Source organism: Tyto alba, unplaced genomic scaffold (assembly GCF_018691265.1).
Source record: "Tyto alba isolate M040663 unplaced genomic scaffold, T.alba_DEE_v4.0 Super-Scaffold_11, whole genome shotgun sequence".
In the NCBI taxonomy this organism is placed as follows: domain Eukaryota; kingdom Metazoa; phylum Chordata; class Aves; order Strigiformes; family Tytonidae; genus Tyto; species Tyto alba.
The window spans coordinates 13,244,122-13,315,831 of record NW_024881273.1 but is presented as its reverse complement, the minus strand read 5'-3'; the positions used below and the strand labels follow the sequence as shown (position 1 = coordinate 13,315,831).

General features: G+C 42.7%; 1 protein-coding gene, 1 long non-coding RNA gene and 1 pseudogene across 2 annotated transcripts; 2 read left to right on the top strand and 1 right to left on the bottom strand.

Moving 5' to 3' along the window:
• Nucleotides 1-15,687: 15,687 nt before the first annotated feature.
• On the top strand, nt 15,688-22,007 carry LOC122152762. The gene is made up of 3 exons (XR_006164789.1): nt 15,688-16,095; nt 21,065-21,243; nt 21,976-22,007. It is a non-coding gene; the product is annotated as an uncharacterized LOC122152762 (long non-coding RNA).
• A 17-nt stretch (nt 22,008-22,024) lies between these two features.
• On the top strand, nt 22,025-36,377 carry LOC122152761 (protein ecdysoneless homolog). Its single transcript, XM_042786967.1, has 8 exons — nt 22,025-22,169; nt 23,042-23,169; nt 24,727-24,812; nt 25,600-25,706; nt 26,562-26,684; nt 28,317-28,537; nt 29,697-29,833; nt 35,682-36,377. The coding sequence occupies exons 2-7, from the start codon at nt 23,161-23,163 to the stop codon at nt 29,730-29,732; spliced, it is 582 nt and encodes a 193-aa protein (XP_042642901.1). The 5' UTR covers nt 22,025-22,169; nt 23,042-23,160; the 3' UTR covers nt 29,733-29,833; nt 35,682-36,377.
• Nucleotides 36,378-42,439: 6,062 nt separating this feature from the next.
• On the bottom strand, nt 42,440-54,316 carry LOC122152759 (annotated as a pseudogene).
• Nucleotides 54,317-71,710: the final 17,394 nt, after the last annotated feature.

Below are 71,710 nucleotides of genomic sequence, written 5' to 3'. Positions count from 1 at the left end.
GCATACACATAAGGCGTATCCGTGTTCTCCAGTAAATTCAGATGCCTGTGCGGGCCTAACTGATGATAAATGTGTAACATAAAATGAGTTAAAAATGTGAGACAGGTATTTCAGACCACTGGTTTATGGTAATTGAAACATGACAGGCACTAAGCAGTGTTTGACTGATGAAGTTTAATTCGGTCTTCAGCATCTTAGACTTTTACAAGAAAACTTGTGGCAGTAGAAGGCAATTGGATTCAGGGTTGAGGCACAGTTGTATTGAGTTGGGTGAGATTAAAGCTGCTGAACAGTAGCTGAACCTAAGAACTTGGAACTAATCGTCCCTTTGTTATTTTTAAGTAGATAAAATGCTGTTTTCATGGGACTTTTAAGGTGAGACTTGAAAAGGTGAGTGGTTTGTTTTCTGTGCACTGAAGTACCATGTCTTTTGGGGGAGGGTAGGGGAGAGAAGCTTTCCCACTGCTTTTCCTGACCAAAATTTCGTTCTCTCTTTCCCAGCTGCCCTGCAGTACTCCTGTCTAGTGGCTGCTGCCCTTTCACCAAGAACTAGTTGCATTTCAGTGATGCTGTCTAAAATAATCTGGAATACTTTCAGGATATGATGTGCAAGAAGGAAATAAATGATTATTGAAATAATAGAGAGGTATCTTAAAAGTAATTGATTGGACTCCGTATAATCTCTAAGAGAAATGGAGTGTTACAAAGTGCATGCCTGCCCAACCACCCTTGCCTCAGCAGGCATGGTTGCATTTAACTTGCGAGTGGTCTTGGGAAAGTTTCTTTCTCTCTGGTTTCTAATAGTTTAAAAGAGCTCCTTGCAAGTGAGCTGTGAGTTGCGGTGCACAAATACTTCTAGGAGTTTAGGGATGAATTTTTCTGCAGGTTGGTTCTGTGGTAACGGTGAAATTCTTCAGTGGCACCAAGCTGGTCTCAGCGGTCATTCAAGGCGCTGAGGCCAAAACCGTGGTGCGTCCGTTGCTGGGAATCCAGCCCTGTCGTGAAATGATTCATCCACAGACATTTTCTTGTCTCAGTTGACAGCTATTTGTAAGAGCAGCCGTCTGGCCTAGAAGGTTGATATCTAAGCAGAGGCAGCCTAGAGAGCTAAAAATTTCTTTCCCACCAAACTTAATCTTATTTTTGCCAGACATCTAATATGTACACTAATCATTTGATTTGGCTTGATTTTAATTAATTCTTGCTAAATGTCTGGTGCTAATTGTTCATTCTAAAGGCATTGTGGTATTTTGGAGCTACTGTCAGGAAGTCAGCTATTTTGTTCACAAACCAAGAGGAAAAGTTTGAAGTAAATGTCAGTTTGAAGCAATTTCTAATACTAGTGGGTAATGATACCTAAATGATAGGATAACTTTTGAAATGAGTCGGATTCTCTAGGTATGTAAGTCTGCAGAAGGGGTCTCAGAATGAAATAATGGCATATTTGTCCAGTATACTTTTAATTTTTTCTGTGTGTGTCCTGGGTTTGAGTGAGTGGTGGGGTTTTTTGGTAGCAGGGGAGGGGGCTATAGGGGTGGCCCCCTGGAAGAAGCTTCTCGAAGCTCCATAAAGGGTGATTTTTCCCCATGCCAGTCCTATCTCGAGCCCCAAGCCTGGCTCGCTGTCCCTTCTTATTGCCAGAAGAGAAGGGGGAGAGAGCGGCTGCGTGGTGTTTGGCCGCCGACCAGGCTCAAACCACGACAGTGTGCTGCTCAGGCAGAATATTGCAGTGAAGGAAAGCTGTCGACCTTTTTTTTCATTGTGCTCTCTGAACCTCGTATTTGAAAGAGAAATGTAAGCTCTTTATTTTAAAGAGGAGTTTTGCTTACTTCTGAGACTCACTGTTGCTGTCACTCAGCTGACAGGGGGCTGCAGTAGAAAGAGTGCTTGCAGCTGAGTAAGAGTGTTCACAGCATTATAGTGTGTTCTGTGATTCATGCTGGCAAAACGCCTCTGTATTCATTATCTCTGTTTATTTCATATATGCATTTCAGTAGCATAAGCCTTCATTGAGCCTATTTGGAGTGTGTTAAATGTAGATGCATTTTACTGTTTGGTTAAGCAGTGGAAATGTGCAGCTACCCATATCACCAATCATTATCACTCGGCATAGTAATGGTTAATCTTCCTGATTAAGATTATTTTGGTCATAAGAGACAAGAGAATGAAAAGGAAACATTTTATTGATGTACTGTGTTTGTGTTGTTCACATCTGCCTTTCTCTTCTTTAAAATCCTACTGCAGACAGCACTCTGACCTTTTAAACTGTGTTTGGCGTATCTTGCTCTACATCAAATTTTTCTTTCAGGTAGGAGACAGAGATTAATGAGAATCTAAATTTAATTTCTCTTCTTATTGCCAGTGGAGAGCTTTGCTAGGTTTGAAGTAAGTTTTCTTTGCGCCAAATGGTTGACTTTTCTAGGATAAACCCCCTTTAGGGCATGTAAAAAGTGCTCTGATTAAAATATTGGCATTCCCAGACCCCACTAAAACTTGGGCAGGCTGCCAGACCCCACTTAATGAGGATGCCCAGTGTCTGCCATGGCAATGGCAGTCAGTGATTGCCAGTGTTTGTTGACTCTATCTTTACGCAGACGTTAGGAGGAGCAATCCCCTGTGTGTCTGGCGCTGTAATAAAGAATGCCTGCTTACTAAAACCCCAAAATTGAGTCTTAGAGAGTGAATTAATTACCGCTTTTTGGTAACAGGCTACTGTGCTTTGTTTTTAACTTTCAGCATCCAGTAGTTGCAAGCATCTTCCAACAGTATTCTATTCTTTAAACACAACTTCCACTCTTCCTGATTTCAGAGAGTATTAGAAGGAGAGTGTGCGATTCTTTTGTAATGACCTCTTTATGTTGTGTAGCTGAGCCTATTATTCTGTTTTTTCGTACGTGTAACCTACTTGTTCTCCATTTCATAGAGGGAAAGGGGTGGGCAGTCTGTGACTGAGCTATGAAGCAATCTCTTTTAACAACCTCCTTCTTCCTCTAGACTTTCATGAAATTTTTCCTGTGTGTTAATTAAGAGTGATCCATTCTTACCTTGGACTTGTCAGCACCTTTAAACATTCCATTAGGTGTTAATGACACATGAAGCAAGAATTAATATGAATTTGTTAGTGCTGTATCTGGTAGGGATGCTCTATATGTAATTGCCTAAACGTATCAGTGTTTCCTAAACTACTGGACTTAAATGGTATTGCTTCATTTTCTGCTTTTGCTTAACCATTAGTTATTGAGTCAAATGATGCTAATTCGTAGAGCACATTTTGGCCTGTATTGTACAGTATTTCAGCTGGACATTTGCCATGGTCTGCTTGGGATTTTCATAAAACAGAAGTGAGTTGCCTGACTTCTGCCCTGTTGGTCAGTGTTGAGGAGCGTAGCAGAGGTGTGGGAGAGAGGTTGTGAGGAACGCTTATAAATAACCTGACTGAACCTCCATGGCTGTTGAACTGGCACCTTCTGCGAAATACCAGATCGGTGTGTGTTCTTCTCTTATCGTTTCACTTTAATGGATGACTGGTTTTGTTGGTCTTGCTTACCTAGTGTTAAGCAAAATGAAATTGAACATTTGTGAAAACATGTGCAGATAAGGTACAATACTCCTAAATTAAAGATTGCACTCGGTCATATAAAAGCTAGAGGTGAACAGACTAATCGCCTCAGTTGGCCAGTGCAGTTCGAGAGTAGATGTTTTCTTTTACGGAAGGTTTGTGTTGACTATAATTCCTCACCAAACCTGTATGGGTAGTGGAAGTGGAGTGGAAGGGGGTTCTGTGAATATTTTCAACAGGATGTGTTCTGTGTTTGTGACCCTTTACCATTGCTCGTACTGTTTTAATAACCTTCCTAGCAGGTTTTTAGAAACAGCACATTTGAGATTAACTTTTTGCAAGTACCCAGTTTTCACTTCACATGTTTTCAGTGATGAGCTATCCTTATTGAATTGGGAAGCCTAACGTGTGATTCTCCTGTCCTATCAAAGCAGCTTGCACAATGGTACTGGTTTGGTGCCTGCTTTCACATAGCTTATAGTAACAGAAAATTTTTTCGAAAGCTACCGTCGTTGATGAACAGAAATACTGCCAATGTCTGTCAAATGTGTGTTTTATCTGACCTGTTCTACTTAACATCTTATGGCAAAGCTTTCTCATCAAAACATCTGACAAATATCTTTATTCTTACAGTGTCTTATTAGATTGATAATGCCGGTGGTCTCACTTTTTAATGTAGTGATTTAATGTACTGAGGATTAGGGAGCTAAACATCTCTTCAGTTGCAAGAGGAGGTCATCTGCAGTGGGTACAGAGGTGAGGATTCAAACTCACAGCTGTAGATGAAAACCACTGCTCTGTTCTAATGATCTTAACAGCCTTTTGATGAAAACGAGTCCCTCCCCGGGGCCGCAGCCCTTCCCGAGCTGCTCCGGCGTGGGACACCCCCGCACGCTGCATCCTCCCAGCGCCGAACCGCAGCAGCGGGGGCTGCTTCTTCCGGCAGGGTCCCGGGTGCCTTCGGCGCAGCCGCCTGAATTGGGCATGTGGGGCCCCTCACAGGCCATAAATCAGTGTTTGCTCCACCGTAGATCTCCATGGGTGGCAGGGGGGGGGCCGCCCTGCCGTCTCCCCACAGGGTACAGGGGGGTCTCTGCTCCGGCACACCTCCCCCCTCCTTTCTTCCTCCGTTCCTCCACTGACCTTGGTGTTCACGCAAATGTCACAACTCTTCCTTGCAAGTCCAACTCCTCCTCCCAGGTCCTGTCTTAACTATGTTGTCACGGAGGAGCAGGTAATTGGCTCAGTTTTGGTGCAGAGGTGGAGCTGACTTGGAGCTGGGGGAGCTTTGAGAAGCTTCTCCCAGGGGGCCACAGCTGTATCCCCCTCCCCTGCTACCAAAAACCCCACCGCTCACTCAAACCCAGGACGGTGCTGAAACTGTCAGTCCTCTAAAGAGTAAAACTAGGAAAAAAATCTGTTCAATTTGGTGGTTGTAAAAGTGAAGCCTGCAGTTGGTAGGAAATGAGGAGATTTTGGCTGTTTGTCTGCTTTGAGACAAATTAATAATACTGGGGAATACCTTGCAGCCCAGAAACTGGCTAGTTCCAGTCTGAGCTGTTTCCTTAGGCTTTCATGGATGCCGATTAATTAGTATGTCTCTTCCTGTTTCTTTTCAGCCTGGAGTTCATCTGAACGAGTACCTCAGGAGAACCAAAGCCTCTGTTGCCAAAAGGCTTTAATTTGCCCTCTGTTAGGTCAGCCCTGACCAGAGGTTTGCACGTTGCACTTTCCTATGTCTTGCATCTGAAGATTTACATAAAGGAAAGAATACCCTGAAGCTTTTGCATTCTAACGGGTGAAAATGAACCGCGAAGCATATATCCTTGAGGGTTCTGAGAAAGAAGGGAGATAGTTGTCATATTTTTTCTGGTTTTGCCCAGCTGAACTTGTCTCCCAGAGGAACAGCTGTATTGCAGAGAAGAGAAGCTGTCCCATTGAAGTAGCTGCAGATGCAGCGTACGTAGCTGGAAATCCCATTGTACCTACCCTTTCGTAAGTGATCCCTCCAAAACTGAGGCTTCTCCTGGATGTTCCTGGTGAGGCCCATCGCGTGACGGAGGTAGAGATTATATTGCTCTAAAGAAGAAAAGGATACCATTGTCTCTTTACTTATAAACATTTTATTTTACAAAATGATTCAAGGATTGTTGCATTTTACCTGTAAGAAAAACCTTCTGAACTACCCATTGGTCAAGAAGATAAAAGGTGCACTAAAAGCTGTGAATGAAAACTTGGGAGCAAGTCTGATTTTAAGACATTGAAATTATTGTATGGTTGAAGATACTGAAAGCACAGTTGTTCCTCTAGAAAATGAAGAGATAAATGAGTTGCGATATATTAGCTGTTGCACATTTAGCTGATGCTTCCAAGACGTTTGCATACTTATTAAGTTTATGGCCATGGCAGTAGACTGCAGATAAACTTCAGCAGCTTCAGCATCTCCCGAAGTCATGAATTTACAGAATTCCTGATGTATTCCCAGGGTCAGTGAGTTGAATTGGTTTTGAAATTGGAAAGTTTTGTCACAGAGTTATAATAGTCTCAAAGATCTAACTTGCTTGCTTTAAGTGGTACAGTAGATATTGAGCCAAGAGAAAATACGTAATAAGTCATCTTTGTGATATTGTGAGCTTAGAGTCTTGTTTGGGTGAAGGAGAAGAGCAAAATTCTCACTGGGTGCTAAGGATAGTCTCATTTCAGAGTGTAAAAATGTCAAAAGAATGTTTGTTTCTGTTTCTGACCGTGGTGTGTAAAATACACCACAGTCACCTTGTGTACTTGAGATGTTCTCAGATGTCCCTGACACCTACCGAAACCAAATGCTGTATGCAATTGGTCCTGTTATCTCCCATGTATTTCTGCTAGTTCTCCAATTGTTCCTGTAGGGAGACTTCTCTCCCTCTCTCTCTCTCTCTCTCTCTCTCTCTTTTTTAATATTTTTTTGGTAGTCCTCTAGGATACAGACATTTCAGAGACGTCATGCATCCGTAATGTCTAAATGGCTCCTTCTTCTTTCCTTTCCCCTTCCACCACAATCAAGAAATTCCAGACAGAAGCTCTTTGGGGTCAGTAACAGCTGCACATCAGATAATTTTTTGCATCCTCAGAGGTGTCATAGTTGTAACTCCATAGATGCAGTTGTGATACACATTTATATTAAGCATCTTCCCGTCTTTAAGTTTCCTCAAGGCTCTTCTGATCATTCTTGATTCAGCATTTTCCTCTATTTTCTGTTCCTGGTTAGAAGTAGCTCCTTTCAACAGAAAGAAGTTGAGATAATCTGTTGTAAACTTGATTTTTAGGAAATTTTAATATTTTGCAGTCCTGTGTTGTGATTCAAAAATTGTGCCCCCTTCTTTCATCTCTGGGGTTTATAAGGTGTCAGCAATGATCTAGTCCATCCGGGAGCTTCATCAATGCCTGAGAGAGCCATATGTGTCTGCCTCAAACAAGGCTATAGAAAAGTGTTCCACTAGCAACCCAGGTGTCATCCACCTGCTGGGCAACCCTGCAGCTAGTTAGCTTAATGGTGTATTCCTCTAACTTGTCGTTTCTGTGAAGCAGACTCCAGTTTTCCTCTCTGTTCAAATTAAGACCAAAACCTCTGTGCTCTGGACAAAAAACCACGCCCATTCTGGAGACTGTCAGGAAGTTTGTGGCTTGATGGATTTGATCTATTTATGTACTTCAGGATGTTGCACTCCCAAATTCTGCGTGAGCACATTGTTAGGAGATTGCTCCAGCCTTCTTGTGTGGGGAGCCCGTGCAGGGCGGGAGCGTGGGCAGAGGGAGCCACAGATGAGATGCAAGACCTGAGTGACCTTAGGTGCATGTAGAAATCCAGTCATGCTGCTACTACTTTAAGGTATTATTTTAGCACGCGGAGCTGTGTGAGGATTTCTTCCTGCAGCAGTCAGAGCTGGGATTGTCATGGTAAACATTTTACCCAGCTACATAGAGTAAACCAGGTGATCATTTCACTGGGTGGCTTTAACGGAAACGTTTATTCAAGATGAAGGGGTTCACAGTCTTCAACATCCCCATTCTAGCTGTGATATTCTCGGATGGCCCTGCAAAGTCAGAGCTCCAGGAGTGGTGATGGAAATGTACTGTGTGCCAAGAAGCCCTGTACACTTCAGATATTGCTCGTTCTTAGTGTGGTAAAAGAGAGCCCCTTGGGACCGACTGCCATCGCTATTTTCTTGTCCCACCCACTCTATCTAGCATTTCTTTTTAGTCCACAGAGGCTGAGTCACTGTTGCAAATTCTGGGGTGATGTGATTTCTAACCTGTCTGTGAGTCAGAGCTGAGTTGAGAAGGGGGCAAAACAACAGGAGAAATGCATATCTAGATGAAAAGAATGTTTTATGTTAATGGCAATTCTATTGATATGTGTTGAGGCAATCTGGTGGCTTAATGTGTAAAAATGCATGTGCGCATTCAGACCACTATACAGTAGGTCCATCAGTAGATCTTCATTCCTGTCTTGCAAGGGAGTTTTCCTGCAGCATCCCATTGATTTCAGCGCGCATAGAGACCATTGCAGCTTTTTCTGAATTCAGCTGCTTGCATGGTTGGAACCAACACAGTGCCATCTCCTGAGTCTGGTGAATTTTACCTGACAGCCATCGTTTAAGAAGTAGTGGACATGGATAAAAATACTTAGTGAACTTGAAGAGAAAATGGGTAGTCTCTGCAGGTCCTAAATAGGGCTAAGAAATCGATCCTAAATAAGAAACAGAGAAAAAATTGCTTCTTGGCTGTACACTAGAGGCCTCTCTTCCAACAGGTGTAAAACATTGTTTTGTGGGCACAGTAGCAGCTCTGAGCTGAAAAAGTAGGTGAGAGTGAAATCAGGACAATTCCATGGAAGAGAGTAGAGTTGTGGAGGCAAAACAGGGATTGAAGAGGCGAACTGTACTCCCTCTAGCTTCATCTTCGAATGATACAAAGGGATTTGTAGAATAATTCAGGTCAGAAGGGACCTTCTGGAGTTCATCTAGTCCAGCCTGCAGTAATAGGACTGAGGCTTTTCTAAAGAAATACTCTTGAATCTAGAAATTTGTTATTTAGATCTTAAAACTTGATATTTTTTTCATATATTTTGAATTGCTTGTGTTTGGGCAGAAGTGCAGTAAAGGTCAGGTGGAGAAAAGTAAAGTATGAAAAACACCCTTAATTCCCTGAGTAAGTGCCAAAAAAGAGCAAAGTTGACCTGAACTCTTGTTGCAGGTGGGAGGGAGTTACCATCCCATGAGTAGCTGGAAGCTGTTGCATGTGTTTAAAGTAACCAGTGCTGTTTTGTTTCCCTGAAACGTTCCCTTCTGAGTGTTGTTGATGTAATTAGTAAAGAATCTTGCCCTTTACTTTCTGAGAAGGGAAACAGCTGACAGTTCTTTACTCACATGAATGTACGTATTTTTATTTGTATTCCATTTGCCACAAGGCTGCTACCCACTGTTAGATAAAACAGTCAGAGAAACTGTTCCACATCACCTGCTAAAACATAAAGGTTCTCTCAGAGGTAACTGATGGGTCAGAGTAACATTGAGTAAGCTTTTTGTGAGAAAGGAATTTTACATCTTGCTGGAAAGCTTACTGTATCAAAACTTGCTTGTTTTAAAACAGAATGAAAAAAGCATTTTTGCCCTTTTCCACAAAAACTACATTTATATTGGATCGGTGTGTTCTTCTGTAGTCTTCTGTGATACCATGCAAAATAAAAGGAAAAATAATTCAGAATGAAAAGTCATAACATTATGGAGTACTGTAAAATTTCTACCTTATAAAATGCCTCTTTCAGTTTTTATTTCATAATTCGTGTCATCAGAAGGACATTTTACAAGAAACCTTTCTGGTTTGATACGTTGTTTTTTTTCTGATGGAAAACAGATCCACAGGGGCATTTCTGACAAGAACTGAAAACTTCTTGTTTGGGAGCTTTGCTCTGTATTATTTAGTTATGTTTATTTGTTTTGTATTTGTTTGGTTGGTTTTTTTAGTTCCTTTACTTTGCATTTCCACTGCAAATTTGGAATTTGCTCAGGGAGTTTGCTAAAACTCTGTTGTTCTGATGCTTCATTCTGTTCTGTTGCTTCCTTTCTCTTTGTATTGGTTTTGCATGTAAGAGTATATATTACTGTAGAGGAGATAGGGTCTCTTCGAGGTTGGTCTCAGCTGTTGAATATGGCTTGTCTGACTCGATAGCTAGCAATATTAGTATTTTCTTAATTTCTTACATGTACAGATACTACGCAAGATCCTCATTATTTTTGTATTTTTTTTGTATCTCCCACTGCCGATTTCCCAGTTTTGTTTACCTGCCGCTAATCCTATGTAGTTTAGCAGTTCCTACAAACAGAAGAAGACTTCTACAGAAACCTGATAATTTTGAACCCGCTTTATGTTTCTGTTCACTTTGAGTTGAGGCTGATACTAAACCAAACAAGGTTTTGCTTCTGAAGAGCACAGTACTGGCTATGTTGAGTCTTCTTCCCACTGGCCAAGTGTTTTCCTTCATCCAGCACTTGGTATGTGTTGATGCGTCTGTGATTTTCCTGTCAGTCAGTGTTCCTGTCCAGTTAGGCAGAAGTGCTGTGCTACAGAAGAAGATTACGTGCTTGACTTTTGCTGAAGTAATTAACATACAACTGGACTGCCTTCTCCAGTTTAGTTTACGTATGCTAAGATAGCTTTGTAACACATACTGACCAAAACAAGGGGATGCAGGATGGCAGTACAGCTTCCTGGAGTAATTTCTGGAATGCTGTTGCTTGGGTCTCACAGTGACAGTGTTTGAAGTCCTTGTCTTTGTATTAGGATAGTCAGCATAGGAGAAAAGGAAAAAAAAAAGGGACATACACAGGTATTTGACTTTGGAAAGTCGTCATGCTTGCTGAGTGGTTTCTGTTTAGCACTATTTTGTGTTATCATCTTTATGCTACTGAAGTTAAAAGAAAAATGCTTAGAAAATAAGTGAGAAAGGAGCAGTGTCTTTGACTTTCACCTGCCAAGTTTCTCCTGTGAGCTTGCATGTGTGCGAGGCTCGGATGCTGTACCAGTCAGTAGTCTTATTAGGCTTATTTCAACATTGCTCAACAGAGCCGAGACCTTGAATACACAATTAAGGATGGACACATCTCTAACTTGAGTAGCGGAACAAGCTGTAGTAAGGTATCACATCAAAGTCTGACCCACTAGAAATGGTAGATGATATGAAAACACTCACTTAATTTTAAAGTACTTGCTCTTTAGGTCTGCTGAAGTGATTAGTCACCTTTTTGGTTTCTGTTTAACTGTCTGATTGCTGACACAGCGTATTTTTTTGTTCAAGGTTTTTCATATCAAAGTAAATTACAAGATACAGGATGGATTTGTTTTGTGAACATCCCTTTTACAGTCAAAACTTCACATGCTGCTGGAGTATGTCTGTTTTCACCAGAACTATGACTATGCTAGAAAGGAACTCTTCTTAAAACTTGTAATTGAGTCAAGTCTGGAAATTAATAATGCCGGCCGAGTGCTACAAGTGCATACGATAATTACTTGAATGCTTGCTAAAAGTTGTGGAGTGGCTGGAAGCAAATAGGCACGTTGTGAGCAATCCAGACCGAGGGGCCTCACAACCACAGCTGTTGTGAAGGACATATGCAAGGTCGAAGGAGATAAGGAAATTGGGATTTTGAGAAACTGCCTATGTTGCAAAGAGGTAAGGAGGTTGGAATGTAAAAAAGAAGATAACAAGATGCATAAACAGAATGTAGGTACGGCAGAGCAAGGCGTGTGAACGAGCAGCTTTAAGCTATTAGCAACCAAAACGTAACACGTGCGCTTTGTGCTAGTGTAGAAATTGCTGTGTATCCTTTAATAAAGTGGCATTAACTTGATCACATTGATCGTGCATGTTGTGTCCGAGACTTCCGCGTTACCACCTGCACTAAGCAATCCCTGTCTGTCTCCTTCCTTTCCCTGGGAACACACAAACACTAATCAGAGCCAGAACAGCGCTTTTAGGCTCACGGCGAGAACTTCTCACAGAAAGCGCTAGCACGTACGATCGTCGCTGTACAGCAGCCTCCCCTCCAAACTGCCACGGTACGCTAAGCCATCCAGCTCTCTCTGCTTCCTTTGCCTAGGAACACACAAACACTACGCAGAGGCTGTACAAGCTCTTTTAGGTTCCTGGCGAACTTAAACTGCTTTGTGCTTATATTGTCTGTAAATGTGGCTCGAGTGATGCCCAGCAACTTGGTGAATCGTATTGTTTATTATTTACCTATTTTAGGAGGGTGGGGTATTAATCCCATATGACTTTCTGCTTTTTTACATTGGTTTATACTTGGCTTTCACTAGTGTGACATTCATCTGTAACCCTGTGGTCAGTCTGCTGTGAAAATAACCCTAATGTATTGTATATTCTGTATCCTGTAGGCAAAGATGAAGCATTGTTTGAAGCATGGTGAAAACTGTCCGATTCTCAACAGCAGGTATGTCAGTGGGTTTTGGTGAAGCTCTGATCTAATTGGAAAATTACAAACTGGAGTCAAAATTAATAAATTCATAGGAAATCTTGAACTCGGTTGCTCAAAATATAATACTGAGGACAATACTCTGAGATCTTATTTGTACGCCTTGAAAAAGATTGTCATTACTTTTATTCCAGTAGTGACCATTTCTTTCAGTGTTGATGAAATGTGAGTCAGTGGGATGGGATGGAAGTTCTGTATGCCTGGAAATGGATGCTGAGCGGCACCTAGGGAGAAGGTGGAATAATCTGCAACATTTTTTTTTTTTTCTAATAATACTTATTTTTAAATGCCAGCATAGTAATTTGCTGCTCATGGAAAGACTTTGGACAGGTAAAAGCAACAGAAATCTACAGGTAATGTGCACGCAGTAATTTATTAATTTTGGTTGTCTTGAGGATACTTTTTTGCCAGCTTTCTCAGTGTATTGAAATACGAACCTGCAGATGGGGGTATTGAAAATTGGAGGAGTGCTATACTGAAATCTAATCTAAACCTCCCAATTTTCAAGTATTCTGTACCTTACCGTCCTTCCTCCTGAATGCCCTTCTTCCAGATTGTTTTGAATGAGTTCTTAGAACATGCACTATGTTCATGTTTTTTTCTGTAGAAAAAGAATTTGAAATAGTTCTGCAGAAATACCTGTTGCTGTTTCTTACCTAAGCCATCTCTCTCAGACTAGTACTCCCATAAAAAGCCTTAGCTGTTAGTAGTCGTACTGAATACACTTCCTCTTCAGGGATGTCAATCTGTTGACATAACCACAGTTCAATACTAAGGTTTTGTATTTTTATGTTGGATGTTTTTTCAATTTTCTGAAGGTGAAAGTGGACGCCTGGGATGTGCACTACACGGGTCTTGTAGTAAGTCACCTCTGTATCAAAGAGGAGGATGTGACATGGCAGTTATCCTGACAAAGCCCCTTCTGTAACTGTTGATACCTTCTTTTCTCCCAGCCATACGTGCAGCTTGCTGAAGATGATAAGGTTCGGTACGAGAATGAAATGCAGTTGTGGGAAGCAAAAGTGGTCAAACTTGGATGCGAAGACCTGATACGTTCCAGAAAGCCACAGCCAGAAAAGAAAACTGCTGAAACCTGTAAACAAAGCTGAAACAGCCAAAGCTTCTTCATGTGAAAACGAGGCAAAGTTAAAGTTGAAAAAATCGGAAGAGTGAAATGGTTAAGTATTTTATATGTGATGCCCTTTGGTTGTCATGTCTTTGTCCTGCTGTGTTAATGCTGCAGTCTGCATTAGCACCAAAATTTGGAGAACCCATAAAGGGCCCATTGGAGAAGTAGAAAAGATGATCAGGTAGGAGAGGATGCGGTATCTCTCAGACCTGACTGAAATAATCATTGCAGGTGTAGCCTCAACTGTACAACAGTAACTGGTTAATCAAGCTGTGAATAGTGATACTCACTGACATCAGCAGAGCTCTCCAGTAATGGTAGATAACGGCTAGCTTTTACAAGATATTTTGAATGAAAGCAAGAATATTCTGCAATGTTACCATCTAAATGCTGTAAATAAGAGCTGAAATCTGAGTTAATGCTGCTGTGTTTTATTCCCTCCGTGGTATTGGTAGCGAAACGCTCTACGTTTCAACAAAAGGCACAGGGAAGGTAAAATACTAACTTTTATTTCATGCATCTTTTTGTACAAATCAATCAGTGTATACCACTTGTGTTGCATTTCATTAAAGACCATATGAGTTTTGTGTAAACGTATCTTTACAGGACTTTTATTCCATGGCTTTGTTTGGATACATGCAAACACTTTTGCCTTCCTATTGTCACCTTTGGGACAGCCTGGAAGGAAGAGACTGTGTGTGAACTGTTAGAACTTTGAGTTTGGATGTAATAAATGTAGGTTTGTTTTTTTTTTTTTTTTTAACGCTGTCTCTGAAATCCATCTGGTGAATAAATCATGTAACTCCAGAAGTGTCACTTCTTTGCTTCAGATCCCAGTGAAAGATATTGAAGACTTTGAAAAGAGCTAGCTATTATCAAAGCAGCATAGTGGATTTTGAGGGTGACCTGGACAGAATAATGGAGTCTGTGTTGTGCGTGGACTATACAGATGAACCAAGAATACAGAAAGTCGTAGAAAAAGCCATTGACGTGGAGAAGTCCCATTCTACAAAGGTTTTGTAAGAGAGTCGAAGCAGAAAATGATTGCGAGAAAAAGGCGGGTAGGTTATATCAATCCGGGACCAAAGGGAAGCATATTTTTTATGCTAAGCTTTTAATCTTCCTTGTTAGAAATAAAATGGAACTGTTCTTGAGGCAAATGTTTGCCACAGGATTTCTGGGTTACAGATCTTGCTCTGTGTCTTTGACTTTCACATTTGTGCACCTGTGTTCTCCACCCTTCCCCCCCCCCCCCCCAAATTGTTGTGAAAGGCTTTTGAGCTGTGATAGGCTGCTGCCAATCTTTATTCCTTTGTTTTATTATTAATTCTTTATTTTATTATTATACACAATGGCTTATTACAGTTTAGCATGTCCCTGCATTTATTTACACAGCTATGAGTTGCTGGAGTTCAGTGTACATGTGTAGAAATATGTTATGCTCGCCTTCTGGCGAGTGTGAAATAACATGCTGGACTAAATGGACCTCTTCTTCAATGTGGGGTTTTTTGAACACTTTGTAGATCTTACATGCACATCGCAGTAACCGTTCTCTAAGTTAAAGAAAGATGTAATAGCTGCCAAGACAAAAAAAGTGTGGGTGGGGGGAACAGGGATAGGCATAGACATCACATTCAGCATTGTGAAACAACAAAAAACTGTCCCGCTCTACTAAAGCCAGAATGGTCTTTTCTTTCACCAGTTTGTCATCTGTGGCCAAATTTGGAAACTGATTTGTGTTTCCTTGCAGCTAGTTGTATACAGATTTAAAAAAAAAAAAAAAAAAAAAAAGTTTGCATAACTATTATAAGACTTTGTCAAATAACTTGCGAAACTACTTGTTAAAAAACTAGTTTGCTATTTTAGGCAGAAAAAGAAGCTAGAGAGGCAGAAGAGACTAAAGCTGAACTGGGCCTTGGTGGAGAAGATGATTTGAAAGCGCTGATTCAAGTAAGGCTTTTTCTATCTGCTGAAGAGAAGCATGTTACTGGCCTATAATTCTGTTCTCCCTGAGCCTCTTTGTAGTTTGGATCCTTGCAACTTGAGAGTTCTGAGGTTAAAACCTGACCTTAATGTTAGCTACCTATGTACTTTACTTAATAGTCAGTGTGGTATGGATTTTACTGCCTGCGTCTTTTGAAATTAACAAAGTTATTCAAAATATCCTTATGGCATACACAATCAAAATATTTAACTTCTAGTTTTAGCTAGTTATACAGGGAGTATTAATGATTCTTTCTCTGAGGGATTCCATCAGGATGTAGAAGCTGATAGGTCTTACTGTTTTGTATCTTGAGGACCGAGGGAAAGACAACATACTGTTTACGTTCTGCTTTTTGGAATGTTTTCTGTTTCTCATCATCCAGTGGGCTTCCTAGAACATTCGTGCTTAATCATTCCCTAAACTGTAGAAGAGTTTTGGGTCTAAACTTAGAATTGTTTTGCTTTTCCTAGGCTTATGTTGGGAATTTTTATAGCCACTTTACGTCTGTCTCGATACTTCAGGAGAAGTTAGGTATAGAGCCTAGAGTACACAAGTAGAATTTTGCTTGATGGTACTATACTTTGTATTGTATTATATTTGTATTGTATTATATTGCTTGCATTCCCTGTTTAATATATTCCAATATTTTATGTAGCTGTCATACTATCAACTTCAACAGAATAATCTGTACTAGGAAGTAGTAAAAGTTTTGGGTCGGTTTTCTTTTTTAATTTCCTTTCCCCCAGAGCAGAAATAAAGATCGAAAAAAGGAAAATGGATGACTTTTTGGCCCAACTGTAAGCAAAATACGGGAGAAATGCTAAAAAAGGAGAAAAGACGACTGCAGCCAAGAAAGGAAAGAAATAAAGAACTGTGTAGGCTGAGATACCAGGTATCATTTTGTATGGGATCACAGTGGATTTGGGAGCATTTCAGAGTTTTTCTGGGCTACTGTTTCAGAGCTGTGTGCATCAGTTTGCTGTGACTGGGAGGTATGATACAGAATGCATCATGAACAAGACAAAGCATTCTGGTGCTACTCTTTAAAAATCCTTTGGGTGCTCTTCGGTTAGGATCAAACAGATTCCTGAGTAAAAGTTGTTACAGTAAGGAAGCGGTGTGAGGTTTGGGACCATGGTGCTGTTTATTAAACTTCTTTGGAAGCACCTTCCTTCCAAACACCTAATGGATATTGGTACAGTTGATGGTAAAACGGTGTAACCCCTCACCTTTGAGAGTCTTCAGTGGCGATTCCTGCGGTTTCCGAGTTGAAAACCTTATCTTTTTGCTAGTCACACTTTTCTTACGTAACAAACCTTCTGCTGTTTTTTAAAAGTCTTTGAACTTCAGCTCAACAGGTATTTTCAGTGGTTTTCTGAAGATACTTTGGAATATTGCAGATTTAATAGAGGAAAAGTTTTCATAGAATTCTGTGCTAAGTTGCTTCCCCAGCCCTCTCTACGTTTTCTATGTAGCTGTTCAAAACTCTTCTGACTGATTTAAGTCAAGTAAATACTGCACACTTGTATAGCAGCTGTAACTATGGCTGCATTGTTAACTGCGATGTCAGTGCTGGTGATGCCATGTTCCATGAAAGGGCCAGCTCCTGTTTGGCCTTGGATTGCCTGTGGCAGATGCCTTAGGAAGAAGACTGCAGCATGTATGTCACTGTAGGAATCCTCTGACACACTGAGGTGAGGCAATAGCTGAAAAGTCTACAGGAGAGAGTCAGTTCTGTGCATTTCTAGGGTTTGTGATGTCCCGTGACAAGGAGTTCCAAAGCTCAGAAATGCATTGCTTGTTATTTCAATAACATCACAGTCAACTCTGCTGTAGGGTGGTAGCGATTAGCTACTTCACTATATTTGTCAACCCTTCTGTTATTTCAGAAGTGAATTCCTTAAGTAGGATCTGCAAATACTTGAAAGGTTTATGCTTCAGCTGGTTTTAAAAACCCCCTGACAGTGTGTGGGGGTATGAATTTGAAGGGTAATTAACTAGTTTTCAACTCTGTCTCAAAGGGATGAGGCTGGCTTTATTTTGTGGATCATTTTTCAGAGGCTTATGAGCGACAAGGGGAACACTTCCATTTGAGCTGAAAGTCCTCACTGCTTCGGTGATAGCATTCAGGAGCTGGCTATTAATAGAGCTTCCCAGGGGGAAGCTAGAGGTAGATGGTAACTATTCCTTTACGCGGCTTCTTTCAAAAATTATCCTGATTCTGAGAGTACAGCATATCTCTATGTTGCACAACACATGGACCTGAACGTTACTTTTACTGTACAAAATAGATACCTACCAGCCCAGAAGTCTCGTGTCAACCATTTGTACAGAAACCAAAAATTACCTTATGATGAGACTGCTTTCACTTTTTTAACACACTGACTCCTCTTAGATATAAAATACTACATTATATTACTAGAAGTCTGTTCAAGTTTATTTATATATTTTTGTAACTCTTGTGCACTAGGGCCTACAGAAAACTAACTTGCTCCCTGAGGAATGGCACCGATATAAAGGGGATGCTTATCTCCAGTGAGCTTGATGTAACTAAATGCCACACTGTACAATGTACCAGTAATGTCAGCTGTTAAAAGAAATTGTATTTTGAAAGGGTTTAGTGAACAGAGGCCTCTCTTTATCATCAGTTTGCCTCTATGCAAACCCAAGAGATTTCAACTAAGACCAAAGCTTTTTTGTTTTTTTTTTTCACCCCTCTAAAAATGCAAAGGAAAGCTAATTTAGTTACATTTGCACAGTTCTGCTTTGCTTTCTTTTCCCTTCTTTTGAGTAAAGCATGCTTGGATCAACTGGACTCAATAACTTCAATATTGATTAAAAATTATTAGCTGTTCTGTAGGTACCACTAACATTCGATAGCTTACATAACAGAGTGGGATAGTAGGAGCTACTTCCTGAAGAATACTGAGTAGTTTTTTTCATTATGAATTGTAATTTAGAAAACATTAATAAGGGAAATTTAGAAAGAAAGTGCTTTTTAATTGGACAACTTTTTAAAGGAGAAACTGTTTTCATGCAGCGTCCTAATTTTGTTGAAATACATGAAGTGGTTATCCTCACCTCGTCTGTACGCTTATTGTCATCTGGAGTTTACTGTTTGGGAGTAAGACCTTCAGCTAATCACTTAGAAGCATGTATTTCATGTTTTTGTCTAATTTGGAGCCACAAGGGCAACTGCAGCAAATACCACTGATACATCTGTCACAGTGCAGAACCCATCTACTAACAACGTCGTTGCATCTGTGGGTTTGGAGCCTCATGGCAGAGTGCAGAAATCTTTGGTAATTGCAGGCATTTTTAGAAAGGGAGACTAAACCTATTTTGCAAAATTACCATGAAATATCCCGCCAGGAAGACAATGTACTTTCTTTGAATACTGTCTGGAACTACTTGCAGTAAGAGTCCCTTCTGCCTCTTCCACCTTCAGTCAGTGAGGAAGAGGTCCAAGTATGTAACACAGGAAGAGTCACTAGTGTGCTACCCTTAAAGTCATCAGTTCTGCTCAGCTGGTTTGCTACCTTATTTTTATACAACTGCGTTGATATCTGCTGCAGTTATTACAGGATTCGTAACTTGTCTAAGTTGAGTTGTAGAAGCAGCAACGTGTAGTGCTTGCTTTTGATAGTATAATGTTGCTTTAAACATATAAATACAGCCTTTTAACATTGAAATTACTGCTGTTATGGAAATCTTTCATCTTCTGTAGAGCTAACAGAAAATTGGCAGATTCTGCAGTACTTGCCTGTAACAAGATGAACAGGTCATAAGCCAGTAATGGGAACACAACAGTGGCTGAGTGTGTTGTTTGGATTTGTAGGAGTTAGGCTTTAGTGCCCACTGGAGTGCATTTACCCTTCCATTGGAGTATAACTACTTCTACTGGTGGCAAATGGAATGTTTTAAGTATACCCCTTCTAATCTTTGGCAACTGCTTCTTAGATTGATAAAACATAACTAACTATTCATAAGGATGGGTGTTTGAAGACTCTGCTGTAAACAATGTTGACATTGCTGAGAATGAGAGCTGGTGCATGACTCTGGCCATGGATGGACACTTCTTCATGGCACGTTTAGAACCCTGTTTGCTTTTTGTGACTGATCCACCTTGACTGTGGGCTTTCAGAGAACCATGCAGCTGAAGACCTAATAAACAGAGATCATGTACAACTTTAGGACTTTTGAAAGGTATTAAAACTAAGTACCAAATACATCTCCTTTAGCTTAAAACTAAAATGCTTTTCTTTGTTGGTGTTTTTTAGTTTTGTTTTTGTTTTTTTTTTTAATTCTAATATCAACTGTGTTACGTATGACTTAGGCAAGTTTGAGACAAGTGCCTGGCCATCCAAAAGGGGCAAATTTTATGCTTCACAGTTGCTGCATTGCAGGCAGCTACTGTATTCCTTGATATTTCATGAAGTGCTCAAGTCTATGAAGTTCTTCTGCTGAATTCAATTTTTTTTTTTTGTTAATACATCAGTCAAAACTCAGCTTGCATTTAAAGATATTGGGGTTGGATTTTTGGGGTGGGGGAGGGAGCAGGTTTCAGTAGGAACCATTCCTGTCTTGCTTAAAAACCAGTTACTTCAGTTTAGTGCCTTTCAGTGGCCTCTTGTACCACTTGTAAGTGGTAGGAGGCCGCTCAGCTACTCAACAAGCTAAAAGACCCCTCCTGTCCTCTGACAGTCACCCAGGTACTTGCTACCTTAACCCTTGCAGCTTCCATTAACTTTTGCAGCTTCACTCCTATCTTGTTAGTGTATTTTTATGTGGGGAATGCTGACAACTCTACAAGGAGTCCCAAACCACTGCGATGAAATGAATCCAGCGTCATTTGTCTTGACGGAGCTAGTTTTCAGAACGTGCACCTAACCCCTGCTCTCTGTGCCACCCTTTCCAGGTGGAGGTGATACTTGGCATCAAAACAAAGTTAAGTTAACAGGGAGTGCTTAAAAAAAAAGCGGTTCCGGGGCACAAAAGTTAACTTTTTCTCTCCTGTAGTCTCTGAACAAACTCCCTTTCACCTGACTAGACTAGAGCTTGTGTGTGCCATGAGGTAAAAAACCTAAATCTCTGCTGGTAAAGTTGAAAGAAGTAAGGTTCATTGGTTGACTGTAACACTGGCGTACACGCGTGCAACTAGTCTTGTCTGCAGTAGACTTTCATTCTGCAGCCACATCAGCTTGCTGTGGGTGATTGCTAGTCACAGAGTTTCTTGGCAATGGATTTAAATGAAAGGAACTTACTTTTTCATTACCAAAGATTTGTTTAATTTTTTTTTTTTTTTTCCCCCACAAGGCTCTTAAAAGAAAAGGGGTGTAACACAACGCAGGAATTAATTGCAAACCTGTATCTTGACTATCAGGGCCATATTTTCCTTTCAATTGAGGGAACAGACGGAGTGAGGAAGTCGATAGTGTTACATTCAGTTCTTAGGATGGGGAACCACCAGAGGTCATGTATAGCACCTGAAACAATGCTTTTCAGTTCCTGTCCTGTTCTTCAGCAGTTAAATTATGCTGATTCTCCTGAAGCAAATCTCTAGTTGAAGAGAAATGTTTGCTATTAGTGTTATTAAGAAAACCAAATACATTGGACCAAACGTGTTGCAGTTAAAAATAGGGAGGTTTTTTATTTACTGGTTGGATCATGGTCTGTGGCATCTGTATTTACCTCATCTCCCATTTAAAAAAAAATGCTGCTGTTTTCTGTATTATTTCTCTATTTGTTGCTCGGTATTCTCTATGTTTAAACATGTGCATTTGTATATTAAATTAAATTTTTGGCTGCCTAGTGCTGTGACTGTTCTGATCCTGTCTGATGAGACTCTTGCTACCTGCCAGGTGTTCCTTTACAAAGGAGAGCTGCACCTCATCCCGCTGTCAGAGACCCAGGAGCAGGAATGTGACCTATCTGCCACCACTCTGACAGTCTCGCAGGCGGTGACGCTGTTGTCCACCTGTTCAGAGGAGTTCCTGGCTGCAGAGCCCATCCCAACAGCAGTGTAGAAGCGCATCAGTGGGTATGTGGGTGTTTCACTTTGGTCTTGTGCAACAGTGAGTTTTGATTCTGGGCTGTCTGGGGTGCTTTCTTGTATCCAGTCGTTTTCCTGTTAGGTGTGATAAAGTGGCTTCCTTTTCAGAAACTAGTGTTTTTTCTGTGGTCTTCTTCTGAAGAGGGGGACCAGTGCCCTGTGGGCTGTGCTGTGATCTGGGGGCTCTGGAACTGGTTCACTGCTGTGATGCCACACCTGACAAGGACAAGTTATTCTGCCTTCACATCCTTCTTGTACTGAAAAGTCTGGAAGTTCTGTGGGCCTTTAGGAGCCCTTTGAGGAGGGAGAAAAAGGATTGCAAACTAAAGTGTAGAACCATCACGCTTTTCAGAGCGATAGCTTCCCACAGGTCTATTCAGCACCATAAGTTATTTTTTGCAAGGATTTGACAGCACGAGCCAGATGACTTCTACACCCTGGTGCAGCTGAAGGATGCTGTGTAGCAGGACATGTTAGTCAAGTTCACAGTGATTCATTTTACCAATGTGGGGATGAAATTTTTATTAGCCATGTATAGTTCTGTATAAACAGACATGCCAGGTGTTAGATTAGCGGAGTTTTAACTTTAGTTTAGAATAATCATCTGGCATTTGGCCTATAATACAGATTAGTATTAAAGTGAAAGTGGGAATATTAGCTTAAAGAGTGGTTTCAGCTTGCGATGCACTTACTACACTATGTTGTTATTGTACAATGCAGGTATCCTGAGAAAATTCAGGCCTCATTTCACCTGAGCCCACTGCTACCTTCCAGCAGGCATTGTGGCAGTGCTGAGGCAGTGCCCTTCGTTGGTGGCTGCAGCAGTCCAGGCCTTTCACCTGCGAGAGCCTGTGGATTTACGAGCGTGTGGCTCTTTTCAGACTTTCCCTCCAGACGAGCGTGTGGTGACCATAGTAAGTGATCCTTCTGATGAAACTTGTCACTGAATTAGGTTCTGTAAGTGACGAAGGTTCTGTGGTCAAGTGATACAACTATGTGGATTTAATTGTTAAAATAGAATGTTTTCTGATTTATTTTTTAATTTTGACACTAGACATGCATTTCCAGTTCTTTATGTTAAATAGCTTTTCTGCCTTCAGATTGGCATAGCTAGGCTTTCAAATGGCTAATCAGAAGTGCTTCTGAAATCAGAGGTTACTGTTAGTAGCTCCTCTGCTGGAATGCTCACTAAGGAAATTCATCCAGTTCCGTGATCAGAGCAGTCTGACAGCACTGCCAGCCAACACCAGGAGTTGCTCCTAACTACCCCTAGGTGTTCATTCCAAGGCTTTTCCCCTTCTCAGCCATGCTTACGCAGCTCTGTGAAAGCTACTTTAGGAAGTGGTTTATGTTCCTTGTCCAAGCAGTGTTGTATTGGATATGTTTGCATAACAGTTATACCGCTAGGCTCCTGAAAATAAAGTTTGGGAGTCAAATTGTAGATTTCTTGACTGTTTTTGAAATCTCGGCTTTGGTTTTGTTAATTGAAAAGAGCCCTTACATTTTTCAAAATATACCATGGTGGCCTGAATACTGAGGATCTTTTTAAATGTCTTTAAACTGAATGAAGTTCGTGTTTATTTAGAGATGTCAACTTGGAATATACTTCATTAGATCTGAAAAGCAACATATCTTAAGCAAACGTATCGAAGATGTATTTTGATTACAATCTCAGGTATATGGGTGATTTAAAACAAAATTCAGAGAAAGCTGGTGGAAAGTTGATGCCTGTACACAGCACAGTCACACTGCAGTAAGTTATTTTCTTTTGCTGGGGCTTTTTCAGGTTACTTCACAGTGTGTTTATATGCACAGCTGGTGCAGCGGAAGTTTGTTCTGGATAGATGCAGTGGATACACGCTGCCCCTCCCATCTCACCCTCAATACAAAGCCTATGAACTGGGCATGAAGCTGGTAATTACTTTTTATGCATTTTGTACTTAGTCTTTAGTTTGCTTGTTTACCTATGTCCAAGAAATTACTCTGCCTGTAAGTTGCCTGCTTGCACAGAATAATGCGAGCAAATCCAGTTACCATTTTTCTGGAAGTACATTATTGTGGGAGCTTTCTTTTACAGGCTAGAGCACTCTTGTACTTATATAGCTTACAAGTACAGGTCAAGCCTTCATGCTTGTATGAGGAGTAGCTTGTGCACTACAGATCTGTCTTCTAGGTTGCTTTTCCCATGTAGAGAAACTTTGCGAAGTCAGAATGAACCATTATTGCTGCAGAAAGACAGATTTCAACTTCCAAAGCAAGATACTGCTCCCTGACATTGGGTTTGGCACCTACTTCTCAAGTGGCAGTATCAGGAGCTCGATGGCAGTCAGTTCTTTACGCGGTCATTTAAAGGTGCACTTAAATTGGCACATCTGGAGAGTCTCATGTTGTTGCATCTCTTATACCGGCCCATGGCTTTGAAATTTTGTGCTCCAAGTGCAGTAAAGTATCTCCTGATTCCAAGAGAAATGTGTTAAGCGGTCCCCTGTGGGCGAGATTCCTCAGCAACCCGAAGGAAAAGAATTATTTCAAGGTGTAGTTGTGTGTGTGTGTGTTTGTCTTTTAAACATGCCAGGAAGAACATGTTGTAGCTCTTGAACTTGTGTAAGTAGTTACAGCAGGGCAAGAAATCTGTTGCTTCTGTCTGTGGGAAATTAATGGATGTCTCTCCAGGAGATCTGTGCAGTTTGTTCCCCTTTGAAATGAGTTAATTTCTTTTGGAAATTAAAAAGGAAAAGGCAGGATTTGGGGATGAATTTATTCATCTAAAGAAAGTGGAAATACACTCGAATAAAGGAAACCACAGTGTGGCTGTGTGTCAGTATAACTGTTTTAACTGTTTTACATTTCATTTGCATGCATTTAGAATTAAATATTCTTTAAGATCTATACTTAACACCCATCGATACATTTGGGGCCATGTAAGTGTATTTTTTGTTTGTGTGGGGTTTTTTGTTTTGTTCTAAAAGATGCCTTTGACTGCTTATTTAAAGTTTACAAATTGGTCATAAATTGACTACTTATTTGAAGGTTATAGAATCGGACAACTCGGAATGCTTAGGTTAATATCTTGTAAATATAAGAGAAGGGGAATATGCTTACAGTACTGCAATGCCACTCGTATGGGTAGTTCCCCAAAACCAAGAGATTCATTCACAATCCTTGCACAATTGTAACTTGGGCATGGTAAATACACCGTGTTGTAAGGATCAGTAATTTCTTCGATTGTTTTTAGTGTACACCATATGATATTGTAGCACAAGACTTCAACTCATATTTAACAGTGAAAACACCTTATGCCCCTTTCCTATATTCTGTTCCAAGCATACGTGGCACAGCAGTATTACTTGTTTGGATTTTTCTCAGAACTAAATTTCTGTCTGACAAATAGTCATTGTTACAAAGCATGTCTGTGGAAAGGAAGGGGAGGGAGAATTCTTTAGATTCATACTTGTGGCTTGCATTAAATAAGGAGAAATGGAAGGATCTGCTAAATACTTGGAAGTGCTGCACAGGGCAGAAGATTACTTCCAACAGTCTGTTACCAAGCCAGAAAGGTAAGAGATCCTTGAAATTCATGAGTAACCATACACAGTACCTGCAAGTACTTCAATTTACCTTTTTTAATACTTGTTACAAAAAACCTGAACCCTTTTCTCCACTGTACACTTAACATAGGTGCTGTGGCTAAGACATAGGGGTATTAATTCCTCTAGAATACTCTACTAGTAGAAGTTACTGCTTTAGTAACTATTTATCTTGGTTTTGTAAAATGCTAAGCTATTCCAAGTGGGTTAAGAGGTGACTGAAAAGCATCATTTGGCTGGTTGGTTGTAGAAAGTGTTTAAAAGCTTAATTGAAAATCAGTCTTAGTGAATAAGAAATATGGATTAATCTGTCTCCTTTACTTACGAGAGGCAGCTGGCTGTAGATTTCTCCAAAAGATCAAATCCAAAAAATAAATCATTACAAAAATATCTGAGGGTTTGCCAACTCATAATATCTTGACTGTTAGTTGCTTGAGTTTCCAGTCTTGTGCTGTTTGGGATCTGGCAGTCGTAATGTTTACCAAGACAAAATAAATATAAATAACAAAAGAAGCATGAGAAATTTGCTTTGGAGCCATCAACAAGGAATAACAGTAACTGACTGTGTCATGGTTTGGCTAATACTATTGGTGTAGTATTCTGGTACTTCCCCCAGATTCACTTACCTTTTTGATGTCTTTGCACAGAAGGAATCGTGAGGAATTGGAGTGAAAACTTTCGTGTAGTGTCTGTGATGCCACTGGTATTGTAATGCTAGTAAAAATCCATTTCAGTAAATGGCATTTTTTTCTTCTAGCTCTTTTGAAGTGAGCCCAGGTGATGAAATCTTGACAGTGCTACAGACAACAACTGTTGATTTGAAGGAATTTGAGAGAGAAGCAGCTTGTCTTCCTCCAGAGGATGGTGAGCCGGATGGGGGGTGGACTATTCCTATCACAAATGAGTATTTGTTGGGGAAGAGGGTGAATGTTCACAGCACTGCACCAGTCTCTTTATTGATTTAGTCTCCTATCATGTGACTGCTGGAGGTGTTATTCATGGGCCATCATTTAAGATTAAGGCAACCAGTTCGTTTGTATAAGCTCGGGGCTGTGAATTGGCGAAATACGCAGTCCAGTTTCTGGTTTGATACCACTAGATTGATAACACCATGCACACTTATACCAGATCAAGTGCTCTGTGTCAACTGGAGACCAGACAGGAGGTATTTAAACATTTAAGAATAATAATAAATCAGTTCCAGTACTGGCAATACAAAGTTAATTACTATCTGGTCTACTCTGATGGCCAATACAAGACCAGCATAAACTTTATATAATAGGTTCTTTTCACTCATGTCACAGGAATGCAGTTGTTGCCAGCGTGCAGCACAGGTCACATCTGTATTTCTGAATGATCCCTTAGCATGCAAATCCAACATTCAGCATTAATGATTGTAGTGGATGGTCTCCCTTTATAGTGTAAGCCTTTTCTTCGTTCATTTAGTGGCAGAAGGTTTACCTGTGGCTACAACAATTTCTGCTAGTTTGAAGCTGCATGTAAAGCAGAGTTTTAAAGTAGTCAAATGAAATCCGAACACTCTTCTCAGCCTCTCTCTGCCTTATACCCCGTGTTATTTTGTATCAGCACGAAAACTTAACAGTGCAAAAACAAGCTACAAAATGCTAGCAGTACTCTCAGCCATCTGGATTGGGTTTTGTGGCCATTGTGGGCTGACAGATTTGTGCCGAATAACAAATATGTCCTATATTCTTTCAGATGACAGTTGGCTGGAGATTACAGCAGGTGATCTAGATCAGATGCTGAAGGAGGCAAGAAATGAGTCCCTTCCTTCCTCAAATGAGGAAGAGCAGAAACACGACTTGGAAGCAGTTGCTGAAAGTATGAAGGCTTTTGTATCCAAAGTCTCACCACATGAAGGAGCAGAAATGCCACGGCAGTAGTATTTTTAAGTTTGGTGTGTGGTGTAGAATGTGTTTTCATTCTGCTGTAGCCCTTTGGTTGATTCTGTAATGCACAGAATCAACGTTTGAAAGCGTTCTGCGTAGCAGAGGCCTGAAACAAACCCCTGTTACCAGTGAATACGTAGTTGCTTTTAAACCAGTTTGGTCACCACTCTGACAGTGGTGCAGGTAAAAATGCTGGAAGCTGTGTTATTTTCCAGCACTCTTACTTAGTTTGGTTTTGTGGTTTTTAAAATTTTTTTAACCCTTTTAAATTGAAGGCTTGGTGTTATTCATTACGATAGCTCTTAGCACTGTTATTAAAATGCATATCTCAAGTTCATTTGTGCTGAAATTTTTCTGCCATGAAGGACTGTTCAGACTAAGATTCTACTGATGAAGCTGTGAAGAAATAAAAATGAAACTTAAGTTGGGGGAACCTGTGAATTAAGACTGTTGATTTTTGTGGTACAGTTGAATTTAGATTTCCTGTAGATTAGTATTTTGAATATACTAGGCCTGCTTTTCCACACCTAAAGCACATACTGTACACCTAGAAGCAGGAGCAAAGAATCGAATCACGGTGGATCCCTGTCATTGTTCCCAACAGTGGGAGTGCTAACTGAAGATACCTAACTAGTTAGGCAACAGCAGAATGCCGCTAGATTAAGTGCTGGAGTTAAGAAAGTGTGTGTGACTGTGGTGTGGACAGGCCTTTAATTTTAAAAAACAAAGGGTGAGGTAGGAGCATATTGTCCAAGTTCTTTTTAGTAGCTTTAATATTGAGAAAATAATGCTGTGTAGACTGTATCAAGCGTATAAGGGTCTACTCAATTTATACTCTTAATTGTTTGATCCTTTTTAATTACTGTTAGTGGCAATGTCTGAGTTATAATGTGGACTTTTTTCAGTTATTTAAAAAATAAAGGAACAAAAAAAAACAACAAAAAAAAGGGCAAACCGCTGAGCCTTAAAAGAGACTAGAATGAAGCCTGCAGTGTTCTTTCTAGGCAGGAGACCTCCAAGATTCTCAGCTTTTTAAATCTTTGTCTGAGGTGTAACACCACCACTTTGTTCCAGAAAGATTCAGGCATGTTTATTTTGGTTCCCTTCGGTGCAATTTTTATTTGACCACAACAAATGGTTAAAGTTGTTGGGTTTATTTTCTCTTTCATGCCAGGAACTCCTCCCGTTGCTGTTTCGTTCCTAGTTCATACAGGCCTCAGACTTCTAAGCACTTCCAAGACCATCAGTTGAAATGTTCCAACTTCAGTCTAGGCTCGAGAGAAATCTGTATGCTGTATGGGTTATGTCAGCTTATGCAAGCCTAAAAGCTTTATTTATTTAAAATTTTTTTTAGATATCAGGTCACCTGTTGAATCCCATGTTACCTTTGATGTAGATTCTTTTACAAAAGCGTTAGACAGAGTTTTAGGTGAGATTGCTTCTTTGTTTCTTTTGTCAGAATATCTCATGGTTATTTGGCTTTCCTGGGTCATCCATCAGTCACCCATGGTCGCTGTGCTGATTTGTTTGCTATCTGTACTGACACAAAATAATATATATGTAGGGGCAGACTCAGAAGAGCTGGATTCTGATGATCTGGATGAAGAGGAAGAGTTTGATTTCTCGAGTGAGGATGATGAAGACTTAGATGTGGAAGATCAAAGTCAAGACCAGAAGGTGCCACCTAATGAGCTTATAGGCAGTCTCAAGTCATACATGAGTGAGATGGACAGTGAACTGGCGCATAACAACGTTGGTAAAAGTTTCACCATCCAAAAGAAAGGGGTAAGTATGCCTCGAGTTCTAGTTTGTAGCATAAAGTTTTGAGAGCTTTAGTAGGAAAGAGGAAGTAGACTAAAAGTGATCATTCCGAGTAAAGTAATCAAAAACTTGTGTCTTCTAATCATGTGCTAACTGCTGGGCATGGTGAGCCGAGGACCTAGGCTAAGGAGGAAGAACGCAGCCGACTCAGTATGAGTGATAAAGCGTGCTTCAGTTTATTGATTTTCATTACAGCCTTTTATAATCCTTCTGCTAATTATGCCTACTAGTCAATCACTGATTGGATAAAATACAAGCAAGCTCGTGCCAGGGCTTGTTGGCCCAAGCTCTGGGAAAAACCCAGATAAGTTAGTTTAGGAGAAACAAAGAATGCTCATTTCTCCATCCTCCACTGATTAAAGAAGAACAAGGAATGTTTCCCAACCTTGACGAGATAGAGAATGTTCATCTCAAGACCTTAGTCAGTACTTTTCCACGTTGTTCACTCTTGCTGACTGAGGCCTACTCATGCTAACTTAAAAGAGGCTCTCGTCGCAAAGAGGATCTCTAGATCCATGTCCCTTTTCCCTTAGCCATTCTCCAACAGCTAACTAATTATTAAAAATAAAATGAAAATCACACGCGCAAGCAAAATGTGCTGCAGCTGCACCATGGTGTATTTTTCTGTGTGGGGGGGTGGGGGGTGGGAAGAAAACCATCTTAGGGAGGCTTTAACTTGCACATTGTTTCCAAGACTTAGTTTCATTTCCCTGTTTTACCCTGTGTCAGTAGTAAGGCAAGCAGCTGCAGCTTGACTATTTGAGTTCCTGTAGAAGATCACTCCCATAGGAAAGTGAGCCAGGACTCAGTAACCCTCTATGTCCTTCTCTTGGAACTTTATCTGTATAATGGAAAGTGATGATTTTTAACTGGCGTGCGCATTTGGTGACTAAATTCCTGTCTGTCAAGACAGTGTGGAAAAGTAATGGATATTGTAATTAGTTCTTAGAAATCACATGAACATGTAAGTGAATTGTGTATAAATATCATAAACTCCACTACGGTGGTGCGCATATTAGGAGGAATGATCCTCTAGGCGTCTGACAAGTGGAATAAAGAATACCTGCTTAATAGCTATTTTGGCTTTTGAGACTGAATTCTCGGCTTCATTTTGGCGACCCAGATGGGACAATCTCTGCCTGGCTGCTTGACTCGTTGAGAGGATGACTCCCTGGGATACCCCCGGAGATTTCTCTTGGAGGGACTCCTCGTCCCATCCGGATCGCTTCAGGTGCAGACAAGGACTACTTGAGCAATAAGGTTTGGTGGTTTGTTTTGTTTTGTTTTTTTTTCTGGTTTTCTGGTATTGGGACCAGTCTTCTGGACAAAAGAGCCATAAGTTGTGAGGAGATGTCCCACACTGAGCTGGGTGTATCGGGTAGCTAGACCCGAATACACTTCTGGTTATTTGGTGGTTGTTTTATTCTGTATTGGCTGTGGTTTTGGTATTTGGATTTGGAATATGGATATAAGGACGTGAGCTGAGAAATGATTATAAGTTTGGTAATACGAACTTTCATGTGTCTTGAATTAGGAACGGGTGGAGATAACAGTAAATATAATTGTTTGTTGTTTTGTGCCAGTGCTTTAAATCTTTATCCTATCCTCCCTGCTTGTGTTAAAATCCCCCCCACTATTATTTCCAGTCGATTTATATCGGTCATTAGATTCATAAAATGGGTAGAAATCAGAGCGGCAGCATTCTAAAGAAAAGTCCCTTAGGGTGTATTCTGGCACATGGGAAAGAAATAGAGGAACCACTGGGAGGTAGTGGAAATAAGAAAACTCTAATTAAATATTGTAATCAGTGGTGGCCCCTATATAAACTGGAAGATTGGGAAAAATGGCCTTTTAATTTATAATTTAAATTATAATACCCTCCTGCAATTAATGTTGTTCTTATGAAGGGAGAAGAAATGGGATGAAGTGATGCATGCTGATATGTTTTTCACTCTGTGAAGCCACCCAGAGTGGCAGAAGGGTTGTGGAATTAATATTGCACCTCAGGACTCTCTTGTTTTGTCCTTGGAAAAGGCACAAAAACCTGAGACACAGGAACAAGCAAAGCTAAGGAGGTGATGTTCGGCATGTAGTACTGGGCAGTGATGGCTGAAAGTTGTCAGACGAGCCGGGGGAGGTGGAGGATTGACAGGAGGATTTAGTACAGCCTTTCCTGCCTCCCCCTGCTTTTCCTCCACTATCTCCAGTATCATCCCTGTTGACCCAGAATGGCAGGGGTAGTAGCAGTGGAGAGGAGGAAAAAGGGGGAACTAGTGCCTCTGCCCCCACTCCAGTTATGACACGCATCCGGAGTAAAACCCCAAAGGAGGCACAACTCCTTGCTGCCTTAAGGGAAGTAATGGGTGCAAATTGGTCAGCAAAGGTAACGGTCCCATCCTCCCCGAATGATTTAGAAAACTGGAGAGGAATAGTTAAAGGGTACTGAGATGATCCTGTGAGAGTAGGAAGGAGATACTAATCAAGAATCAAGACTCTTACTGGTCAGATGTGGATTTGATGTTGGGAGAAATGACTGAGACAGAGAAAGTTTTAAAAACGGCTCGAACCCATGTGCAAGCTCAGACTACTGGTGGAACATTGCAAGGGAATGTAGGTGACCTGCACTGGGATCCAAATGACAGAAATGACTATAGAATGTTACGGAGATAGAGAGTTTGGATTAAATTGGGGCCAGACAATACAATCCCAAAAGCTGTTCAGTGGTCAGCTGCCGCGATTGAGAGACGGGACAGCAGCTTGATGCAAGCAGAATGTCAGTCATATTATGATCCTTCACATTTATACTAGTTCCTAGATGAGGTGTTACAAACTATTTGGTTTCTTCAGAACATGCCAAAGACTGATCGGTTTATATTCCACAGTATGCATTCACAGACTGGCTAATGCCAAATGCATTTTTCTAAGCACCCACTTAATCTACAACAATCTATCTTGGACAGAGACAATAGTTCCTCTTTTACGGGGTGATTGTTTTTTACAGCCTCACCCACCCATGACTCTTGTGTAAACATTGAGCCAGCACTCTGTTTCTTCTAAACAAAGTTCTTCTCTTATCCCTCCCAATGCTTGTGGCCGACAAGTTCCAGGACCTCTCCTTCTACCAGTTGTGCAGTGCTGGGGGTTTTGCTGAGAGCAGCCAAACCCTGCCCCACAGTCAGCACTTTACACTGCCAAACAAGGGTCAAAAGAAACTCCGACAGAATTTTTGGACCAGTTAAGGACAGCCATGAGAAAATGTACCACCCTGGACCCTTCATCCGATGTGGGGCGACAGCAGCTGGTCTCTGGTTTTGGGACAATCAGCTACTAATATAAGAAAAAGCTCCAGAAGTAAAGGAACCTAACATAAGGGACTTAGAAAAAAATTTAGAGGAAGCGTGGAGGGTTTTCAGGAACCGGGAGGATAAAGAAAAGGGAACACTAACTAAGGTTATGGCTAAGGCTACTATTGCACCTTTAGAGCAAAGAGGAGTATTTAACGAGGGATTTAGAGGAGATGGAAGAGGAATGCAGTTTGGAAATGGAGGCTTTGGTATGCGGGGAGAATGAGGTAGGGGATGGATTTTGGGAAGATATCGGTGTGCTCATTGTTGGGAAGAAGGACATTGGAAAAACGAATGCCTTAAATGTTCCTCTGCCCCACCAGCTTTAGTAGCAGGAACGGGTACATCGGATTGACAGGGACCTGGGGAATCTACCTTAGCAGATCCCCTGGTTAACATTAAGCTAGGGGGGAAGGAAAAGGAGGTAGAGTTTCTAATCGACACAGGTACCTCCTTTTCTGTCCTTAATCAAGAATTAGCACCCATAAGCAACAATTTTGTAAATGTAGTGGGAGCCACCGGCCAACAGGAAAAGGCATTCTTTTCAAACCCCCTTACCTATAAATTGGGAAAATAGAATGGAATACATCAGTTTCTCTATTTGCCAAATTCCCCTCAATCCTTATTAGGGCAAGATTTATTAGAACAATTGGGAGCAAAAATTACTTTTAAGCGGAAAGGGAAAATGGAGTCTAAGGTGAGGGATCAAAGGTTGATAGAGGTGCTTAGTCTGCCTCTGATGAATCCAGAAAAGACACATAAATTGGCACCGGAAGTTCAAGAAATTATTGATCAGGCCTATCTAGGAGTGTGGGCTACTGGGATGCCAGGGAAAGCCAAGAACGTACCCCCTATAGTAATAAAACTTAAAGAAGGAAAAGGACCAGTACAGAGGAGGCAATAGCCTTTGAGACTAAAGGACCGCAAAGGAATGGAGGGTCCAATTAATAAATTTCTGAAGTATGGGTTACTGATAGAATGTGAGTCAGAATACTGTTAGCGGTCGCAATCGCGAATAGAACTTACCTACCCAAAGCAGATAAGCTGGCACTTCTTTATTCCAGCACTGGGGAACACGGGGGATAACTCCGCCAAAGACGTGTTCATCGACAGGTACAAAGCACCACATATTTATACACTTTTTCAGCAGAGTCGTAGTTACATAGGATCAACAAAATTCATAAAGCTTAAGTTGACCTTTATAATGATTGGCTTTCAGTTACCTCACCGTACCTCTCTTCCTATTCTACAGAAATCATTGGTCATCTTTACTGATTGGTTTCAATAGAATGGGGGGAGGGCAATGATTAGCATATTCATGTTATTTCCTGGGAATTATTATCATATGCCAATGTCCCTAACGCATGCGTGGTTATACTGGACGGGGGTCCTCTGGTGCTCGTTGATAGTCTTCATCACTGTGTCGGCTGATTGAACTCCATCCCTGCACATGCTCACTCCATCTTTGGCTAATGCTCACCTTTCCCTTGGCCGATCTTCCCAACCAAACCAGTTTCTTCTGATACCTATTGTTTCAAGTCAGGATCCATAACCAGTAGCTATTGTGTTAATTCAGAGTCCATAACAATTCTTATAGTGTTCAAGGCACACAGCATACTAGTTGCTTACTCCTAAGGGCCTTAGTGTACTTTATATTCTCATAACTACTGTAGCTTCATGTTAAATCAAAATCATACTTTTAAACTAAAATCAAAAGAATATTCTGTTTTATTAAGGTATTTGCAACATTTCCCCCCTTTGAAAGTATTGATAATCATACTCAATACTTTCACATACTCAAACTGTAGTCTCATTGAATACCAAATTGTCATATGATGGTGGATCTTTCAATGACTTATCTCGTTGTCTTGCTTCTGCTTGTATAATCATTTGATTAAACTCTGTTTTCCGGGTTAGTTCTCGTTTTAAACAATGATAAGTTAAACCAAGCACTATGAACACCAGTGTCAAAGTGAGTAAAGTTTCAATTGGTGACTTTATTCATGAACTCAGACTCAATCCCATTCCACTGATAATTTTGCCTATCCAATTTTCCGACATATCTTCTCTAATCCCAGGGGACAGCAGAGACCTTTAACTTCTTAAACTCTTCTAAACGCCTGGACAGTTGGGCTGTTGCCACTCTTCCCACTGATAGGCTTTATGGAATAGCAAGGAGATGAAGACGGAGGGCCTTTCTCTTCCCTGTGGTGATGGGGGGCGTGCACTTCAGCTCAGAAGTCAGCAGCCCACAGGCCAACAGTGTTTCCAGTGTGAGTCCAACTCCTGGTCAGTGGCGAGGAGGTGCTGCTTGGGAGGAATGGTATTTAACTACAGCCAGCTGGGTCCCGGTGCAGTTTGGTGTCCGTGATACTACCTGCTATTCGAAGTCCTTGAGTTTACATGAACCTCCTGCAAATCAAATGTCTTCAGCATCCTTGCTACAGAAGTGGCTGCCAGCCCCCCCTGCAGCATAGTTTAATAATGTTTCCTGTATGTCTTTAAAACTGGAGAGCCCAGAAGGGATTTAGTGGGAGCTGTTAGCTGGGTAGGAGACTTGCTCTCCTGTGTTAGTGATGTCCCTGGCTTGGCTCACAATTTCAGCATTCCGGATCAATTCTCATTGAGTCCCATCCAGAACTGAGTATAGATTTTGAGGTGAGGAATGTGACCCTTAGCTGCAAAACAATCTTTGTGAAAAATCATCTACCATTTAGTCAGTATTTTAGAAGGAGTATTAACTTTTCAGAAGCTCTTAAATACACACTGGTATTGTAGTGTGCAGTTCTGAATAACGGCATCGGTTTGGTTTTCTCCTTTACACGGTCAGTGTGCTCAACATGTTTCTCTTTAATGAATTTTCTTCTTTCTTTCCCTAGCTGTATTCATATTCTTATTTGCCCACCACCTGCATGACAAGTGTTTTAGCCACCCACGGGGTGCCGATAGGAAGTGGCTCCTTCCTCACTGTTTCTTCGTGGGGCTCTGCAGACTCGTGGGGCTTGTTAGAGTCTGCATTTTTGTCTTGGTTAGGAAATGGTCATTGGTGCCTTTTGCCTAGCGCAGAGAGCAGTGTCAGCTGCTAAAAGTGGCAGAAAGAGGAGGGCATGCCCTGGGCCTCTAGACTGCTTCAGTGCTCACTGAAGAGAGGGGGGAAAGCCCAGGGGAAAAACTGGGGCTGGTGGGGAGAGGAGGGCTGAGGGGAGAGGAGGGCTGAACATCCCCTGAGGCCACCCAGCTCCAGCTGGGGCAGGACGGGCCTGGCGAGCCTCAGGGCTGTGCTCACAGGGCGGCCAAGTGGCTCTGGCAGAGGCCAAAGACTTGTGGCCTCCCAGAGGCCGCGGCCCTCCTTCCTCGGAGGAGTTTGTGTGGTGTCACGAAGCATGGGGCTGTGCTTGCTTTCGCTGGGGAGGGGCCAGGTGCCTTGTGTAGTGTTCCCTTTGCACTCCTGCTGTGCCCCGGTCCCCACTTGTCGGCTTTTCCCATCAGGCTGTCACAGCACCCCCAGAAATCCTCTTGATCCTCCCCTCCGCTGTCCTGGCCGCACGTAGCCAAGGCTGTGCTGCTTCCCAGCACTGCAGTGGGCACAGCACCAGCTCCTGCCTGCACAGCTCATTGCCTCAGGCTCTGATTGCTGAAGAGTGCACAGCTGAAAGCAGAGTGGAGAGCTAGTTTTAGAGCTTGGTGTGTCTTCTCTCAGCTGAGCAGAAGAATCTTGTGCTCTGTCTGTCTGTATCTCTCTCTGTCTTTCTCCTTTTTTCCAGATTTTTCAAATGACTGGCAACACAGGATGATGCATCAGCTGTCGTTGGAAACAATATACCATTTACCAATATGCTGGTATTTGAGAGCAGGGAAAAGGCATGCTTTTCACCATAGCTTAAGCCTGAGAGGGTGGTGTCTTTTTTTTTTTTTTTTTTTTTTCCTGTGCCGTTCACTTAAAAAAATACATTCTGTGTCATAAAACCCTACCTGCCTAACTTTGCCTTGTAACAGTAGTGACTATAAATGCTGAGGAAATGAGCGCTCCACCTTTTATCAGAGAATTCTCCTTGTATTTGCTATGTAATACAAGGAAGGGGTATCTGTGAGGCACATAAATGAAGACCTGTTTCAAAGCGCCAGGTAAGGCTGTGGGAAGGATCAACTGCTTGTTAGAGGCTTAGCATCTGCTGTGAAGCCTGCAGAGCAGCAACATGTATTACATTTTGTGGTTTGTTTGTAATTACTGTATCAAGCCACTTTGAATTGAATGTGTGATTATCTGTGTATTTGGCAAGTGCCAGAGACACCTTGATTGATCTGTGGTATGTGGCCAGCTCATGTCCAAGAATTCCTTAGGTCTTCATTTCCTTGGGTTTACTTGATAACTCCTTGCTAAATAAGGCTGGAAATGATTTTCTGTTGCCAAATTCTGTTGTGGCTGTTGAACTATCTATATTAAAAAAAAAACAAAACAAAACAAAACAAAAACAACCAACCAAAACCCACAACAACAAAATGGTGAAAGTAATTTCCCTTCCTCCTGTGAAATACCTATATTGTTCGTGTGAATGTGTAATAAACATAAGAAATATAAGCAATGTCATAATAACTGTAACTTTTGTTGTAGTCCTCGTGGTACTATGCAGCCGGTTGTGGGAAACAGTAAGTGTGTTTGTGCGTTTTCTTCAGTGGTTAGGCTACTGTTTGGAGATGTACACCACTGCCCTTCTGTATGGTCCTATGTTCTGGGCTAGGATTCCCAGGGCTGTTCCCTGTTTCTCATGGGAGAACAGCCAGAATAGCTCAGTAGTATCTGGTAGCCCCAAGGCAGGGGCCTCCATGAGCTTCCTTTTCAGTTGTTGGAATGCTCTTTCTGCTCCCCTGTTCCAGGTGAGGTCTTTCTGACTAGATTTCAACAGTTCATAGAGTGGCCTTACCTGGAGTCCGTAGCTGTATAGGTGACACCATCCTGTCATTCCTAGGAACGTGGGGAGTTCTTTAGCTCTCTGTGGTCGTGGGGTCTGACAAATAGCCGCCTTTCTTGCTGTGCCTAGAGACCTCTGACCAGCAGTTATCTCGTATCCGAGGTAAGTCACCTGCTGCTGAGCCACTTGGGCTTTCTGTGGAGAGACTCGATAGCCATTAAGTCTGAGGAGATTTAGCACACTGACTGTCCATACTGTACATAGTTCTCTCATTTATCTGGCTGTCAATAAACCATCCACATATTGTAGTATGACTCCAACTCCATGTGGTCACTCCCACTGCTCCTAGTCTTTGGATAATTGGTTTCCGAAAAGAGTGGGGCTATTTTTAAACCCCTGTGGCAACACAGTCCATGTTAGTTGGGCCTTTCTCCTAGAGTCAGGGTTTTCCCATTCAAATGCAAATAGCAACTGACTTTCTGGGCTCAAGGGTAAGCAAAAGAAAGGTGTCTTTCAGGTCCAGTATGATAAACCAGATCAATTCAAATGCCAGTTTAGTTAATAATGCGTATGGGTTTGCCACGACGATCTTCAACAGTCTTATTAATAGCTGTGAGATCCTGTACTCTTCAATAACTCCCATCTGACTTTTTGATTGGTAGAATGGGAGTGTTGTACTCTGATTCACACTCTGTTAACAGCCCAAATTGAATGAATCAGTCGATGATTGGTCACATTCCTTCCCTGTCTTCTCCATATGGAGGTATTGCCTAATTCTTATGGGCTGCACCCCTGGTTTAAGCCTAACTAGTATTGGGGAGGCATTTTTTCGCTCTCCCGAGTATCTCCAAGGCCCATACCCCCGGATATACCTGGTTCTGAACTTCCTCGGGTATTCCTGAGATAACAGGAGTATCTATAAGGGCCAGACTCAAAAGTTCAATCTAGTTGGTCATCTCCTACTCAAAGTTCCATTTTTCCTCTCTCAAATGTTATTTTTTGCTTTTAATTGTTGCAATAGGTCTCTGCCTAATAAAGGTTTCAGCGAATTAGGCATATATAAGAATTTGTGTATTCCCAACCGTTTTCCCAATTTAAATTTAAGAGATTTTAAAAAGTATGCCTTTTCACTTTAGCCAGTAGCTCCCCTTACCGTTACAAAATTATCATCCATAGTTGTTAAGCTTGATCCAAAACTGAAAATGTTGCCCCTGTATCTACTAGAAATTCTCTACTCCGTTGTCATGTCCCCAGCTTTAATGTAACAGTGGATCCGGGTAGGCCCCCCCAGGTCCCCGTCGATCTTCTTTAATGTGGGCCTGTATCCTTCCTTCCTCTTTCTGTCTCTGGTCATTCATTTTTCCAATGTCCACATTCTTTACACCATGCACACTGGTCTCTTCCTAAGGGCCTTTTAGGTCCCACGCTCTTGAATTCTTTTCTTTCTTGTAACACCATTACCAACACCCGCCGGTCTCTTTTTTGGCTATCCTCTTCCCTGTTGCTAAACACCCTCCGTGCCTCATCTAGTAAAGTCTCCAGGTTCCTGCTTTCTGCAGGCTTCAATTTCTGCAACTTCCTCCGGATGTCGCTTGCTGATTGTCCGATGAACAGAGACCCTGACCGCTGAATCCCTATTTCTGACCCTGGGTCTAGAGGAGTATGCCGCCTCATAGTATCCTGTAATTTATCTAAAAATTCAGAGGGGGTATCCCTTGGACCTTGCCAAGTGGCATATAAAGCTGACCAATTAATTGTTTTCAGGGTAGCCCGCTCCATTCCTCTTCCAACCCAATCTCTGTATGTATTCAGCAATCTTACGTGTGCCCCTCTGTTAGGGTTCCAACGTGGGTCTTGTAAGGGGAAATATTCTTTTATATCCTCCCCTGTATCCTTAAGAAAGTCACTAGCCAGATCTTGGACTGTTTTCAGTATCAGCTGTTTCTCCATTTCTGTCATATGGTCTAATAACAATTGAATATCATCCCAGTCACGATTATGCTGTTTTATCAGAAACTGGAAATGTTTAGTCACCCCCACAGAATCACTTCGATAGTTTTTTGCCCCATTTTTCCATGTTTCAAGATCAAATGAGGAGAAGGGAACCTTTATTAAGACAGGCTCTCTGCTTTGTCCCACTGCTTCCCTCAGAGGTGCTTGTACCACTACTTTTTCTTTTTTACTCTGGGTGTGAGAGGAGACTGGACTACCGAAGGGTTCCCCTATCAGTCCTCACTTTTCTCTTGTTGTATTTTTACCAGAGGTTTGTAATGTTCCAGCAGGTCTCCTGTTTCAGGATCCCTTATTTTCCCCAATCTTGTACATCTCTCACTTACACTGCATGCTGAACAACACCTCTTGAACTTTCCTTTTCCTTCCTTCATATTTTCTTTCTCTAAAGCCAAAACCATTGGATCCTGTGGGCTCATCAGTCCACAGGCTGTTTGGTACTCGGGGAGATTTTGGAGGGTAAAGAACATGTCCGTGTATGAGACTTCATCCCACTTTCCCTCTCTCCTCAAAACCAACATTAGTATGTTTCCCAGGTTCCCACAATACGCTCTTTTAAGCTGACCTGAGTGCTCAATTCTGTCCCAGTCAGACCAATTCCCTTGACATTTATTACACTAAAAATCATTTCCAAACTTTACCGAGACTTCTCTTCCCCATTAAAAACATGCGCTTCGTTCATCTCCTGCCGCTCTCCTCGCAGAGAACATGGAATTGCAGATCGGAACTCCACACTTGCTTCGCAGTCAGACTGCGTCTCGTTCATACAACAGTCACACAGTCACACAAAGAGGCCCCAGTGATCACAACATAAACCTCAACACATGATGTATGGTACCAGATTTTTACAACAGATTACAACAACAATGGTTGCAACCCCCTGCTCCTGCCACCGTGGCCAGGAGAACCCAAGCTACCGTTGGTCAGGGTGTACTACTTACCCTGCCACCACCTTTTGGGGACTCAAACCCCAGCCTCCCCGGGGTGAGCACCAATGCTCTTTACCTCGCGTAGGACGTCTCCTCAGGGCTTACAGATATCCCCTCCTAAATCCACATCCCTGGTCCCCCGAGGGTCCCTGTCTGCCCCCGCAGTGATCGAATGAGCGAGGGAGGTCCTCTGAGAAGCCTCGGGGCGCGCCTAGGACGTCCCCCTCTCAGCCAGTCCTGCGGCCGGGCAGAGAGGGTCCCACTGGGGTCGCCAAATTGAAGCGCGGAAACAAACTCTACAACTCACAAAGAGTCATAAAGCAGGTATGTTTATTGCAGCGCTGGGTGCAAGGGGGATCGCTCTTCCTAGCTTGCACACCAACAGCACACTTTGCCAAAAATTTATGCAATGCAGATATACATATTCATGGGATTACGCAACACAAACATACGTATATATGAGCAAGGTGGGCTTAGTTTGCACAGACTCAGATCTGTCTCTGGTGGTCATTTACTTCTTCAGGGGTCTTATCTTCCTCTTCCTCTTTTGTCCTTTAGATGAACTTTAGCCATTCACGCATGCTCTATTTGTACTTGGTGATCTCAGCAGCCTTTTAACCAGTTTTTTGGTCAAGCTGACACCGTTATTCTTGTTATCCCCCCCTGCGTCTAACACACAGTCCTTAGCGAATACCAGTCCCTGATAAGCTTAGGCACCAGTCTCTAATAAACAAGTTTCAAAAGAACACTCAAGGCGTCAAAATAACATTCAAGGCAAACAAAATTTTTCCGAAATTGCAAAGCAGTTATTTCCCTGTATCACTACTTGTGACCTTAGGTCAAGTACTGCTCTTAAGCTGTGCCTTAGGGCATTGAGAGCCAGGAGCTGTATGCTCTCTGTTTGGAGGGCATCTGGGCAGTGTCTGTGTTACAGCCTGGGTTGGGATTTTTCTGGAGCAGCCCCTTCTCTCCCTGATCTGAATCTAGGCATTTGAGAGATAGCCAGTACGGCTGAACAATCTGGCTTGCTAGGTGTCATGGTTTGAGCCTGGTCGGCAGCCAAACACAATGCAGCTGCTTGCCCACCCTCCGCCACTTGGGAATGGGGAGGGAATCAGAGGGGCAAAGGAAGACTCAAGGGTTGAGATAAAGGCAGTTTAATAACAGTAATAAAATAATACGGTGACAGTATAAATGGGTAATGTGCAATGCAATTGCTCACCGCCTGTCGACTGACACCCTGCCCGCTCCCGGCTAGCGATCCCATAGACAAATACAAAGCTTGACTCATTTGGGGCTCCTCAGTGTCTTCAGAAGTGACTCCTCTGGCAAACCAACGTCCCTGAGGACACAGCTGGTTTGTGGCTGTCGTGCAGAGTTTACTATTGGCTATTAAAACATTAGGAAGTCCTCTGCTGATTAAAGGATGAAACGAAACCTCTCAAGGTCTGCCACACACTGCATGGGGGAGGGCTGTCGTGGGCACAGCAAGTGGTCATGCACTAATTGGAGGCAAGCAGTTTTCTGCACTGTTTTCCAAAATGTGACCTGACATGGGTGTTTTAATACAAAAAGGGTCCCCTCTTTCCATTGGGTCTAATCCTCCTGCCCAATAAACCACCCTCTGGGTCAAGGACCAGGGTTCATGGTTATCACTGGTAGTTAATAAAACTCCAGGTCCCCAGTATCCTCTAGCTTCATCTTAACTCGACAGAATATGATCTCTCCTGGTGAGGGAGACTCTCCAGACCTACTCTGTTTGAGTTTGTCAGGGGCCCTGAGAGTATTTTCCCTGTATTTTGGCCAAACCCAAAAATCCCAGTTCACTATCCTGATCGGAGCCCGGATCTAACCTCTCATCAAACACCTGCCTGTTTTCTTGCGATTCATACCGTAAGATTTTCTCTCAGTCTAGTGAATTTGGCAAAATTGCATGAAGCCTCTGAGGAGTGTTACGTTCAGCAGTGAGATGACTTTGCAAGTTTCTTATCTGCTCTTGCAAGCACTCAATTGTCTCTTTCTCTGCTTGTTTTTCCTTTCCAGCGCAATTAACGCAGCCCCTAGAACAGCACAGATGGTTGCTTTTCCTTTCCCCAATCCCAGTTTTCATTCCTTTGCCAAAAGCGTGATCCTATCCACCAATGCCTGCCAATTCTTTTGGGCCCAAGCCATGCCAAGAGGAGAGGACAGGGATTTATAGCCCTTCGATTTCTCAAGGAGGGGCTTCTCTGCTATTGTTGGATCCCCAAATCGATCCCAACAACAACTGTTACACAATACGAAAGGGTTACTCTAAAGTATTCGGCCTAGTGTGCATTTACGGACCCAGTGTGGATCTTTCCAAGAAGATCCACTGTCCTCTCTCCTGTCAGGCACTTCCTTAAAGAAGGGGCCATGCTAAGGGCCCTGATCCCTTCTGGTTGGTTCAGTGTCACAAGGGCATCCTGTCCGTGACGACAATTTAGAAATGCTGCAGCCCAAAAGAAGCTGTTCAAAACAGCCTCCCTCCCCTTGGGACCTACGACCAAGTTTGAGATACCCTTGTACTGAACTGAGGTGAAACACCACCAGCCAACCCACTTAACAATTTATTAATACAAAAGACATGGCAAGTGGTTAGATACAAATACTCAATGGCAACTTCTTAACTAGGCAGACAAGTCCCATGCTTACTTGGAGCTAGTTCCAATTCATTAAAGAAAGGAGAAGAGAGAAAGAGAGAGAGACAGAGACAACTTGTCTGTTAGATTTCCCTTCCCTTCCTTAATACAATGCTTAAGGAACCGTCCTGGATCTTTGTGGCCAGCCCAAGTAATTAAGAACCTGGCATCACAAGGATGAGGCAGGTCTTAATATTCAGAGCGTATCCACGTCTGTACTTATCATTGTAAGATGTTGCAAGGCTCCCAACAATGTACATTTTCGGTTACAGTCCCTGTATACGCACAAGACTAGTGAAATACTCAAGCTGTCCGAGAGAGGGTATTGACATAGCCAAAAGCTTCAGCATGATGAGGTTCTGCAAAATCAAGTTCTTTCACAAAACAGTTTTTATTAACTCTGTGCTCCACCTTCCTGCATGGAGACTCCCTAGGAGACAAGAGGACGGCAGAGTTTGGATCACTCCGAAGTTAAGTCCACTAGGGTAGCAGAATCACGGACGCTTCCGAGAGAAATTTCACCCAATTCCTTCAGTGAAGCAGGTGGGATTAGAGGGCAGGCATCTCGAGCTCTGAAGATGTTCTGAATGAGCTACTCCACATCTAGGCTTTATGGCACCAGGTCAGTTGGGATGGCCTGTTCCACCATCACCTTGCTGATTTTCTCCTCCTCCTGAGAAGAAGTTGGATTTTTCATCCAGAACATTTTCAAGCATCTCTTGATACTCAGAGGAACTGGAGGGAGCTGGATCGCTCGACCCAGAAGTTGTGGCGGTCAAATACTCTTCAAATGAATCAGTCCCGTTAGCGGTGTCCTCATTAAGAAGCAGCCCACTGCCTGCCACCTCCTCCAGAGCTTGGTCCTCCATGGTGAGGCTGCCTGGCATCGTGGCACACAACGCTAACGGCTTCCCCTCTGAGTCCCACGTGGACTCCAGGCACTGCTCATCTCTCACAGAGCTCTTCTGAGCCATCCCCATGCCCTGCAGCAAAGCTTCCAGTTTCCTGTTTTCAATGCTTATGTCTATGAAGTATTTCTGAAATTTTTTCTCTTTCTCAGCCAAGCTGTTTCTCATGCTTTCAACAGCCTGCTGGAGTTCCTGACTTTCCCTTCTCGCTTCCCAGAAGTGCAGCTCCAGCTCCACATGCTTACACTCTTCCTCAACCCAGTCTTCCTTCATCCGTGCCAGCTGAGCCTTGAGCTCTTCTATTTCTGTTTCTCTGCAGCAAAAGCAAAATGCAGTGGCAGTGCTGTGGACAGTCAGTGAAAGAGTGCAGTGCTTGCCGTCTGGCCTCCTGCCTCGCCCTGGAGGCGATGGGAAGCGGCTGCCCAGATGCGTCCCCCGTGCCTGCCAGCAGCTCGGCACCTGCAGCCAGAGCCAACACGGGCCTCGGGCACAGGACGGCTCGGGGCTGCAGCCCCCCGCCTTGCTTTGCACCCACCCAGCCCCGCGTGGGGCCAGGGGCTGCTGCCTTGGCCTGCGAGGAGTGGGGAGAGGGGGCCCCCACGTGAGATCCAGCCCGCGCAGATGCGGAGGTCGGGCGATGCGAGCGGGACCAAGCGCTCCCTGGGCCTCTGGCCCTGGGGCTCCGTGCAGAGCCCGCTCTGTGCCCGCCTGGGTTGTGTGTCACTGCTTCGCTTCGCGTCCATACAAAGGGCTGTTGTGAACCATTCAGTCCCCAAGGGGCAAAACCACCAGTGGGCACGCTGGTGTGTGTAAGAGCTTTTCTTTCGCTAGGGGAGAAGGGGGACGTTGGTAGCCATCTGTCTCTGAGCGAGGTGGAACAGGAGATGGAGCAAATACCTGCTTGCAGGTAAAAACCGCTTGATGTAGAAAAGGTCTCAGTGCTAAATCAGACTGGTAAAAAACTACCCTTTAAAAATATTCTATTGGGCAAGTTCAAAAATAGGGAAAAGAGACAGACAGCCGTATTCTTAACTAAGCCGCATGGTACGTATGCACTGAGCATCACGATGAAACCTGAAACAACTAATCAGTCTGATCCTATTTCAGATTTCTTCATGAAGTCTTTACATGGTCAGAAAATGAGAAAAAAGGTCCTGGATTCCCACCCCATGTAACGTTGTAACCCATGTAAGTTACATGGGACTCTCCATGTAACGTTGCAGATCCAGTAACCAGTGGTCTGGCCTGTCAAGTTCCCTTAGTCCTATATCATGTTCCATTCCAACCCAACAGATCACCCTCAGCAACCCCCAAATCACCTGAGTTTTAGGGTTAGATCTTTGGGGGTCTACAGAGCAAACAAAGTAATGCTACAACCTCTGAGAAGGAGTTTCCAAGCAGAATTGTCTATAAACATTGTCAATTTTGGGTGCTTTCGGTAAATTAACAATAACCTCCTCATTTTGCCCTCTCTGATACCCCCACCATACTTGCTATCTTATAGAAACAGCAGTCAACTTCCTAGAAAGTCAGGACAGTACTAGAGAAACACCATAGGAGCAAATGGTTTTTATAGACTTCTCGGGCTGTCTTTTATATGGTAGTTCAGCAACATTCCTTTCACTCTTAAGTGGTATCAATTTGAGACACCAGAGGTCTGTGGTTACATCCTTGACATTTGTTGGTACAGTGAGATCTCTGTGACACCCCTAAATTCACCAGCAAATGTCAGTGGTATTAAAGCGGTAAAACATGACCATCAGCGATTTCTTGATGATGTAGGTGCCTCTCATCCAGCTACTGTGCTTGTACATCCTCAGGTTTGCAATTCCTCATGCTTATCCATCCTCAGACTCCATGTTTTTAAGATTCTGCAATGATTACAATTACTAAAGCAAGAGGAATAAGCAAACTCACTCATTCCCTTTAACTATAAGCAAACTGGCTTTTGCTGCTGCCTTTGCAATGTTCCTGGCATATGCTTCATAAATAGCCACCATCAACAGAAAGAGCAGCTTGCTGGATAGAAAGCTGGTTTGGTCCCAAAAGCACCGACACATCCCAACTTCATTTCCTCAGAAAGTGTTATTTATTAAGAAAGCTTGCACTTGAGGAAGAAGAAGCATCTAACAGCGCTGTTTTCTGAAGCTCAAGAAAATCAGTTTGTCCAAGTTTCCAGAATGTTTGCATCTCTCCATCTGCTGCAGCTAGTGCTGGCATCACCAAATACTGACAGCAGGGATCTGCCAATTGCTGTGACTTGCTATTTTTTTTTTTTTTGTAAAAAACAAACCGTGAGAACACATTGGTTTTTAAAATGATGTCACAACATTAAAAAAAAAAAAATTCTTGCAGAGTGGTCTTTCTCATTCCCTTTGCAAAAATTTCTCTCTTCTAGAAAATGACAAAGAGAATAAAAAAAAATACCATTTGCTGGTTGCTCAAAGCACCTGGGTGTATTGCCTTAGGCCTTGCAGAATTATTAATCCTGAAACCCCTCACTCGAGCCAGCTGTGGCTCCTTCTGCACCCGCCTGCAAGCCCTGTGGGGATGGCATGTGGATGTGCCACCTCTCTCTCCTTGGTGCAGAGCCATCCAGGACTCCTGTAACAACCCGCTCAAGGGCAGATAATATTATGCCTGACAGGGAAAGCCCTCAATTAGGGTAAATCAAACATATATTACATTATCTGCTTGAAAAGGTGCAATTTATGCACCTAACCTTGGATCTGGTTCTGTAGCCTTTGCACTGTACTACTTCTTCAGATGAACTGCTTTACTTGGAGTTATCGATGTAAAATCATTTGCTCAGTGCAGGTTACTGAAACTGGGGTGCTGGGGCTGTTCATCTGAGCAGTCAATACGAAAACCAATGCCTGCTCCTAGCTACACTACAGCCTCTCTATCTGATCCTAGTCAACCTATGATCTACATGACTGGAGTTTATTATCTCATCCTTCTCTCTCATCAGAAGGCACAACAGTAGTAAACCCCTTTCTACATGAAGAGGGGAAGCTACTTTCTTGAACTTGTCTGTAGTGATCTTGTATTGGGTAGAACATGACACCAGTTGCTTCCTTCTGTAGGATCTGTCTCACTGCCACCAGTCTCCTCTTTTTGTCTGACTGCTGGGTTAACTCAGATCCTCATCTTTACTGTACACTGATACTGCATGTGAAATAGCAACAATGACTACCTGTGCTTAATTTAGAAAAATAATTTTATATCCATTAAAAAAATATAGAATCACAGAATCAGAATGGTTTGTGTTAGAAGGGCCCTTAAAGCCCCCCCAGTGCCCCCCCCTGCCCCGGGCAGGGCCCCCTTTCCCCAGCCCAGGGGGCTCCCAGCCCCGTCCAACCTGGCCTTGAGACCTTCCAGGGAGGGGGCAGCCACAGCTGCTCTGGGCACCCTGGGCCAGCGCCTCACCACCCTCATAGTAAAGAATTTCTTCCCTATATCTAATCTAAATCTCCCCTCTTTCAGTTTAAAGCCATTACCCCTCATCCTATCCCCACCCCCTGATCCAGAGTCCCCCCCCACCTCTCCTGCTCCCCCTTTAAGCCCTGGGAGGCCACTCGAAGGGCTCCCCGGAGCCTTCTCTTCTCCAGGCTGAACCCCCCCAACTCTCTCAGCCTGGGCCCCCAGGGGAGCTGCTCCAGCCCCCCCAGCATCTCCGTGGCCTCCTCTGGCCCCGCTCGAGCAGCTCCGGGTCCTTCTGCTGTTGGGGGCCCCCGAGCTGGCCCCAGCACTGCAGGGGGGGCTCCCCAGAGCGGAGCAGAGGGGGAGAATCCCCTCCCTGGCCCTGCTGCCCCCCCTGCTCTGGCTGCAGCCCAGGGCACGGGTGGGTTCTGGGCTGCAAGCCCACGGTGCTGGCTCATGGGCAGTTTTCCATCCCGTAATCCCCCCCCAGTCCCTCTCCTTGGGGCTGCTCTCCAGCCACTCCTCGCCCAGCCTGGATTTGTGCTGGGGATTGCCCCGACCCACGGGCAGGACCTTGCCCTTGGCCTTGTTGAGCTCCATGAGGTTTGCACAGGCCTGCCTCTCAAGTCTCTTGCTGATGATCACGACCTATGTTCCACTCTTAATCTCTGTCATACACTGGATATGCATATACAAGGCTGGAACATATCATGTCAACTGTACTTTTAATTTTCTGGATAAAACCAACAGTCACCATGTTTAAAAAGTGAAAGAGGTTCTTCTGGCATCACTATGCAGTGGTGAGGTGTATGAAAAAGTATTTAATATAAAATTTCTAAGGTCTGGTCCCGGGTTCAAGGTTTTGGAACCTTTAGCCCTTAACAGAAGTGAAATGTAACAACTACTGAGTGAGACTAAGAGAGCAATAGCCTTTTCTGAGACGTCTGAGAAGATGAATTAAAAAGGAGGAACCACAGGAAATCCCACATAGGCATGCAATCTCCATGATGACAAAGCATGCCATTTAAATCCCAAAATGACTAAGGTAATATTGTCTTGCACAAGAGATGCCACAGCAAAAAAGACAGTTAATACATCATGCTGGAAATCCGGTATCTGGTTTGTCAGCAGAAAAAAAAAAAAAAAAAAGTGGAAAAGGGGTGTAGTTCAGCGGTTCCACTTTTCATCTGCAGACCTCCCCGCTTTGAGTTCTACCCTGATGCAGCTGTCAAGGCAGAGCAGAGATGCTTGCTGTACAGCAGCCGTCCCTGCAAACCACTTGCCTTTTCTAGTGCTGGCACTGCTTTGCTCAGCAGGACCTCAGTCTGAGCCAGAGTCCAGAGACAATGCTGTAACACTCATGCAAAGCCATTAACTGCTTACAGGCAAAAACATCAGACACACAAAGAAACTACATTAAAAATTCTGGTCAATTTAAATGATACAAAAAGTCTGGCTGTGGCAGGGATTGTCTTTTTGTTATGTGCTGTAAAATGTCTTGCTCAGAAAAGCCCAGCAAGATCTCAAGGTGCAACACAAAAAAAGAATGCTACTGAATATATTAAACAGTGGGTTGAGGCCTGTTTTGAATAAATAAATGGAGAAAAATTCATGTTAATGTGTGCACAATTTAACTGAAACATCACAAATGAGGAGGAGAACAATTTTTAACTTGACAAAAAGAGAGGAAGAGAGACACTTTTCCTGAGTTCAGAATTTTCTATTAGCACAGACATGTTCTTGGTAAAAGCAATTTTCCTTCTCCCTCCCACTGAGCCATATTTGTCCCTGTTGCTACTATACTGATTTCAACAGAGTATCATCAGGAAGAATCTAATAACAACTAGTTTGTCATTACGCTTCCTTCAGTAACAAACTGAAGCATGCTGTGTTGCGAGTGAATGTGGCGAAACACTAAAAGACAGCAATTAGGAAAATGGTAAATATCACATCTCTTCCCATTCTAGAACTGGCAATTTGTAAATCCAGTTTTTATGCTGGCTGATCACTGAGTAACTCAGTTCCTGTCTCAATTATTTACTCTATTATCCAAAGAAGTATGTTTTAATTGCTGGCTTCTCAAACTTGAATGAAAAAGTCAATATCCTAGATGTTATTTTGAAGGTAGAAAATAGATAACTTGACAGCTGAAGGCCATGGTCTTCAATGTTTTAAGTCATGTTAAGGAAGAAAAAGAGTAATCAATTTTGGAAACTGTTCCAATGTTTGTAACCTCCCCCAAAGAGTAAACATTTAATTTCTAAATAATCAGGTACTTAGAAACTGCTGAGAAAAAGAATGTAAAAGAGGAGTTATCAGGTTGGTTTGAATTAAATGTTAATACTAACAAAAGCAAAAAAGAAGACAGAAGGATTAATGGAAGGCAAAATGGTTTGAAAATCCACGAGAATATTACAACTCTCTCCTTTGTTACTCTCTGTGAAATAATTTAAACAACATTTGTTTCCTATAATATTTAATGAGCACCGTAGAGCTAGGGTAATCCCCGCTCAGGTTTTTGCACAAAGCTCTTAATCTTACTGTAGTTCTTGACTCTGATAGATCAGCCCAGAGACTTCCAAATGTGGGAAATCAGTCATGTGCTGCACTCGGTAGATCTCTTGGCTGCCTGGCTCCTGAAGGAGGTTTGCTGAGCTTTTGCAGAACATACTGTCACAGAAAATAAGCAGAGGGCAAGGGGTATGGGTGAAGATGCTGGCCTAAGGAGGGATGTGGAAACTAACGGCTGGGCCGTAACGTGGGAAAGGAATGGGACAGAGAACATTAAGTGAGCCAGAAGGTAAATTAAAGCCTTTCTAGGCTAATGTGAGTTATGAGGGGGCTCCTCGTGGCACAAGTAGTCAATTTATCTTCCTGGAAGAAAAATAAAACTAACCTGGGAGAGTAATCTAGCTAATTATGCAATGACATAGACACTGCCTGAAGAGAAAATACTTTTTCTGTGGGTCGTTTCCTCTGTATTTTCTGCCTGTTTGCTTATGTAAGAGCATGGCAAAATCTTCCCTTAGACTGCCCTGTGTCAAAGTAAAAGAGAATAATTTGGTACCAACATTATAATCTCAGTGAAAAAAGGAGATTTCCTGCTGTGGTTGTAAAATCTCTTACTTCTCTACCATTCCTCAATTAATGGCTATACCAGCAAGGGACTGTATTAGAGAAACTCTGCTTAGCAGTCCTAGTAATGCCACTACTGTCCAGTTTAATCTTTCAATCATCAGCACCGAAGCAAGGAGTCTTGCTGTTATCATGAAAGTAAATACTGTGTTGCACCTGTTTAGAATGGTATAGAAAATAATATTCGTCTGTAAAAGCTGTATGCTCTCACAAACAGCTATGTTGGACTGGTTTAAGGCTCACAAAGTACAAGACAACTTTTTCCAGAGACAGTTTTAGACTCCTATAACCTCAGTTATATCCATCACCAAATATACCATTTTTTGCTCTGCTTTATTATTTGGATACTAGACTACCAGAACTTGGGCCAGCAACTGATTTTAAATAGTCTGCTAAATCACTTGGAGCAGTTTGCCACTTTCTTGACATTGATTTGGTCTTTATTAAGATTAGTAATCTCAATTGTAATCCGGATGACTAATCTGGTAAAATCTATACAGACAATTGCTAGTCAATAAATTAAGAAACATTAATTTGAATAGAAATAAAATAATATACCTTACAGGTATAAAACATCAGAAAAGGGCCATGACAAAGGACATTCCTTACATTGGAAAACTGGATGAGTGAGGCAGAAAAGCCTGGTGGATTTCCTGAGCAAACACGAGTACAAGAATGGCTGTAGATTAATTAGGTTAGGAGTGGAACTTGCTGACTGTGTAAGACGGTGCAACATTCTTAAGAGAAAAGTTACCTGGTGTCTATAAAGTAAGAAAAGCCACATTTTGATCCTTCTAAAAAGTGGATGCGTAAAGTTCTGTTGGGGGAGGACTGGAGTCAATAGGATCAGAAGGTTGTTAATCTGGACACCATTCAAATCAGTGAACGTGGGACTGCAGATAAGAAAGACATTCCTAGTCTTCAAGGGGAAAACCAGCTACATTAGAGCCTCAGACAATAGCCTAAGAGGTGAAAATTTAAGATGATCTTGTGCTATCACCACTCTGTATTAAGCACTTTCTCTCCTTCCTCTTTTTTATGTGTGATCTGCACTACATCTACCTGATAATGAGTCAGAAATGTCATATAATTGCACTTCAAAGAGGCTAGTGTAATTGATGATCAATGAGAGCTGGCTTTCCTATAATTTGCTAAAAGGAATGAAGCTCCTTGTGTGCTTTTGGGGACACCACTAGTGCAGAGATGTCTAATCACTTGGAAGTTCAGTTCAAAAGATGGCAACATACCAGCTCTAACAGCTATTTCATAAGGACAAAGATGTAATATGGACTGAAGGAGCTCATCTAAGTTGTAAAATTTCACTCTGTTACTGTCCCCAACATTCAATAAGAGCTACTAAAGAAATCTGTGAAAGACCTAATTCTAGCTGTAGCTTCAGCAGCAGTCAACGTGGGCTAAATGATGGTTTTAGCCAAAGTATTGCTGGCGTCAAGCTGGAAGGGGAAGAGAGCATGTTGCATGGGTAAATATTTTTTTAAAAAAATGTCTTGGCAAAAAGGTGTAAAGTGAGGAGGAAAAGAAAAACTGGGATATGATTGTTATCATCATAGTTCCTACAAGGAAAGGCAACTCTATTGACAGGAAAAGTACAGGAATCTGTCACAGTGAAGAAGCCCATCTCCAATGTGGTTAAGACAACTGAGGAAAAAGAATGAGAGTTATCTTGGTGATGACTATCCACCTGCCCTTCTACAGGAAATATGTCTTTGGTGAAAAACTAGCTTTTGCACCATTTTCCTTTCTGCCAGCTCTAAGAAAACTGATGATGACTATTTCACCAAACTCTGACCCTACAACAGCGAGACACACAGCAGTAGGTAGAACCCTGCATAATTTCACACTTCTTGTGCTTTAACTCACTACTCATTAATGATTAGAGAACAGATCCAGGATACGCACAGCAAACCTAAGGCTCCTGGTTGAACCCACCTGAAAAAAAGACTATCATGTGCTGGGCTACCTCTACTGCACAGAGCAAGTGAGAGCGTGAGAGCATTCTGTCCACAGAATTTCTACACAGACACTTACCAGCACCATTTCTCTAGTTACTGCCCCATTTTTTCCCCACCCTCTTGAAGAAGATGATATGAGTCAGAAGGAAACTGTGTGAGATGGTAGTTACAAGGACAACAAGATCTCTGTCTGTACTATTTAGACTCATCGTGAGGACAAAGTACTCAAAGTAGAAAAAAACAAAGCTTGAGCTGCAAAGCAAAGTGTGCATCTCTTTAGTATTTGTCTCTGTGCCCTGGCACACAAGCTGAGCTTTTTTTAGGCACTGCCACGTTACAGCTCAATTAAAGCACAGGGCTTAGTGAGCTTCCTGAAGAGGCAAGCAGTCACCAGGGTTTCAAGATACTCTCCCGTCCCTCTGGGCCTTGTGGTAGTGCAGCTCCCCCTGGCTCTTGGGCCACTCGGTGCTTGGTGCGATTCCCCCGCCCCGGGCCACACACCAACCCAAGATGGTTTGGGAAAGGCAGCAGACCAGAGCATTAAGGCATCCCCTTGACACACCCGGCTCCTGCTTCCCCTGCCACTTGGGAATGGGAATGATAATCAGTCACCTCCTGCCACCCCCGTACCTCTGCACCTTCATCGTGGCCCAAAGGGGGTGATACCAGAACTTCAAGATCTAGAAAGTTCTGGGCCTGTGCAACTAGTGGAAAGTACCAGAGTAGTTTGTCATCTGAGTTGGACTGAAATGGAAAACTACCTGATGAAAGTCAATTATCTCGGACCCTATAAATAGCAACCCTAGGTGAGACCCTTTGAGCTCTTCTAAATGGCAGCGGCCTGTGACCAGCATGTCCCTTGAACTAGAACACTTCCCAGGCACAGATGCCTCGAGGTTTGAAGACCATCTGCTGACAAAGCCAACAAAAGTCCAGGGCAAAGTCAGACTTCTCAGATCTATCCCTCCCTGTCCCATCTCGAATCCTAAGCCTGTATTTATTTTCTCCTTCTCAGCACTAGGGGGGAGGGGGGGAGTGAGAGGCTGTGTGGTGCTCAGTTGCCCTCTGAGCTCAAACCACAACACGCTGTTGATCTTTAAATTGGTCAATCATTAAGTGCTGCTAAAATTCAACCTTTTGATCCACCTCACACCATTAATAAATGTCAAATAATGAATCCATAGCAGACCTAGTCTGAGGAGAAAGAAATCATTAAATTATACTTACTCATTTATACCTATTCAAGTCTGAGCGCTCTGCCATATGCAGAAGCCCTGTACCAATCTTGTATTAAGATAAACAAAGGCATGCTTCTATTAATTCTCTCTTGTTATAAGATTCCTAATTTAGGAGAATAATTTATTTCTAGCACAGAACATGCCCTTCATTAACATTTATCTGACTTATTTTTGAGCTAGAACAACACAAGAAGGAGAATTTAAAATCACATATGGCACTGTATTTTGCAGTGTTGTCCAATGGTGATCACTAGAACGACTGTGTAAGGTAGTATCTGCCCTTTTTTATTTTTTTTAATTTATTTTTGTGGATTTATATTACAGTTTTATCCTTTTTTCTAATAGGGAGATAATATGGGATACTTTAAAAGTATCCAGTGGCTTCTCATACATTGCTGAAAAGCTGGGTGTTAAAGATTAAAGACAACAAGAGTTACACAGAGAAGTTGATTTTAATTTTTAATTTCTCTCTCTCTCCATTATCCACTTCACTTAACCCCCTGCCACATACACACACACACACACACACACACACACACTGCTGGCCACTCTGTTTTCACACAGATCACTTAATATAATCTTATTGTTTCTGTTTATTTCCTTGGTAAGTTTCTGTTCACTAAAAGTTTATGCTTTTTTGATCTGTTTATTACAGCCTTCCAGATTTATTTCCTAATCTTCTTTTGTTCTTTCCATTTTTGATGTTTTTAAACTGGGAAAGCGGCTTTCTTTTTTTTTCTGTAAGCTTTGAGTTCTTTAATCATACCAGCAACAACACGGTACTCCTGCATACTGCACTAAACTTCTGAGGAGCCTCCTCTGACAAAGTGCTTCCTCCTGATCTCTCTTTTCAGGTCTTGCTTACAGAACACTAAAAACTTTAAAAGTAGCTAATAGCAAGAACAGGCAGTATTATACCCCAACTTTTATATAGCATTCACAGGCAGCAGAGCAGTGTACACATGCAATCATGCACAGCCCTCAAGCAATTTCACAATAAAGGTAAAAAACCTACTCCAAGTTACTAGCCCAAGTGATGCTGTTGTGAGCACGGTATGTACTACTCCAGCACCTCCTACTCTGTCTAGCCACTTGCTCGCTCTTTAAGCAGACTTTGCAGACCAAACCCATGGCCGCCCTCCCCTCCCCATAGTCTTACTCACCCGCTTAGCATTAGCCTCATGCACTCGTCCTATTAAACTGCAAAAGTATTTCGGTCATTTTCATCAAGTAAAACCGAAAGTTCACATATAAGGCCTGATAGGTTAATGTTTTATCCTCACTCGGTAGAGGTGAAAAATGGCTATGCAAGCTCATGCAAATTTAGCCTTATCTACTTAAGGAAATATAGTGTCTTAATGACTTTTTATAACATAGAGTTTATTTATTTTACTGGTTCATGAATCTGGTACTGAAGTCTCACCGATACTACTCAAATTGCATCATATTAATTGTAATACTGCAAGTCTAAATGACCACAGACAGCAATGAGTGTTGTTAAGGTATTTTCAGAGACAAACCAAATTATGATATTACTTCAGGCTGCATCAATATAACATTTTTGTCTGTTGAGTGTGCCAGATTTGCAGGAGATGTGACCATACCGTTCTTGCTCTCCTTCTCAAGTTAATAAATACAACTGTGAAGAAATGGGGGTGGTTTCTTTCTGCAGTAAAATCCTGCCAAAATTGCAATGGCCAAAAATAATCAAGTGATATTATTCAGTCTCCTTTTCATCTCCAAAGAGATTAGCAATATGTCGTGGTTTAACCCCAGCCGACGACTAAGTACTACACAGTTGTTTGCTCATTCCTCCCTCCACCTCCACCCTGCAGGATGGGGGGGAAGAGAATTGGAAGCATAGAAGTGAGAAAATCTGTGGGTTGAGATAACAGTTTAATAATTGAAATACAATAATAACAATAATAATAAAAGTAGTAGTAAAAATTGTAATGAAAAGGAAAATAACAAAAAAAAAAAAAAAAGAAAAAAAGAAAAAAGAGAGAAATAAACCCCAAAAAAGACAAAAGATGTAAATGAAAAACAACTGGTCACCACCAACCAACTGATGCCCAGGCAGTCCCCGAGCAGCAGCCCCTGCCCAACTTTCCTCCTAGTTTACACACTGAGCATGACATTGTGCACTATGGGATGTCCCTGGGGTCAGTTGGGGTCACTGTCCCTGCTGTGCCCCCCCAGTCCTGTGCTGCCGGGGTGGGGTGAGGAGCAGAACAGGCCTTGGCTCTGTGAGAGCCCTGGTCAGCAGGAATTAAAACATCCCTGAGTTATCAGCACTGTTCCCAACACAAATCCAAACCACAGCCCCACACCAGCCACTGTGAAGAAAATTAACTCCACCCCAGCCAACACCAGCATATAATATTAGAGAGGGAAACACCTCTTCAATTAGCCAAGTGGCACTAAGGGAAAAATACAAGATGGGTCTTACAGATAAATCAAGGGAAAGTTATAAATCGCATCTGGGAAGGCAAATAGTAATTTTCTCCTGGATCTCATACTAGGTAAAATCTGTTATAGTACTTAAATCCTGTAGTAGAATAGCTACATGCTCATGACTTAACACTGTGAGAGTATTTCTAAAATACATGTACTGATGTACTGATGATACAGTAAGTGTAAGCCGAACAGTTACTGAGGCAAACTTTAGGCTGCTATTTACTGTGAAGGACAATCAATCTTAAATTTTACCTTAATGTAGTAAACGTCACATGGTTCCTAAATTATTAAAACATGCCCCAAGCACTAGATATTCCTCTAACTCCAAGTTAGCCCAAGTGCTCCATACTCTCACAGACCTTGTATCGCATGTACCGTTAATGTTTCTCTTTGAAAGTTAGGAGAGTGCTTTGTTATGAGAAAAATGCTGATAACCACACTGATGTTTTCAGCTGCTGCTGGGAACGAAGAAAGCAAGAAGAGTGCCAGGACTGCATAATTAGCATGTAACACCTGGTGTTGTTAAGCTGATAGGAAAATACTGTAACTTGATGGAAAAGTACTGTAACTTACAAAAGGTATAGAAGCAGCCTGGGTGCTGAAATAAAGTGTCTCAGCATCACCCACGATCTGAGTCCGTGCCTCAATATGCCACAGTCTCTGTCTGTGGGGATCAGTGTCTGTAATGGTATCTATCTGAGTACCTGTTTGTATAGAACAGAATAGATCAGAACAGAATAATAGTGTAATAGTACCTGTTCCTGCATCTGTACCTGCATCTACAATTGTATTTGTATCCATACCTTTATGTGTCATGGTATTTCCGTCTCTAATGGCCTCTGATTGTATCTTCAATCTTCTGTGAAATTGAATCTGTACCTGTAATTGTAATTGCACTTATATGCGTAATGGTGCCTGTGACTGTACTTGCATCTGTACTAGTATGAGTTGTATCGTTACCTGTCATTGTATCTGAAACTTTACTTATTCTGTATCTGCAATTGTATCCAAAACTCAATGTCAATCTGTGACTGAAATTAGAATGGCTTATGTGATGGTATCACTACTGGTAGTTGTGATGGTACCAGTATCTCTGCCTCTAATGGTATCTCTATCTGTATTTGTAACCATACTTGTATAGGTAATGGTATCTGCATCTGCAGATGTACTCGCAATGTTTTTTGCAGGTGTCTGTGTATTTGGTTTCTGTGTGTACCTGAGTAATTCTCTCGCCAGCTGAAATGGCACCAGGAAGTGTATCTCTAAGGGTATCTCTACCCCTCACAGTCTTGGTATCAGTGTGACTGTCAGTAATGGTATTGCAGTGTCTGTACTGGTCTCAGGATCTGTAATGGTGTTGGTGATGGCATCTGTAGTGGTAACTGTGTCCATATCAGCATGTGTAATGTCACCAGTATCTGCAGTGGGGTCAATATCTGCAGTGGTTCCTGCATCCACAATGGCATTTGTAACAGTATGAGTATCTGCAATGGCATATGCATCTTCAGTGATGTCTGCATCTACATCAGCATCTGTGTCTGACTTTGCCGTGGTATCTGCAGTGGTTTCTATAACAGTATCTGCATCTGCAATGGTATTAGCTTTGGTGTATGCCTGCAAAACTTAACACAGAAGCCTGGGACACAACATGCACGATCAGTGTGATCAAGTTAATGCCACTTTATTCAAGGATACACAGCAATTTATACACTAGCACAAAGCGCACGCGTTACGTGTTGGTTGCTAAAAGGTTAAAGCTGCTTGTTCACACGCCTTGCTCTGCTGTACCTGTATTCTGTTTCTCCCTCTTGTTATCTTGTTTCTTACATTCCAACCTCCTTACCTCTCTGTAACATAGGCAGTATTTCAAAACCCCAACTTCATTATCTCTTTCGACCTTGCATATGTCCTTCACAACAGCTGCAGTTGTGAGGCCCCTCAGTCTGGATCGCTCACAACAGGCCTATTTTCTTCCAGCCACTCTACAAAACCTTACCAGGAATTGTAGGTGTGTCTGAAGGGTAGATGCAGTGGTTTTTTCAATGGTATCTGAATCTGCAATGTCATCTTCCATGGTATCTGCATTTGAGATGGAATCAGCAACACTGTCTGCATCATCCATAGCATTTGCAATGAACCCTTCTGCTGCCATGGTGCCTGCATGAGCATTACTACGTGCATCTGCAGTGGTGTCTGGAATGATATTTGCATCTCCAGTGTTGTCTACACCTTCAGTGTTATCTGCAAAGGTGTCTGTAGTGAGCATCTACCTCTCCAGTGGTATCTCCACACACAAAAGAATGTTCATTTGAAATGGTATTTGTACCTGGAATGGCATCTCCAATGGTTTCTGCATCTGCAATGGTATCTTCTTCCACAATGACATCTGCATCTGCAAGGATCCCTGCAGCAGTATTGGCTTCTTCGAAGGTATCTTGCAGCTGGTTTGAAATCTGTAATGGTAATTGCATCTGACTTTGGTATCTCCATCTGCAATGCCATCAGCTGTGTGTTTTTGACTGGCATCTGCACTTGCAGTATTCTCAAGAATGGAGCAAGCATCTTCAACGGCATCCACAATGGTGTCTGCAGTGGTATTTCATTCTGCAGGGCCATCTTCAGTGGTATTCCCATCTGCAGCAGCATTTTTGTTTGCAGTGGAATCTGTGATGGCACCTATATCTGCAATGGCATCTGCAGTGGCACATTCAGTGGCACCTCATATGTTTTTCTTGGTACATGTAGTAGTATCTGTATGTGTAATGCTGTCTCTAAGTGTAATTGTATTCATATATCCCGCTGTATCTATGTTGGCAATTGAATCTGTATGTGTTTCAGTGTCCGTATCTGTAGTTCTTTCTCTACCTGTATCTCTATGTGTAATTGTACCCACCTCTGTAACTGTACCTGTGTCCGTCATTGTATTTGTGTCCATCTCAGTATCTGCATCAATCTCCCTATCAGTGACTCTCTGTGTAGTTATCTGTGTATTTATCTGTACCTCTCCCTGTAACAACACATCTGTGTGTAGTGGTAGCCGTGTTTGTATCAGTGCCTTTATGTGTGATGGTTCTGCTGTCTGTCATAGAAGCTAAGTGGGTAATGGTGTCACTTGCTGTATTCACTGCTGCTTGTGTATTGAAAGTGTTTCTGTACCTGTGACTGTACTTGTATCCTTAATTGTGAGTGTAATTGTACCTGTATCTGGACTTCTGTCTGCTGTGTGCCTGTATCTGCAATTGAATGTCAATCTATGTCTGCAGTCAGTCTCTGGGATGGTATTGGTGCCTGTATTTCTGAAGGTGCCAGTAGCTGTGCCTCTACTGGTACCTGTATCTGTACCTGTAATTGCACCTGGAACTGTATCTGCATTGCTAAAGGTCTGTGTCTCTGTGCATATACTTGCAGTGTTTTCTGTATGTGTACATGTGTTTAGTTTGTGCATGAGTACATGCAATTCCCTCTCTAGCTGAAATAGCATCAGCAAGAGTATCTCTAATGGTATCTGTGCCACTAATGATCCTGGTATCGGTGTGACTGACTGCAGTAGTATCAGTGTCTCTGTACTGGTCTCAGAATCTGTAATGGGATCGGTGATGGTATCTGTAAAGGCATTGGTTTTGTTATCAGTATGTGTAACGTTACTGATAGCTGCAATGGGATCAGTATCATCAACGGTTTCTTCAGCTGCAGTGGTACCTGCACCTGCAGTGTGATTTACTTTGCCATGGGTATCTGCAGGGTTATCAGCAATGGTATGTGCATCTGAAATGGTGCCTGCAATGGTCTTTGAATCTGCAGCACCATCTGCAAAGGTATCTGCTTCTGAAATGCTGTGTTTGTGCCTGTCCTGTTGGCTGCAGTGCTCCAGTGCAGACATCACTGCAGATGAGATGCCTTTGCAGATGGAAATAAAATTTCAGATGCAACTGCTGATGGAGATGTTACTGAAGATGCAGGTGTCACTGGAGATGACACTGCAGATGCAGATACCATTACAGACACCACTAGAGATGCTGGTGCCACATCAGACACCACTGCAAATGCAGATACCACAGCAGATGGCATTGCAGATGCAGGTACAGTTTCAGATGCAACTGCCGATGGAGGCGCCCTTGAAGATGCTGATGCCATTTCAGATGTCAGTGCTGATGCCAAAGCTCTGTGTATCTTCCATGGCCCATGTGTCACTACCTGGATGTGTAACGGCTCATCTCTCTGTAATGGTACCCCTATCAGGAATGAGATCAGTGTCTGTATTTATAAGTGTAATGGAACATGTACTTGTGTCTGTGGCTCGTCTTGTGTCTGTAATCACATGTGTAATTCTGTCTGTGACTGTAGCTGTATCTCTAATGGAGGGTGTATTGTGTGTGTTCCTGCCATTGCATCTGGCACTGTATCTGCAGCTGAATGTGTGTCTTTCTAATGGTATTCTGTCTGTGGGTGTATCTGCAATGGCCTTGTCAGTGTAATCTGCGGTGGCCTCTGCACCTACAATGCTTCCTGCAGCTGCAAAGGTATCTGCATCTGCAGTGGCTTTTGTAATGCTGTGAGTATCTCCCATGGCCTCTGCATCTTCAGTGATACCTGCATCTGAAATGCCATCTGCAGCTGCAAAGCTCTGTGCACCTGACTGCCTCAGCAATGGTCTTTGTAGTGATTTCTACAACGGTCTCTGCAGCTGCAGCAGAATCCACAGCTGCAGCATCAGAAATGGCATCTGTATCAGCAATTGTATTGGTTTGGTGTCTGCATCCTCAACACAATCAGGAATGGCACGCACATGCCATTTCAGATGCAGATGCCATTGCAGATGCAAATAAAATTTCAGATGCAGTTGCCAATAGAGATGCTTGTGAAGATACACATGCCATTGCTGATACTGTTGCAGGTGGAGATACCATTACAGGCTCCACTGGAGAAATGACATTTGAAATGGTATCTACACCTGTAATGGTAGTTGCAATGATATCTGCATCCGCATCTTTCTACAGGTTATAAAATCTTGGAATATAAGATGTTCTGTGTAAAAGACTTCTTTTTCTTTCTTGTTTTTATTACCCTCATCTGAACAAATCAAACATGGACAGTGTCTTTGTGGATTAGGACAGGAGGTGTCATTTTAACTAGAACTTCAGATACCTTGGGCTTTTTTTCTTTTTACCTTTTCTTTTTTCAATCAGATACACCGGTATCCTCAAGCTGCTGCATTTCCTAGACCCTGGGGCAGGACTGAGGCAGGCAAGGGGGCTCTGAGGTGGAAAGTGCCATTGCTGGAGTGTGGTGAGCTCACTTCTGCTGGAGAGGATCTGGGCTTTAGAGCAGCATACATGACAATGCCAAGTGAGTTGTTTTAGCAGCAGTGTTACCCAAAATTCATGTATAGCGTGCAATAAGCCAATCTTAACATGCTCAGGAGAGATATTATATTTTACTCAGACCTGGGTGCTCAGTGGATTTTCCACAGATCAAGCACACCTAACAGCAGGTTAGGTGTTTCTTTTATATGCAAAAGTCACAGCTTAGTACTTTTCCAAACACACCTATTAGATACTGATTTGACAGTGATTACAATACAATTATAATACAGATTACATAAGGCTTTTATCATTATGCATGCACAGGGGAAGGGTCTTTAACCTAGGCAGGGGTCGTTCTGACCTGGGGATGTGGTTTTTAATATTCTAATGAGGGTAGTCACTTTTAAGACACTTAAAAGTTAGTTTCATTGACAGGTTACTTAATCAAATACTTTCCCAGATTGTCAAATAACTCATCCTCAACACAATCCCAGATATTGTTATGATGATCCAAGATGTTCTACCTGTTTTCCAAAGTCTATTCTTCATTCATTTCTTGTCATTGATCAAGGTCATCTGGACCACTATCTGAAGTTTCACCCAACCAGTCTTCAGGGCCTCATAAGTGTCCCCAGATCTGCGGTAACTATGACTACCATCAATTTGATGTATGCTAACTATTGTCTATAACCAACTGCAAGTGTGATGTGTACTTCTGTCAATTATTAACTATGGCCACTTGCAAGTGTGAAATGTACTACACTAGTAGGACTTGTCTGATGATGACGTGTTGGCAGAGAAATCTCATGACTGATGTGTTGGGTTTGTGTGTGTAGCGGGGGAGGTCCGTGGTGACCCCTGTGAGAAGTTTCTCGAAGCTCCCCCAGCTTCAAGTCAGACCCACCTCTGGCCAAGGCAGAACCAAATAATGATGGTGGCTGCAACTCTGTGATAAAGTATTTAAGAAAGGGAACCTGAGAGGAGGAGTGGAGTTGTAAGCAGAAGTTGTGAGGGAGACATGTCTGCAAACACCGAGGTCAGAGGAAGAAAGGAGGGGAGGGGGGTAGGTGTTCCAGAGCAGAGACTCCCCTGAAGCCCATGGTGAGAAGGCAGGGCCACCACCCCTGCCACTCATGAAGGTTATCAGTGGAGCAGATGCCCACCTGCAGCCCATGGAGGACCCCAGGTGGAGTAGGTGTCTGCGTCTGAGGAAGGCCAGGACTCTGTGCAAAGAAGCCCTCACTGTTGTAGTTTGGCACTGGGGGGACTGCAACACAAGGGGGTGACCCACGCTGAAGCAGTTTGGGAAGAGCTGCAGCCCGTGGGAGGGACTCGTGTTGGAGAAAGTTCATGGAAGATAGTCTCCTGTGAGAGGGACTCCATGCTGAGCAGGGAAAGAGTTCAAGAAGTACCACCCCAAGAAGGAAGAAGAGTCAGGACTGGCCACAGGACTGACCCAGCACACACAGGAACCCTGATATTGTGGGGAGGGAGGGGAACACAATCCCACATGAATGCAGGGGCCATGATCTGGTCCAAACCCACACCTTTCCCAGGAGGTCTCCAGTGCCAAGCTCTTGGAAGTGCTCCAGCTCTGTTCTGCCACCTGAGCTTGTAGGGTAGCAGAAGAAGCCACTTCCCAAAGCCAGGTTGTGACCTGACTCTCCCCTTCTGTGGTGACAGAGAGACCCTGGAGCACATGGTCAACGGGCAGGAAGCCCAGCAGGGACAGAGCCCAGAACCCCACAATAGGCCCAGCAAAGTGAGGTGACACCAGCTCACAGCCTGGTCATGCCAACAGGGAGACATGGCAGCCCCAAGGCTGTTGTGGTCCCAAACAGCCTGGCCTCCATCTCCCATTGGGATGGCACCCTAGGGCACTGTCCCATCTCCGTGGTAGCTTTACCAGTGTCCCTGTGCAGAGAAGCAGCCCCTGCCATACTCAGGCTCAGCATCTTCTGCCCAGGTGCCTCCATGTCACTTCCCTATTGTGCCACGGCCTCTCCTCCTTGCCATGGGGGTTGCATGTCCCACCTTCCCCTAGGGCCACCGAGACCCTCCAAAGAGGCAGGAGAGTGAGTGATGTCTCATGAGCCTGCAGCACAGTGTGAGTCACAGGCTGCAGTTACCTGGGGGCTGCTTCATCTTCAGAGTGCTGGAAGTAGAGTTGGCCAGAGAGATGAGCAAGGATGTGCTACCTTGGACATGGCACTGCAGGTGCAGAAGACGTTGGACAGTTGGGCACATCTGATGGAGCTGCAGCAGGACATGGGGTCTCTGAGAGGCTGTATGGCTACAGAATTTGGATGTGCTTGGAGTGGCTGGAAGGTCTCGTCAGGACAAGAGGCCATGGGCACAAATTGAAACACAGGAGGGTCCCTCTGAACATCAGGAAACACTTTTTTACTGTGAGGGTGACTGAGCACTGGAGCAGTTCGCCCAGAGAGGTTGTGAAGTCTCCACCCCTGGGAGATACTCAAAAGCTGTCTGGACATGGTCCCAGGCAGCCTGATCTAGGTGGCCTTGCTTGAGCAGGGGAATGGGGACCAGATGGCCTTCAGAGGTCCCTGCCAGCCTCAACCAGTCTGTGATGCTGTGGGTGCTAAAATGATGGGAGGGATGGGTAACCTCAACACTGACTGGATAGAAAAATACCAGTGTAAAGCCACTGATGGGAACCACAGTGCAGAAAAATGGAGTAAGTAACAGACAACTGGAAAGACCAATACATAGCTGAGAAACAAAACAGTCACTAAGGGAGAAACCAAGAAATCAATAAGAGAGAGAGAGCTGGTGGGTAAAGAAGAGGAGTCTATCCTGAGGGTGATAAGCTGAAAGTCTAACAAGTCAGCAGAAACAGTTACCAGCACCATGGTTCAGGAAAGAGTTGACTTGGCTTCAAACAGAATTTTTTTCCAAATTCCAAAATTTCCTTTTTCCGATTCCAAATCCCTCCTCTCCTTCCATCCTTAAGAATTCTAAGTTCATTTATACTAATGCAAACATTAACACTTCTGGCAGAAAATGGGCAGGGCTCAGAAATTACTGCAATGACCCATACTGAAGTGACCAGAGAGGCACACCACTTACCCTGCTTTGCTTCCAATTCTGACTCTTTTCACATATGAGATTACAGAATTTTGTTAAGGGTAGCAACTTCTTTTCTGGACAGCCATTAAAACGCCTGTGCCTTAGCATTACAGAAGAGTCACTTCAGGAAGATTTTTTTTTTTCTTTTTAACAAACATTTGTGTCAACATTACAAATGGAAAGACTGTATAATGTTTGGTACTTACATCCTCCCTTGCCTTTTCCCCCAGAAAATATTCTACAGCTGGAAAACACCTCTTGATTCTAGGTGGGATTTTATGGGACATCTCTTTTTTCCCTCCCTGTGAGGAAAGTTCTCATTCCTTCTGCAGTGCTCTCTTCCCTAAAAGTAGATCTCATCACACCGAATACAACATTTATAACATGGACTGCTCTCATTTTATGAGAATTAACTAATTCACAAAAGCACACCAGTGATGTTAGACTCCATAAATAAAACAAAATAGAAACAACCTCCCAAACCCAAACAAACAAGAAATGAAAACTCCACACAGTAAAAGAACTCCTGATTATACTCAACACATGAACTAAACAATGGAAAAGAAGCTAGAAATACAGAGACTCAAAATATGCCAGAAGTTGCACGTCAAGAGTTTCTGTATGTTCAGATGATCTCATTTCAAGTTTTGTAATATTGCTATATTGTGTTTTGGTTTGTCAAATACTACAGCAAATTGTTGTTAAGTCCACTTTTGTCAAGAAAACTAAATAAAAAGACTTTTTAGTCAAAGTAAAAATTCATAAACTGGACTATAAATATACCTTCAATTTGATTGACACAGTTTTACATGGAACAACAAATTGGGATTACTCCTCCCATGCTTTATGATTAACAGATAAGCACTTAGAAGAAGTTTTAGAGTCAGTAGCCTTTTTGATTAACATGATTAAACCTCTATCAAGTCACATGGTGTTCAACTTTTAAAATAAAATAATTGTGTTTCTGCCTCGATCAAACTGCTCAAGACAATAATGCTTTTTCAAGTCTATTCTGGTTCTTCCTGTTAGAATGGGATTTGAGACCTATGTATTTTTACAAGTGCTGGGAAGGCTGCCTTAGTGGCCTGGCTCAACTGCTCAGGACAAAAAGCTTCTCATGTGTGACAGACTTCTGTCAACATCTGCTCAGTCATTTAGCACAAAGAGGGAAGATACTCAGGGTAAGAAACAAGAATGTTCTTTACAACTGGACAAAAGTAGGACAGTTCAGCTCTTGACCTCAGAAGCTTTTCAGAAGGAGATGGTTTTGGATGAAAGCTTGGTGCTTCAACAGCTGAAATATCCTGGTGGACAAGAAACTGCCTGTGCCTGCCATGCCAAGTACATGTTCCCAGTACATGAAGAACCAGAGGTGGATTATACTTTTGGAAACAGCTGCTGCTCTGTGAAAACACTTGTTGCCTTTGACTAGTACCATGAGTCCTCTGTGTCTCTGGCCACAGGAAATTCATAACTTTTGGGGTCAGTTGCCAAAGGAAAAGCCTTGTCCTTTCCATACATAATTTCAGATGGGCTGCCATGGTGACCAGCTGTAGACTAAACAGCTCCCTGTGTATCATTCTGCTCATTGCATGGAGTAGACTCTTCTGAGTGTGGTGTCCCTGGTACAAACAGTCAATGTTATGCTTGCAAGAATTACAAATTTCCATAAAAATGTTTTCTCAATATAGGGGAACATAAGAGATGCTCAAAGCACTGACTTTAAAAGGAGGCTGAATTGAGTCCCCATTTTACTGAGTGGAAAAAGTGCTTGCCTGGAAACATCTTGATTTAGAATGAAAAGTAAGTACTACTGCATACTTATATGACTGACTTGAATAGTGAAAAACCAGGTATGACTGCAAACTTGCCTTCTAACTCTCATGGTTTGCTGTCTCTGATTTTCTCAGTGTCATGGTTTGAGCCCAAAGGGCAACTGAGCACCACCCAGTCATTCACTCACCCTTTCCCCTTATCAGGAATGGGAAGGAGAATATGAAGCAGAATGGCTCAAAGAATCCATCTAAGGCCAGGTAAGGGTAGCTCAGCCATTATGGTCACAGGCAAAAGACAGACTTGTTAGGGGAAGAAAAAAAACAATATTACTTTAATTGAAATGCTAACAAAGACAACATTTAACAGACAAGGTGGGACAGTGAGAAGTGCCACCACATCTAAACGCACCTGCCCCCACCCCTCCCTTCTTCCCAGGCTCATCTCTGCTCCCCATCTCTCTACCTCCTCCCCCAGTGGCGCAGGGGGATGGGGGTTACAGTCAGCTCGCCGCTCCTTCCTTCTCAGGAGGGGTTGAACGCCGCACATTCCCCCCCTGCTCCATGCGACTCCCCTCTCACTGCAGACTGTCCTCCATGAACCTTCTCTGGTGTGAGTCCTCCCCACAGGTTGCAGCTGTTCCCATGCTGATCCTTTGTGGGTCACCCCTGCATGTTGCAGGCCTCCCAGCGCTGAACTACAACAGCAGGAGCTGCTTCTTTCCTCGGAGTCCTGGCTTCTTTTAAGTTCAGCTGTCTGTCCGGGTGTGGGCTTCTCCACAGGCTTCAGGTCAGCCTCTGAACACCGGTGACTTCCATGTGTGGCAGGGTGGGTGGCCCTGCTGTCTTACCATGGGATTCAGGGGTCCCTGCTCTGGCATACCTCCCCCACTTCCCTCTCCTTCCTTCCATTGACCCGGGTGTTCATCCTCCCAACTCCTCCACACAAGCCCCAACCCCCTCTCAGGTTCCCCTTCTTAAATACATTATCACAGAGGCACAGCCCCTGTCACTAATTGGCTCAGCCTTGGCCAGAGGCAGATCCGACTTGGAGACAGGGGACCTTTCAAGAAGCTTCTTACAGGGGCCACTGTTGTAGCCCCTCTCCCCAGCTATCAAAAAAAAAAAAAAAAAAAGTCACCACAGAAGCCCAGCACACTCAGGAAATTGTACACCAGCTTCAGGTGTTACTGACCCCAAGGACGTACACCTGATGAGGCCAATCAGCTAAAACAGGATAAAACCCATAATCAAGGTAGCAATGAGAAACAGTAACATGCACTGCAAAAGTCCCTGCTGATCTCTTGCAGGTTTTGCTCACATTTTCTCCAACTCCTGCTAAAATTGGCATTGCTAACTGTTGTTGTGTTGACACAGTATAATCTCTGTATTGTAAGGGTATTTATTCTTGGAAACTGTTTCTATTTGCCTTTATCAAGAAGGTCTGTGTTTCCATTTGAGCAAGGTACTATAATTTGATGGTAGTGAAAACTGAAGTCTGTCTGGACCTCAAGCACAGGGATTTCATAAAGCAATAGGAAAAGTACTGCTTGACATCCTGGACTGCTGCCAGTGTGTCAGATCTGGTTGAGCAGTAAGTCTTCCCATCCTCATTTCCCAGCTTGTGTAAATAACTCCAGTCAGAGACAAAAGGCTGTTTGGATCTGCTAGTCAATCATCTTTCTTCAGCTGAGCAGCTCTTCAGGAAGGAGGATGAATGGCCACTACATAGACTACATTGCCCAAAAATAAGTTCAAGAACACCATTCTCCTCTAGACATGCTCAGAATGGATTTGGAGAGGAGACATTTATTTGAAAACAGCAAGCAGTCATTGCTTTGCAGTTTTGGTTGACTTCTGATGAGAATTGCTGATCTTGCCCAGAAAGATCTTCAAGATGTTCTTTCTCATTGTAGCAATCTCTGTTTTCTTTTTTTTTAGGCTTGCTGACAGGAGGGCACAAGAGGAGAATGATGCAGCCATTTTTATTCAGTTAACACAGTGAGGATACAAGGAGCAAAAATCCTACCTGGAGGAGCAAAGAAATTTCGTCTTGTGCAAGACACACTGTGCTGAGTGTCTATATTCCTGATTCTGTCATGGCATAGAGAAAATATTTTTTGAAGAGCTAAAACCTGATTTTGTCCTGAGGTTTTATTTTTCATGTTAAATTGCTTATCTTTTAAACTGTTGAATGTATAAAATGATACCATCCTCCAGCTGGTTTTCTTAAGTCAGTGGATTTGCTTTCACAGGGACTGGTGGGATTCTAGCCTCTTCTTGCTTGTCCATAGCAATTTGGGAGCCTTCTAACAGTCTAAATTATGTGACTAATTAGGGACTGCTGTCTAAGTTGTGTGGTTGGTAAATACTAATAACAACATAGCAATGTATAACTGAGATATTGCACTAATGACCTTTAACCCCACCAGACAAGTGGACATTACAAAATGGCCCAACAAACCCAACTACCTCAGGCTCAGTTGAAACTGGCTTTCAACATCAGGACAGTCAGCTGTCCATTCAAAAAAAAAAAAAAAAAAAAAGTAGAAAACATAGCTCCACAGTAACCTGCTTTGCTGAGTTCTCTGACTTTTGCTGCACAATGTCAGGAACTTCTGCAGGTGGTATGTCCGTGATCTCTGGCAAAGGAGAGGATACGCTGCCTAGTGAGCTTTTTGGCTAGTCCTACTATGTTAGTTACTAGTTTTGCTGAGGACAAATTTATTTTCCCATTCAAACATAGGAACAGATGTAAATCCAGTGAATTTTCACAGTTGTTCAGTAGGCAGCTGCCTGCACTTCTGGCAAGAGACTCCATAATCTCCTGTGGACATCTAAAAAAATTGCTTATGCCACACTGCTGTTTTTCCCCCACACACACACATATACACAGCCTTTTAGGAAGCACCGTACTTGGAGTAAGAGGTCCAAACTATCCAAAATTCCATATACCAAAGGAGAATATGGAAAAAAAGTGCTGAAAAAATTCTGTGTCACTTCCATTTGGATTCTACATCATATAGTTTCCTAAACATAAGCACCCACTCCTGGTATGTTTTAACTGATTGTATGGTACCCCTTTGGCATTTGCCCAAATCTGAATCAGGCTGAACTCTGTTCTTGCTGAGACCATATGTCCTGAAGGCCAGGGGTGGGTTGGATGTACACTGCTGCAGCTGGAAGCAGCACAGGGCCTGCTAACTGTGCATGTTTGGGAAAAGTTACAGTGTGGAAGGATTGTCATTTGATGACTAATATCTTCTTTGATTTGCTTTTCAGGATAAGAAAGTCAAGATACAATATATGCTACATGCTTTGGGGCAGGCTTATGTAGTATCTTTGTGCCTAATGGATTTGCAAAACTTTTACAGACCTGTTTCAGTGAAAATTAAAAATGCACATAGTTCTGAAATTCGTACTGAATATCTGCACATCTTTTAAAAACTCTGTGCCTTTGTAACCTCCATAAATATCTTGTTATGTCTACTTTCTGGAGACATTTTCCTGTATGTGCCTATGTCTAAATAGTGTAATTCCCTCCAGATATGTAATGCTGGAGTAATAAATGAGTTTTGATGTGATACAACTGCTCTCAGCAGGAGGCAAATGCTAAATATTGATGCTAATACTAGAAAATAAGTTCTAAACACCAAAAAATAAATAATAAAAATACTAAATATTAAAATAAATACTACATACTCACTAGTCTAAAAATCAGAGCAGCAATCCGTCTTGTGTGTCACTACTGCACTGATAAGACATACTGGTCTCTATGTGAATACTGCAAAAGGAAGGACAAAGCTAAAAATATCTGGCTTTTGAGACCACACGATGACAGTGGGAGCTCAGGAAAGCAAGGTCTGATTCTGAAGCCAGCTTTGGAAAATCACAGTAGAATCAAACACCACACAAAATCTGGTGGGATAACAAAAATCACAACAGCTACATTAGATTATTGCACAAATATAGTTTTGGTTGAGCTGGGAAAAAAAGAAAGATACCTGGCAAACTGGAGGGTTTCTTTTACCATCTTTGTTTTCATTCCATAAAGTTGAAGCTTACGCCCTAGAGGTGACTCATAATTTGGTCTGGGTGGAGGTTTCTCTATTGGAAGTCTGGCTTTGGCCTTAAGTGTGCCACTTAAGGAGCAGAGGTGGCACAGAGTTAGGCATGGACTTTGGCTTGTCCTTCTTTGAGACACCACAGGTTTCCCAGAGAAGCTGTGACTGCACCCCTGCCTGGAAGTGTTTGAGGTCAGGTTGAATGGTGCTTTGAGCAACCTGGTCTAGTACAAGATAACCCTACGCATGACAGGGGGGTTGGAACTAGATGATCTTTAAAGGTCCCTTCTAACACAAAACAATCTATGATTTTATGATTCCCATGTCTCTGGGGTTCACTGGAGAGGTAGGTTCTGTCTTCCATTGCTGCATGTTGTAATTCAAGAACAACTTGCTTGGTGATGTCTTTCAGAGCTGAGAGTAATGTATTTTCGTCTGTGAAATCAGGAGGGACAGAGCCAACGTGACCAGGACAAGGAGCAGGAAGTGATCAGTGGTGTTCGTTTTTTTTGGAAGACCTATGATTTGTTTTTCAAGTCCTTTCCTAATCACTGGTGGAGATGTAATCTTGAGAGATGAGAAACCAGTTCACTTTTCAGTAACCTCCTGCAAGAGGAAGGAAAGGAGGTGAAGATCTTACCAGAGTAACTAACAGAATGTATCAAATCAAAATGAAATTTTAAGCCAGAAAAGCAGAGAAAATGTGAGGAAAGGCTACAATGAGGAAATTCGATCTCAGTTCTGAAGAGGGGTGAAAGGCCAAACAGAAATCCAAGCCATGATGATCTTTAATGGGAGAAAGACTGGAATCAATGTCTTTTAATAGGGACCATGAAGTGGACATTCCTGTGCGGTGGTGTGTACACCACTGAATGCTGTTCAGTACACACTCCTTGAACAGTCGTAGAGAGCTCAACCATGCTGTGACCACAGTCAAGCTCATGACATAGGTGGCACTTTTGCTTCTCCAGGCAGAAGGGCAAGGTTGTGGGTATCAGACCAAGCCCGCAGTTTTTATTCACATCCTGTGTTGCTAGTCCTTGTAATTTAATTATGACGTTTTCATGTGATTTGCACGAAACCTGGAGCTTCTGTTTAGGGTTGGTTATATCCTTGTAGCTGTATGGGAAAACCTTCACCTTCTGTGTTGCTCCTCTATGGAATATCAGGGTGGTTAAAGGGCCTATGAGCATGAGGTTTCTTCCAGCTGTTTGAGGAAGACCTCATCTACTTCTTCCTGATCAGGCAGTCTGTACAGATACCCCTCTCACATCGGTCATGTTAGTCTGCCTGCTAATCTTAGCCATAGTCTCTCAACTGGCTCATTGTTCACCCCAAGTCAGAGCTTCATGTATTTCAGCTGCTCTCACATATAGGGTAGCTCATGATCTTCACATTCTCAGCCCATCCTTCCTAAAGAGTTTGTATCCATCCAGCACAGCATTTCTGTCATGTGTGCTTTCCCACCACATCTCTGTGACCTCAATTAGATTGTTGCCCTTTAATGGCATGCAAATGTCTAATTTCTTCTCTTTGCTCCTCACACCGAGTGCCTTAGTGTACAGGCACTTCAGAAAGGTGCAACACAGTCATACTGGCTTCCCAAGAAAAGATGAGAGCTTCCCCCATGATGTCCTCTCAGCACTTCCTTGTTTGTGGGTGGGCCCCATTCTGCTCTGTTCTGTTGATTTTGAGGACTCTTAACCACATCACTCTGCACCTTTGCTTGTCAGACCAGTTGCCGTGGTTTGATCCCCGTCAGTAGCCAACCACCCTGCAGCTGCTCACCCACCCTCCTCCCCCACCTGGGAATAGGGGAGGGAATTGGCGGGATAAAGGGAGACTCGCAGGTTGATACAGAAACAGTTTAATAGTGGTATTAAAACAATGACAGCAATAGAAAATATAAATGGGGAAAGCA

What these genes read in the sequence shown, in the direction of transcription:
- LOC122152761 (XM_042786967.1), top strand. An exon ending in TTGTCTTCCTCCAGAGGATG is followed by an intron (nt 25,707 to 26,561) that starts GTGAGCCGGATG and finishes ATATTCTTTCAG; the next exon opens with ATGACAGTTGGCTGGAGATT. An exon ending in TCACCATCCAAAAGAAAGGG is followed by an intron (nt 28,538 to 29,696) that starts GTAAGTATGCCT and finishes TTGGCGACCCAG; the next exon opens with ATGGGACAATCTCTGCCTGG.